The sequence below is a fragment of the Zea mays genome, chromosome 3 (assembly GCF_902167145.1).
Source record: "Zea mays cultivar B73 chromosome 3, Zm-B73-REFERENCE-NAM-5.0, whole genome shotgun sequence".
Lineage (NCBI taxonomy): Eukaryota > Viridiplantae > Streptophyta > Magnoliopsida > Poales > Poaceae > Zea > Zea mays.
In genome coordinates, this window is record NC_050098.1 from 128,756,926 (window position 1) to 128,828,600 (window position 71,675).

Consider the following 71,675-nt stretch of genomic DNA (forward strand, 5'->3'; position numbering starts at 1 on the left):
AGCAAAACCAACCGAAGGCTGCCCTAGTCTGGCGCACCGGACTGTCCGGTGTGCCACCGGAAAGTGTCCGCTGCACCAGGCAGATCAACTCCGAACTTGCCACCTTCGGGTTTCTGGAAATGCCACTCCGCTATAATTCACCGGACTGTCCGGTGTAGCACCGGACTGTCCGGTGTGCCAGCGGAGCAACGGCTAACAGCGCCAACGGTCGTCTGCAAAAAGTGAACAATGCGTGAACAGTGCGCGGACTGTGCGCGTAGAGTCAGAGCAGGCACCAGAAGGCGCACCAGACAGTGAACAGTACCTGTCCGGTGCACCACCAGACTGTTCGGTGGCCCCACATGTCAGAGCTCCAACGGTCGAACCCTAACGGTTGGGTGACGTGGCTGGCGCAACGGACAGTGTCTGGTGGCACACCGGACTGTCCAGTGCGCCCGTCGACAGACAGTCTCCCCAACGACCACTTTGGTGGTTGGGGCTATAAATACCCCCCAACCACCACACTTCAAGGCATCCAAGTTTTTAGCCAACACATTCAATACAAGAGCTCTAGACTTCACTCCAAGACACAAAAGCAAAGATCAAATCCTCTCCAAGTCCCAAACACATTCCAAAGATTTAGTGGCTTGTGAGAGAGAGACATTTGTGTTCATTTGAGTTCTTGTCGCTTGGATCGCTTTTCTTCTTCCCCATTTCTTGTTCCCAAGACATTTGTAATCAAAGCAAGAGACACCAATTGTGTGGTGGTCCTTGTGGGGACTAAGTGTCCTAATTGATTGAGGAGAAAAGCTCACTCGGTCTAAGTGACCGTTTGAGAGAGGGAAAGGGTTGAAAGAGACCCGGTCTTTGTGACCACCTCAACGGGGAGTAGGTTTGCAAGAACCGAACCTCGGTAAAACAAATCATCGTGTCACACTCTTCATTTGCTTGTGATTTGTTTTCGCCCTCTCTTTCGAACTCGATTATATTTCTAACGCTAACCCGGGCTTGTAGTTGTGCAAGTTTATAAATTTCAGATTTGCCTATTCACCCCCCTCTAGGCGACTTTCAACTAGAATATGTGGGAAACCAACCTGCAGCTTCTGTTGCTTCGGAAAGCCATTCACAAGCTTCTTGGTCTCAGCTCCCACTGCCACCACCACTGCAGCCTACCTATTCCCGAAGCCAGCAGCCAGAAGGGCGTCAGCATTCCCAACAGCAACGTGACTTCAGGGAGGAGTCCGAAGCTTGTACAGTCAATAGTACTGTACCAGAATCAAAACACATATACTGAGCGATATCATGCTTCTAAAATACTTTTACCTTCTAGGCTATTTTACTTTTTGAATAAGGAACAAGCAATGAAAACTTAGTTTTAATTTCTTGTAATGATTTTGATTCTATCATAATGAAATATATCTTCTTCACAGATTTACGAAGCTCAAAAATTGTTCCTAAGGGAATGCAGTCAACATAAACAAAGCTACAAAAGTCGCTCCCAAGGGAGCGCAGCGTAAGTTTCATGCTCAAAAGTCGTTCCCAAGGGAATGCAGAGCCAAATTTGACGAAGCTACAAAAAGCCGTTCCTAAGGGAGCGCAGCGTAAGTTTTCTGCTCAAAAGTCGTTCCAAAGGGAATGCAGAGCCAAATACCGCCGAAATATAAGGCAAAGAAGTTCAAAAGTCGTTCCTAAGGGGATGCAGAACTTATACCGTCGAAATAGAAGGCGAAGAAGTTCAAAAGACGTTCCTAAGGGAATGCAGAACTTATATCACCGAAATAGAAGGTGAAGAAGCTCAAAAGTCGTTCCTAATGGGATGCAGAGCTTGTGTGTTCCAGTGTGGGCGTGTGTCTTTGGCATCCTCATCATTTTGCATCATATCATCACATCATTTCGCATAACATCACATCATACATCATATTGCATCAATGACACGAGAATTGAACACGGAGCTGATCTTTGGCAAATGCTTCGTCAAAATGAAAAGGTGCTAAGGCACGAAGTAAGCTTCGGGAAATACAGTTTTATCAGCCTTGTCACAAAAAGGATCTCTCTTTGTGAAGCATGGATATCTTTCTTTACGAAGCATGGATCTTTTTCTTTACGAAGCATGAAAAGAAGAGAAGGTGTTTTTTCGCCGAAGGCTCAAAAACGGTATGTATGTAAGTTTCATGCATCGCAAAGAAATAAATTACAATAATTTACATATTCGATTCAAAGTTACACACATCAAATATTACAGTCTTGTTACAATAGAAGCATAATGTCCATTCTAGTGTCTCATACATCGACCATTTCAAAATGTTACATACATCAAGTGTCACATACTTTTGTTACAATAGAAGCTTAGTCTTATTCAAATTGTTCCATACATTCTAGCTATTATTACAACACAATCTATTCCTCTTTAAGAACTTTCTCTGCAACTTCGTTCAGTAATTTGTTAACGACTTCGGCGACAATGGATTCAGCCATGTTTATGATGTCCAGCGCTTCCTTCATTTTTGGATCAGCTAGGGGATCGTACGGTTTCGGCGGTGGAGATAGTTCAGCTGAAGTAGGAAAAATTGATTAGCTCGAAGCTATAAAGCAAGTACCAAAGCTAAAAAACTAAAAGATAATACCTTTACGCCTATCGCGTTCTGCAGCTTCTTCAGCCCGTTTTGCTTCTGCTCTGGCGTCGTGAGTGTCTTTTCACTCTTTTTTATAATCTCATGGGCCATCTCTTGGCCACCATTCACCCAGACATCATTGTAAAAATTTCCATCCATTAAGGTTGCCTCGGCTGAAGGATCCTTTGTATCATCTACGGAGAAGGCAGTTTCGGCCTAGGCTATGGGTTTAATATGATCACATCCAGCCTTCTCCAACATGGCTCAAATTCCCCGTGCACCGAAAAACGCGCAAACATCCCCGCAATCACTCAAAATTTCTTCAAAGGTTTCGGCTTCTCCACTTATCCATTCAACAACGCCTTCGGGGTCGCCTCATATGAAGTTTTTTTCAGAAGAGTAGGCACCCAATTTGGCGAAGCTAGCTTTTATTTTCTTCACGCAATCCAAGGATTTCTCAAAGCACCTTTCCTTGGATGTGCGAAGTTCTTCAACATTTTTCTCTAGATGATTTTTCCAATATTCGCTAATTTCTTGGTTAGCCTGTGCGAGTGCGCAGTTTTCCTTAGCTTCGGCCAGTTGTCTCCGAAGGTCTTCAATTTCAGTTTTCTGGGCTTCGGCCTGAGCTTTGAAACTAGCTTCGTCTTCCTTCACTTTGTTTACCAATGAAATTAAGATTTTTTCTTTTTCAAGACCTTCGTTTCTCAATTCAACCACCTCTGAACAAAGGTTATTCAGAGCCATTGTATAGCCTTCGTCTTCAATATTCTTCTGTGCCCTCAGGGCATTACTAAGAATCAAGCCCTGTAAAAAAAAGAAAGAATTGAGTATGACAATGAAAAACGTTAGTTTCCAACTTAAAAGTTAACTTTTATACCTTTATACTGTTGTATGCTAGGCTGTCGGCAAGATCATCCTTCGACAAAATTGAAAGGCCATTTTCCAGCTTCGGGATCCCATACTCTTAGCTATCTCCCGGCAAACGGATATTTCTTTATTGTCCGGCAGACAGTACAGGAAATCATCTTCATTACTTCCGTTAAATACTAAGGCTCCTTTCGGATATTTCAGTTTTTGAGCATAATGCCTTGCTTCCGCGATTTCATCTTCGGACAATTTCTTCCTAGAAGCATGTCGATAAATGTAATCAGCAGCTTCGACCTACGCTTCGGAGGCAGGAGATTTTGCCCTTTCTGCCATATATTGCCCTGCTGTCAGAATGGTATCTGAAGTTTGTTGATCAGCTTGGACTTCAGAGGTGACAGCCTTCGTCTTGCTGGGCATTAGTGGCCCAGTCTTGGCTTCGGCTTGCCCGACTTGCCCAGTTGTGGCTTCGGCTTGCCCGGTGTCGACTTCAGCCTGCCCAGTTACGGCTTCAGTTTGCGCTTTGGCAATTTTCTTTGAAGGAGCGGGGCTCAAAGCTTTCGTAGTCTCCAGCACGGCGTCCAGCACGTTGGCCACTCTTCTCCTCTTGGGAGTCGCGGCAGAAGCTTTTTGTACCTTCGACAGTTTTGCCTCCGTTGAAGGGCTCAGAATTTCTGGCATTTTCATTGTTTCTTCCGACTGTAGCTCTTCGGCCTTATCATCTTTAGATAAGGTTGGCTCGACTGTAGGCACCTTCGGCACTACAATCGACTCTTCAGCGCTCTGCATAATCGGAACAGTTTGTTTTGCTTCGGTAGCTAAAGAGGACTCTACGCCAAATTTAGATACTACATCCAGTTTAATATAACGCGGCCGGTGGGTCAGAACCTTCACCTTTTTGCTCTTCGGCTCAGCGAGGGTGACCGAAGCGGCAATCTTCCTCTGTTTCTCTTGCCCTCGCAACGGGTAGTGGTAATCAGGGCATACGAAGCCAATAGCATCAAATACCCTCTTTAATCTTTTCTTGCCCTGACCTCCAAAGGCTGCTGAAAGGGAAATAGGCTTACACCTTTTCCTAATTGATTTTGGTGGTTGAATTGCCCAACACAAATAATTGGACTAACTAGTTTGCTCTAGATTATGAGTTCTACAGGTGCTAAAGGTTCACAACAAACCAATAAAAAGACCGAGAAAGGACTCAAAAATAGAGAGCTAAAGTAAGCCGAAGTGTGCCCTGGTCTGGCGCACCGGACTGTCCGGTGTGCCACCGGACAGTGTCCGGTGCACCACCGGACAGTGTCCGGTGCACTAGGGACTCCAACTCCGAACTGCTCACCTTCGGGAATTCTGGGAGCCCCTCCGCTATAATTCACCGGACTGTCCGGTATAGCACCGGACAGTGTCTGGTGGCGCACCGGACTGTCCGGTGTGCCAGCGGAGCAACGGCTACTTCACGCCAACGGTCGTCTGCAGAAGGCATTAAATGCGCTACAGTGCGCGCCAGAGTCAGAGCAGAGCCAGATGGCGCACCGGATAGTGAACAGTGCCTGTCCGGTGCACCACCGGACTGTCCGGTGGCCCAGAAGACAGAAGCTCCAACGGCCAGAATCCAACGGCTGGGTGACGTGGCAGGCGCACCGGACAGTGTCCGGCGGCGCACCGGACTGTCCGGTGCGCCATGCGACAGCAGCCTTCACCAAACAGCTAGTTTGGTGGTTGGGGCTATAAATACCCCCAACCACCCACCATTCATTGCATCCAAGTTTTCTGACTTCCCACACCTTACAAGAGTCATAGCATTCAATACAAGACACACCAAATAGTTCAAATCCTCTTCCAAGTCCAAAGATCATTCCCAATCAAATAGTGACTAGTGAGAGAGTGACTTGTGTTCATTTGAGCTCTTGTGCTTGGATTGCTTCTTTTTCTCATTCTTTCTTGTGATCAACTCAATTGTAACCGAGGCAAGAGACACCAATTGTGTGGTGGTCCTTGCGGGGACTTTGTGTCCCGTTTGATTGAGAAGAGAAGCTCACTCGGTCTAAGTGACCGTTTGAGAGAGGGAAAGGGTTGAAAGAGACCCGGTCTTTGTGACCACCTCAACGGGGAGTAGGTTTGCAAGAACCGAACCTCGGTAAAACAAATCCTTGTGTCTCACTCTTTATTTGCTTGCGATTTGTTTTTCACCCTCTCTCTCGGACTCGTTCATATTTCTAACGCTAACCCAGCTTGTAGTTGTGCTTAAGTTTATAAATTTCAAATTCGCCCTATTCACCCCCCCTCTAGGCGACTTTCAATTGGTATTAAAGCCTGGTACTTCATTATAGCCTAACCGCTCGAAGTGATGTTGGGAGCATCCGCCAAGAGGGAGCTCGGGACCGGCGACAAGTCCGCAAGCTCAGGGAGAACGCACTCAAGGGAGTCCGCCCACAAGCACAAGGAGGAATCCTCTTCCTCCATCAAGTCCCAACTAAAGGGTGACAAGAAGAAGAAGATGAAGAAAGTGGTCTACTACGAGACCGACTCTTCGTCACCCTCCACCTCCGGCTCGGAAACGGCATCCGTCACTTCTAAGCGCCATGAGCGCAAGAAGTATAGTAAGATGCCCCTTCGCTACCCTCGTATTTCAAAACGCACTCCATTACTTTCCGTGCCATTAGGCAAACCACCTATGCTAGAAGGTGAAGATTATTCTATGTGGAGTGATAAAATGAGACATCACCTAACCTCACTCCACAAAAGCATATGGGATATTGTTGAGTATGGAGCGCAGGTACCAAAGAAGAGAGACAAAGATTACGACTCGGAGGAGGTCGAACAAATCCAACACTTCAACTCCCAAGCCACAACTATACTCCTCGCCTCTCTAAGTCGAGAGGAGTATAATAAGGTGCAAGGATTGAAGAGCGCAAAGGAAATTTGGGACGTGCTCAAGACCGCGCACGAAGGAGACGAGGTGACCAAGATCACCAAGCGGGAGACGATCGAGGGGGAGCTCGGTCGCTTCATGCTTCACCAAGGGGAGGAGCCACAAGCAATGTACAACCGACTCAAGACCTTGGTGAACCAAGTGCGCAACCTCGGGAGCACAAAATGGGATGACCATGAAATGGTCAAGGTTATTCTAAGATCACTAGTATTTCTTAATCCTACGTAAGTGCAATTAATTCGTGGTGATCCTAGATATACACTAATGTCTCCCGAGGAAGTAATAGGAAAATTTGTGAGCTTTGAGTTGATGATCAAAGGCTCCAAGAAAATCATCGAGCAAGGCACCTCCTCCACGCCCGAAGCACAACCGGTCGCATTCATGGCAACGGAGGAGAAGAAAGAAAACTCTACACCAAGTAGAGTCCCCATCGACGCTTCCAAGCTCGACAACGAGGAAATGACGCTCATAATCAAGAGCTTTCGCCAAATCCTCAAGCAAAGAAGGGGGAAGGACTACAAGTCCCGCTCCAAGAAAGTTTGCTACAAGTGTGGTAAGTCTGGTCACTTTATTGCAAAATGTCCATTATCAAGTGACAGTGACAGGGGCGACGACAAGAAGGGCAAGAGGAGAGAAAAGAAGAGATACTACAAGAAGAAGGGCGGCGATGCCCATGTGTGCCGCGAGTGGAACTCCGACGAGAGCTCCACCGACTCCTCCTCCGACGAGGACGCCACCAACATCGCCGTCACCAAAGGGCTCCTCTTCCCCAACGTCGGCCACAAGTGCCTCATGGCAAAGGACGGCAAAAGGAAGAAGGTAAAATCAAAATCATCCACTAAATATGCAACCTCTAGTAATGAGGATAATTCTAGTGATGAGGAGGATAATTTGCTCACCCTTTTTGCCAACCTAAACATGCAACAAAAAGAAAAGTTGAATGAATTAATTAGTGCTATTCATGAGAAGGATGAACTCTTGGACACCCAAGAGGACTTCCTAATTAAGGAAAACAAGAAGCATGTTAAGGTTAAAAATGCTTATGCTCTAGAAGTAGAAAAATGTGAAAAATTATCTAGTGAGCTAAGCACTAGCCATGATGTCATTGCCAACCTTAGAAATGAGAATGCTAGATTAATTGCTAAGGTTGATTCAAATGTATGTGATGATTCAATTTCCAATCTTAGAGATGATAATGCTAGTTTACTTGCTAAGATTGAAGAATTGAATGCTTCTCTTGCTAGCCTCAAGATTGAAAATGAAAAATTGATTGCTAATGATAAGGACTTAGATATTTGCAATGCTTCCATTTCCAATCTTAGAAGTAAAAATGACATTTTACATGCTAAGATTGTTGAACTAAAATCTTCCAAACCCTCTACATCTACCATTGAGCATGTTACAATTTGTACTAGATGTAGAGATGTTAACATTGATGCTATTCATGATCACATGGCCTTGATTAAACAACAAAATGATCATATAGCAAAATTAGATGCTAAAATTGCCGAGCATGAGCTAGATAATGAAAAATTTAAATTTTCTCATAGTATGCTTTATAGTGGGAGACGCCCTGGCATCAAGGATGGCATTGGCTTCCAAAAGGGAGACAATGTCAAACTTAATGCCCCTCCTAAAAGATTGTCTAACTTTGTTAAGGGCAAGGCTCCCATGGCTCAGGATAACGAGGGTTACATTTTATACCCTGCCAGTTATCCCGAGCACAAGATTAGAAGAATTCACTCTAGGAAGTCTCACTCTGGCTCTAACCATGCTTTTATGTATAAGAGTGAGGCATCTAGTTCTAGGCAATCAACCCGTGCTAAATTGCCTAAGAAGAAAACTTCTATTGCATCAAATGATCATAACATTTCATTTAAAACTTTTGATGCATCTTATATTTTGACTAACAAATCCGGCAAAGTAGTTGCCAAGTATGTTGGGGGCAAACACAAGGGGTCAAAGACTTGTGTTTGGGTACCCAAAGTTCTTGTATCTAATGTCAAAGGACCCAAAACCGTTTGGGTACCTAAAATCAAGAACTAAATTTGTTTTGTAGGTTTATGCATCCAGGGGCTCAAGTTGGATCATCGATAGCGGGTGCACAAAACATATGACAGGGGAGAAGAAGATGTTCTCCTCCTATGAGAAAAACCAAGATCCCCAAAGAGCAATCACATTCGGGGATGGAAATTAAGGTTTGGTAAAAGGATTGGGTAAAATTGCTATATCACCTGACCATTCTATTTCAAATGTTTTTCTTGTAGATTCTTTAGATTACAATTTGCTTTCTGTTTCTCAATTATGTAAAATGGGTTACAACTGTCTTTTTACGGATATAGGGGTTACTGTCTTTAGAAGAAGTGATGATTCAGTAGCATTTAAGGGAGTGTTAGAGGGTCAGCTATACTCAGTAGATTTTGATAGAGCTGAACTCGACACTTGCTTAATTTCTAAGACTAACATGGGTTGGCTCTGGCATCACCGACTAGCACATGTTGGAATGAAGAATCTTCACAAGCTTCTAAAGGGAGAACACATTTTGGGACTAACAAATGTTCATTTTGAGAAAGACAGGATTTGTAGTGCATGTCAGGCAGGGAAGCAAGTTGGTGTTCATCATCCACACAAAAACATCATGACGACTGACAGGCCGCTTGAGCTCCTACACATGGACCTATTCGGCCCGATAGCTTATATAAGCATCGGCGAGAGTAAGTACTGTCTAGTTATTGTGGATGATTATTCTCGCTTCACTTGGGTATTCTTTTTGCAGGAAAATTCTCACACCCAAGAAACTTTGAAAGGATTCTTGAGACGGGCTCAAAATGAGTTCGGCTTGAGGATCAAGAAGATAAGAAGCTATAACGGGACGGAGTTCAAGAACTCTCAAATTGAAGGTTTCCTTGAGGAGGAAGGCATCAAGCGTGAGTTCTCTTCTCCCTACACGCCACAACAAAATGGTGTAGTGGAGAGGAAGAATAGAACTTTATTGGACATGGCAAGGACCATGCTTGATGAGTACAAGACTTCAGATCAGTTTTGGGCAGAGGCGGTCAACACCGCGTGCTACGCCATCAACCGGTTATATCTACACCGAATCCTCAAGAAGACATCGTATGAACTCCTAACCGGTAAAAAGTCCAATGTTTCATATTTTAGAGTCTTTGGTAGCAAATGCTTTATTCTTGTTAAAAGAGGTAGAAAATCCAAATTTGCTCCTAAGGTTGTAGAAGGCTTTTTACTAGGATATGATTCAAACACAAGGGCATATAGAGTCTTTAACAAGTCCTCTGGACTAGTTGAAGTTTCTTGTGACATTGTGTTTGATGAGACTAACGGCTCTCAAGAAGAGCAAGTTGATCTTGATAAGCTAGATGATTAAGAGGCTCCGTGCATCACGCTAAGGAACATGTCCATTGGGGATGTGTGTCCTAAGGAATCCGCAGAGACTCCACAAGCACAAGATCAACCATCTTCCTCCATGCAAGCATCTCCACCAACTCAAAATGAGGATGAGGCTCAAGATGATGAAGGAGAAGATCAAGAAGATGAGCCTCCTCAAGAGGAGGACAATGATCAAGGGGGAGATGCCCATGATCAAGATGAGGAAGATGAACAAGTTCCAAGACCGCCACACCCAAGAGTCCACCAAGCAATTCAACGAGATCACCCCGTGAACACCATCCTCGGCGATATTCAAAAGGGGGAACCAAGTGGGTCTTCCGCAATGTAACGCCCTGAATTTGGGGGTAGAATTTTTTTCTTCTTTTCTCTCACCAAATTCGGGCGTTACTCTCTTTTCTCTTTCCCCGTTTGCTCCTTCTTCCCAATTTCAAACCAGTATAACGGCATGTGTCCGTGTCATGTATAAACCAAAACCTAAGTGTCATGGGTGTTGCATCATGCCGAAGCACATTTCTTTGAACAGGGCGTGTTTCCACTGTGGAGAGCAAGGCCACTGGGTGATGCAATGTCCGAAGAAGGCAGCCCAGCAGCAGTCAGGCCCCAATGCCCCAGCAAAGCAGAATGTGCCTCAGCCTGGAGCAGGCAATCGCTCTCAGCCGCGCTATAATCATGGGAGACTGAATCACTTGGAGGCTGAAGCAGTTCAGGAGACCCCTGGCATGATAGTAGGTATGTTCCCAGTCGACTCCCATATTGCAGAAGTGTTATTTGATACTGGAGCAACGCATTCTTTCATTACTGCATCATGGGTAGAAGCACATAATCTTCCAATTACTACCATGTCAACCCCCATTCAAATCGACTCAGCCGGTGGTAGCGTTCGAGCCGATAGCATTTGTTTGAATATAAGTGTGGAAATAAGGGGGATAGCGTTTCCCGCCAACCTTATAGTAATGGGTACTCAGGGAATAGATGTCATCCTAGGGATGAATTGGCTAGATAAGTATCAGGCAGTTATCAGTTGTGATAGAAGGACCATCAAGTTGGTGTCTCCACTAGGAGAGGAAGTGGTGACCGAGTTAGTCCCGCCTGAGCCAAAGAAAGGAAGTTGTTATCAGATAGCTATTGATAGCAGTAAAGCAGACCCAATTGAGAGTATCAAGGTAGTGTCTGAGTTCCCGGATGTGTTTCCAAAGGACTTACCGGGTATGCCACCAGAGCGGAAGGTTGAGTTTGCCATAGAGCTTCTTCCCGGAACCGCCCCTATCTTTAAGAGAGCTTACAGAATATCTGGACCAGAGTTGGTTGAGCTTAAGAAGCAGATTGATGAGCTGTCAGAGAAAGGTTACATTCGGCCAAGCACCTCGCCTTGGGCCGCCCCTGTCCTATTTGTGGAGAAGAAAGATGGCACCAAGAGGATGTGCATCGATTACCGAGCTTTGAATGAAGTCACGATCAAGAACAAGTATCCCTTGCCCAGAATAGAAGATCTGTTCGACCAGTTGAGAGGAGCCAGTGTGTTCTCCAAGATTGATCTGAGGTCAGGTTATCATCAGCTCAGGATCCGACCTTCGGACATTCCGAAGACGGCATTCATTTCCAAGTATGGTTTGTATGAGTTCACGGTGATGTCATTTGGTTTGACCAATGCGCCAGCGTTCTTTATGAACTTGATGAACAGTGTATTCATGGATTACCTTGATAAGTTTGTGGTGGTATTCATTGATGACATTCTGATTTATTCTCAAAGCGAAGAAGAGCACGCAGATCATTTGAGGATGGTATTGCAGAGATTGCGAGAGCACCAGTTGTATGCAAAGTTGAGCAAGTGTGAGTTCTGGATCAGTGAAGTCCTGTTCTTGGGTCATATAATCAACAAAGAAGGATTGGCTGTGGATCCGAAGAAAGTGGCAGACATTCTGAACTGGAAAGCGCCAACAGATGCTCGAGGAATCAAGAGTTTCATTGGAATGGCCGGATATTATCGGCGATTCATTGAAGGGTTTTCGAAGATTGCGAAACCTATGACAGCGTTGCTAGGCAACAAAGTTGAGTTCAAGTGGACCCAGAAATGCCAAGAGGCCTTTGAAGCGCTGAAAGAGAAGTTGACTACAGCGCCTGTCCTAGTCTTGCCTGATGTGCACAAGCCCTTCTCGGTGTATTGTGATGCTTGCTACACAGGTTTGGGATGTGTGTTGATGCAAGAGGGAAGAGTTGTGGCTTACTCGTCCCGACAGTTGAAGGTTCATGAGAAGAATTACCCAATCCATGATCTAGAGTTGGCAGCAGTGGTTCATGCACTGAAGACATGGAGGCACTATCTGTATGGACAGAAATGCGATGTCTACACAGATCACAAGAGTCTGAAGTACATATTCACTCAGTCAGAGTTGAACATGAGGCAACGAAGATGGTTAGAGTTGATCAAAGACTATGAGTTGGAGATTCATTACCATCCAGGCAAAGCAAACGTAGTGGCAGATGCTTTGAGCAGAAAGAGTCAAGTCAATCTGATGGTCGCTCGTCCGATGCCTTATGAGTTGGCCAAGGAGTTTGACAGGTTGAGTCTCGGATTTCTGAACAATTCGCGAGGAGTCACAGTCGAGTTGGAACCTACCTTGGAGCGCGAAATCAAAGAAGCGCAGAAGAGTGATGAGAAGATCAGTGAGATTCGGCGACTGATTCTAGATGGCAAAGGCAAAGATTTTCGAGAAGATGCAGAAAGCGTGATATGGTTCAAAGACCGCTTGTGTGTTCCCAATGTCCAGTCTATTCGGGAGTTGATCCTTAAGGAAGCTCATGAGACAGTTTATTCGATTCACCCTGGCAGTGAGAAGATGTATCAGGATCTGAAGAAGAAATTCTGGTGGTACGGAATGAAAAGGGAGATCGCAGAGCATGTGGCTATGTGTGATAGTTGTCGGAGAATTAAGGCAGAGCACCAGAGACCTGCTGGATTGTTGCAACCGTTGCAGATCCCTCAGTGGAAATGGGATGAAATTGGTATGGATTTCATAGTCGGATTGCCTCGCACTCGAGCCGGCTACGATTCCATTTGGGTAGTAGTGGACCGCTTGACCAAGTCAGCCCACTTCATACCTGTCAAGACCAACTATAGCAGTGCAGTATTGGCAGAATTGTATATGTCTCGGATCGTTTGTCTTCATGGTGTGCCAAAGAAGATAGTGTCAGACAGAGGAACGCAGTTCACCTCTCATTTCTGGTAGTAGTTGCATGAAGCTTTGGGCACGCATCTGAATTTCAGTTCAGCTTATCATCCGCAGACAGATGGCCAGACCGAAAGAACCAATCAAATTCTCGAAGACATGTTGAGAGCCTGTGCGTTGCAAGATCAGTCCGGATGGGACAAGAGATTGCCTTATGCGGAGTTTTCCTATAACAACAGTTACCAGGCCAGTTTGAAGATGTCACCATTTCAGGCGCTCTATGGAAGGAGTTGTAGAACTCCGTTGCAATGGGATCAGCCTGGAGAGAAGCAAGTGTTTGGGCCAGACATTTTGCTTGAAGCCGAAGAGAACATCAAGATGGTTCGAGAGAATCTGAAGATAGCGCAATCGAGGCAGCGAAGCTATGCAGACACAAGAAGAAGAGAGCTGAGTTTCGAAGTCGGAGACTTTGTCTATCTGAAAGTGTCACCGATCAGAGGAGTCAGAAGATTCGGAGTGAAAGGCAAGCTAGCACCCCGCTACATTGGTCCGTATCAGATTCTTGCAAGACGTGGAGAAGTGGCCTATCAGCTCAGTTTGCCCGAGAATTTGTCTGCTGTGCATGATGTCTTTCATGTGTCTCGGTTGAAGAAGTGCTTGCGTGTGCCAGAAGAGCAGTTGCCAGTGGAAGGTCTTGAAGTCCAGGAGGACTTGACCTACGTTGAGAAGCCAGTGCAAATCCTTGAGGTTGCAGACAGAGTCACCCGAAGGAAGACCATCAGAATGTGCAAAGTCAAATGGGCATGTGTCCGTGTCATGTATAAACCAAAACCTAAGTGTCATGGGTGTTGCATCATGTCGAAGCACATTTCTTTGTCTGATGTTGAGTGTTCGTCTCGTTCCGTTCCGGATTTTGATTCGCTTTTTAAGTTCGTTTAGTGGTCCGCGCTCGTCGTGGGTTTTCGATCCGCGAAGTGGCTCGGCCCAGCCCAACTTAGCCCAGACCAGCTCAGCCGGCCCGGCCCGCCCTGGCCTGCGCGCCCCCGGCGCCCAAAACCCCCCCCCCCATGCACCCCCATCCTCTCTCCCTCTCTCATTTGGATCTCCCGCGCAGCAACCTCTCCTCTCCCTCTTCCACCTCTCTCTCCCCGTGGTGCCCTAGGATTTGGAGACGGCGATCACCGGATTTTGGACCCCGAGGTGAGCTCCCCTCCCCCCTCCCTCCCCGCGGCGGCGCTCGGCGCCCGCCCTCGGCCCCTCCCCCCTCCCTCGCCCGCGGCGGCGTGGCCCCCGCTCGGCCCCCGCTCGGCCCCTCGGCGTGGCGGCTCGGCCCCCTGCCCGCTCGCCCGCGGCGGCGCTCGGCGCCCGCCCTCGGCCCCGTCCCCGGCCTCCCTCCCCGCGGCGGCGCTCGGCGCCCGCCCTCGGCCCCTTCCCCCTCCCTCCCCGGCGGCCTCGCCCGCCCGGCCTCCCTCGGCGCGGTGGTGGCTCGGCCCCCTGCCCGCTCGCCCGCGGCGGCGCTCGGCCCGCCCGCTCGGCCCCTCCCCGCGGCGGCGCTCGGCGCCCGCCCTCGGCCCCTTCCCCCTCCCTCCCCGGCGGCCTCGCCCGCCCGGCCTCCCTCGGCGCGGTGGCGCTCGGCCTCCGCTCGGCCCTCCCCGCGGCGGCGCTCGGCGCCCGCCCTCGGCTCCCCGCCCCCGGCTCGCCCGTCCGGCCCCGGCGGCGCTCGGCCTCGCCCCCTACCCGTCCCCGGCCCCTGCGCGCGGCCCCGCCCCTCGGCTCGGCCGGCCGTGGTGGCCCGGCGCCCTCCCGCGGCGCGGCGAGCCCCGCTCGCCCGCGCGCCCCCGTCCCTGGCCGGTTCAACCGCCCCCCTGGCCGGTTCAACCGCCCTGGCCCCAGCTCGGCCGCCCGTTCCCCCGTCCCGGCCTCGCCCGACCGTATCTTCGCTCGCCCGCGCTCGCGGTGATTATTCGTTAATTAGCGTGTTGCGTCGCGCGCTTCGCCGCGCGACGGATTTGTCTAAATTCAGATTCTATCTTGTGTGCGTCGTGCGCTTCGTCGCGCGACGATCCATTTTTTGTTTCAGGTTGTTTAAGGTGTAACGCCGCGTGTGTATTCACGCGACGTTCCACTTTGGACTCAGTTTAGTCGACGTATGCCGTCGTGCGCTTCGTCGCGCGACGTTTAACGTCTCCTCGTATCTAAGGCGAAGTTTCTCGCTGCGTGCTCGGTCGCGTGACGAGTCGTTAACTTTTTAATTTGTTTTAGAGAGCTTTGTCGCGCGTCTCGCCACGCGACCATTCTTTTTATTTATCTCCACCTGCTTATAATAATTAGACATGAAACATGACTTTACTTTACGCTAAACATAGTGCCTACATTAAATTTCCTTCCATTAAGCGAGTAGTTAATTTATAATCATGTAACGTGATCGTTTCTCGACTGTCTTTTCCTCTTTCTCTCTTAACCGTACTCGCGAACCCGCGTAGAACGTCTGTTTACTTATTGCATTCTATTGTATGGTGTACTGTTCTTTTGTATTAAATGTGTGGATGTATGTATGTTTGCGCTCGCATAGAGAACGATCCGGTTGAAGAGCCCGAGGAACTCGCAGGAGAAGCCCCTGAGCAGCAGTCGGTTGGTGGAGGCAAGTGTCCCTCGACCTATCTCTGTCCTATTCATTCTTTAATTCACCTCCCGCTTTACATATTTATGCCTAAGGTTTGACTAGCTTTTGTTATCCCTATCCTTGCTTACCTATTTGGGTTGGATTATTACTGTTTAGCTTTATGCTATTGCTCAACTCTAATCAATGAACATGATGAGATTATCTATGATACGCTGTTTTCCCCTCTTCCACCTCTCTCTCCCCGTGGTGCCCTAGGATTTGGAGACGGCGATCACCAGATTTTGGACCCCGAGGTGAGCTCCCCTCCCCCCTCCCTCCCCGCGGCGGCGCTCGGCGCCCGCCCTCGGCCCCTCCCCCCTCCCTCGCCCGCGGCGGCGCGGCCCCCGCTCGGCCCCCGCTCGGCCCCTCGGCGTGGCGGCTCGGCCCCCTGCCCGCTCGCCCGCGGCGGCGCTCGGCGCCCGCCCTCGGCCCCGTCCTCGGCCTCCCTCCCCGCGGCGGCGCTCGGCGCCCGCCCTCGGCCCCTTCCCCCTCCCTCCCCGGCGGCCTCGCCCGCCCGGCCTCCCTCGGCGCGGTGGCGGCTCGGCCCCCTGCCCGCTCGCCCGCGGCGGCGCTCGGCCCGCCCGCTCGGCCCCTCCCCGCGGCGGCGCTCGGCGCCCGCCCTCGGTCCCTTCCCCCTCCCTCCCCGGCGGCCTCGCCCGCCCGGCCTCCCTCGGCGCGGTGGCGCTCGGCCTCCGCTCGGCCCTCCCCGCGGCGGCGCTCGGCGCCCGCCCTCGGCTCCCCGCCCCCGGCTCGCCCGTCCGGCCCCGGCGGCGCTCGGCCTCACCCCCTGCCCGTCCCCGGCCCCTGCGCGCGGCCCCGCCCCTCGGCTCGGCCGGCCGTGGTGGCCCGGCGCCCTCCAGCGGCGCGGCGAGCCCCGCTCGCCCGCGCGCCCCCGTCCCTGGCCGGTTCAACCCCCCCCCCCCCCCTGGCCGGTTCAACCGCCCTGGCCCCAGCTCGGCCGCCCATTCCCCCGTCCCGGCCTCGCCCGACCGTATCTTCGCTCGCCCGCGCTCGCGGTGATTATTCGTTAATTAGCGTGTTGCGTCGCGCGCTTCGCCGCGCGACGGATTTGTCTAAATTCAGATTCTATCTTGTGTGCGTCGTGCGCTTCGTCGCGCGACGATCCATTTTTTGTTTCAGGTTGTTTAAGGTGTAACGCCGCGTGTGTATTCACGCGACGTTCCACTTTGGACTCAGTTTAGTCGACGTATGCCGTCGTGCGCTTCGTCGCGCGACGTTTAACGTCTCCTCGTATCTAAGGCGAAGTTTCTCGCTGCGTGCTCGGTCGCGCGACGAGTCGTTAACTTTTTAATTTGTTTTAGAGAGCTTTGTCGCGCGTCTCGCCACGCGACCATTCTTTTTATTTATCTCCACCTGCTTATAATAATTAGACATGAAACATGACTTTACTTTACGCTAAACATAGTGCCTACATTAAATTTCCTTCCATTAAGCGAGTAGTTAATTTATAATCATGTAACGTGATCGTTTCTCGACTGTCTTTTCCTCTTTCTCTCTTAACCGTACTCGCGAACCCGCGTAGAACGTCTGTTTACTTATTGCATTCTATTGTATGGTGTACTGTTCTTTTGTATTAAATGTGTGGATGTATGTATGTTTGCGCTCGCATAGAGAACGATCCGGTTGAAGAGCCCGAGGAACTCGCAGGAGAAGCCCCTGAGCAGCAGTCGGTTGGTGGAGGCAAGTGTCCCTTGACCTATCTCTGTCCTATTCATTCTTTAATTCACCTCCCGCTTTACATATTTATGCCTAAGGTTTGACTAGCTTTTGTTATCCCTATCCTTGCTTACCTATTTGGGTTGGATTATTACTGTTTAGCTTTATGCTATTGCTCAACTCTAATCAATGAACATGATGAGATTATCTATGATACGCTGTTTTCCCTTCTCTTATGATGATGTTGTACTTGTGACCTTCAAGGGGGCTCGAGCGGTTTCTCGAGTGCCTCTCCGTAAGGACCTGTTCTATGGATGACCGCCCGGGAAAACAGTGCAACCATGAGGGTGGAATGGGATGCCCTTAGCTGAATAATTAGAGGATCCGGGGTGTAGTTCACTTAGCCGTCGTGCCGTCAATGGGGCTCGGTGTATGCGGCTCGCTCTGCCAAGGTTGACTTGTCCCTTGGGGAGGAGTGTGGTACATTTAGGAAACCTAACGGGTGGCTACAGCCTCGGGGAATCTTTGTAAAGGCTACGTAGTGATGCCCTGCTAGGCCACCTAGGTAGTGGTCAATGGGGAGTAGCTCTCTCCGGGCAGAATGGGAATCACGGCTTGTGGGTAAAGTGCACAACCTCTGCAGAGTGTTTGAAAACTGATATATCAGCCGTGCTCGCGGTTATGAGCGGCCAAGGGAGCTCCAGTGATTAGTGAGACTTGATCAGAGATACTTTGGTATAGGTGGCTATGAGATCGATGGTTTTGGTTATGGCTATGGTGCTGGTAAGTGGTATTCTTTCCGTTTGGAAAGGGTACATCGGGTTAATAACTTGGGTTAATGCTAAAACTTGGCTTTCTACTAGTAAATAATAATCTGACCAACTAAAAGCAACTGCTTGACTTATCCCCACATAAAGCTAGTCCACTACAGCCAAACAGGATACTTGCTGAGTATGTTGATGTGTACTCACCCTTGCTCTACACACCAAACCCCCCCCCAGGTTGTCAGCATTGCAACCACTGCTCAGGCGAAGATGAAGCTGTGGAAGGAGACTTCCAGGAGTTCCAAGACTACGACGAGTTCTAGGAGTGGGTTAGCGGCAACCCCCAGTCGGCTGCCTGTGAAGGCCGCGTTTATCTACGTTTCTTTTCCGCACTTTGATTTATTGTAAGAACTATATGGACGTCTCAGACGTATGATGTAATCAACTATTATTCCCTTTTAATACTATTTTGAGCACTATGTGATGATGTCCATATTATGTAACTGCTGTGTACGTGAATAACTGATCCTGGCACGTACATGGTTCGCATTCGGTTTGCCTTTTAAAACCGGGTGTGACATAAGTGGTATCAAAGCCGTGCTGACTGTAGGACCGCTAACCTAGAGTAGAATGGTCGTTCTAAGGACTATAGACCTCTGTCCCTTCCTTGACTTTGATATCCCTTCAAAAGTTGGTCATACCGACCAAACCTATGTTCTACTATATATTATACCTTGCTGAAAATCATGTTTTATTCTAATCCTTCATTCACTTATGATTCATTATTTGCTGGTCATATTGATTCTGTTCTTACCCCTTTGCTTGCGATGTCTTTTGTAGATGGCTCGACTTAGACACACTGCACGTAAGTCAGTCATCCCCTTCTTACCCTTCCGCCTTGCTGAGCGTCTGCTTCGCCGTCCCGTGGCCGGACAGTCCAGCCACTTGGAGAGACTGCACCACCGCCTGCTTGAGGAGCAGGAACGTCGACGACAGGAGCAGGAGCAGCAGGGCTCTTCTTTCTCGCTCCACCAGGAGATAGAGTCTGTGAGGAGCTGCTCCCCTGTGCTTCCTCTGGAGCCGCCCCCTGCACCACCACTGGGCGCCCCAGCTTCTGGAGTAGCTGCTGGAGGAGACCCAGACGACGGAGATGGCGACGACAGCTCGAGCCACGACACCGACTTCTCTGCTAACCTTGAGCCGGAAGGATGGGTTGCTCGACCCATCACTCGCGACGCTGCTCGCGGGTGTCACTTCCACGATGCGCTCGACACCCTGCTACGTCGGGCATTTGACCGGCATACTTGGTCCGTCGAGTATCGCTGTGTGGTCTACCAGCATAGTCGCGGGGTCTACCCGGACCGCTGGGAGGCAACCTGCTTGGTGCGCTGTCCGGAGAACAGTCTCCAGGGTGCTGAGGTCTGCTCAGAGCACTATTCTATCTCTGAGCGGGACTCAGCTGAGGCAGCCATGCAAGATGCTGCACGACGTGCGCTTTCGCACTACTGCTCGGTTTTCGGTGGGGCAGCTGATGGTCTTGACCTGAAGTATTACCCCCGCCGTTCATCTGGCAGCACAGGAGGCGTGATTGTCTCACCTGTCGGTGAGGGCAATCCTAGGTTGAGCAGCACAGTCAACCTAGCCGCCGTGCTAAACACGGAGCTGGACCATGCATTAGACGAGCTGAGTAGGGCTCGTGCTGAGATCGCCCTGTTGCGGGCTGAGCGCGCGGAACGTCGTCACTTGGATGGTGGTTCCCCCGCTCCCGTTGGGACTCAGCACTCGTACCGCTCACCTCAGCGTGGACACCAGTCTTATGGCAATCCCGACTGCAAGACCAAGATAACTCTAGAACCATAGATCGTTAGAGTTGGATCTTGTAATTAATACGAAATATATATACATAGAGGCTTCAGCCTTAGCGTTAGTCTCAGTTTTAGTTAGTCTTAGTTAGACAGGGTAGTTTGCTATATCCTGTGCACTTATGTTTGCATACCGATCAGTGCGATGACAGGGAGAAAGTTCTGTATGGTCCCCGTCTGTTGAGAGGAGCAGCCCAGTCATGGTGGGAGTCTTACCTCGCCACCCATGCCCACCCTGACGCCATCACCTGGGAAGAGTTCAGAGGTAGTTTTTGTCAGTACCATGTTCCTGCAGGTCTGATGACAGTGAAGAAAGAGGAGTTCCTGGCTCTCAAGCAAGGGCCATTGTCGGTCAGTGAATACCGAGACAGATTTCTGCAATTGTCTCGTTATGCTCCTGAAGATGTCAACACTGATGCCAAGCGACAGTACCGTTTCCTGAGAGGCTTGGTTGACCCTCTGCAGTACCAACTGATGAATCATAGTGATGCCCTGCTAGGCCACCTAGGTAGTGGTCAATGGGGAGTAGCTCTCTCCGGGCAGAATGGGAATCACGGCTTGTGGGTAAAGTGCACAACCTCTGCAGAGTGTTTGAAAACTGATATATCAGCCGTGCTCGCGGTTATGAGCGGCCAAGGGAGCTCCAGTGATTAGTGAGACTTGATCAGAGATACTTTGGTACAGGTGGCTATGAGATCGATGGTTTTGGTTATGGCTATGGTGCTGGTAAGTGGTATTCTTTCCGTTTGGAAAGGGTACATCGGGTTAATAACTTGGGTTAATGCTAAAACTTGGCTTTCTACTAGTAAATAATAATCTGACCAACTAAAAGCAACTGCTTGACTTATCCCCACATAAAGCTAGTCCACTACAGCCAAACAGGATACTTGCTGAGTATGTTGATGTGTACTCACCCTTGCTCTACACACCAAACCCCCCCCCAGGTTGTCAGCATTGCAACCACTGCTCAGGCGAAGATGAAGCTGTGGAAGGAGACTTCCAGGAGTTCCAAGACTACGACGAGTTCTAGGAGTGGGTTAGCGGCAACCCCCAGTCGGCTGCCTGTGAAGGCCGCGTTTATCTACGTTTCTTTTCCGCACTTTGATTTATTGTAAGAACTATATGGACGTCTCAGACGTATGATGTAATCAACTATTATTCCCTTTTAATACTATTTTGAGCACTGTGTGATGATGTCCATATTATGTAACTGCTGTGTACGTGAATAACTGATCCTGGCACGTACATGGTTCGCATTCGGTTTGCCTTTTAAAACCGGGTGTGACACGCAACAAGCAAGATGAGCATAGTGTGGTGACAAGGAACAAAGCCCGACTTGTGGCCAAAGGATATTCACAAGTCGAAGGTTTGGATTTCGGTGAAACCTATGCACCCATAGCTAGGCTTGAGTCAATTCGCATTTTACTTGCATATGCTACTTACCATGGCTTTAAGCTTTACCAAATGGACGTGAAAAGTGCCTTCCTCAATGGACCAATCAAGGAAGAGGTCTACGTTGAGCAACCTCCCGGCTTTGAAGATAGTGAGTACCCTAACTATGTTTACAAACCCTCTAAGGCGCTTTATGGGCTTAAGCAAGCCCCAAGAGCATGGTATGAATGCCTAAGAGATTTTCTTATCACTAATGGCTTCAACGTCGGAAAAGCCGATCCTACTTTATTTACTAAAACACTTGCAAATGATTTGTTTGTATGCCAAATTTATGTTGATGATATTATATTTGGGTCTACTAACGAATCTACATGTAAGGAATTTAGTAGGATCATGACACAAAAATTCGAAATGTCTATGATGGGGGAGTTGAAGTACTTCTTAGGATTCCATGTGAAGCAACTCCAAGAGGGCACCTTCATTAGCCAAACGAAGTACATTCAAGATATACTCAACAAGTTTGGGATGAAGGATGCCAAGCCCATCAAGACACCCATGGGAACCAATGGGCATCTCGACCTCGACACGGGAGGTAAATCCGTAGATCAAAAGGTATACCGGTCGATGATAGGTTCTTTACTCTATTTATGTGCATCTCGACCGGACATTATGCTTTCCGTATGCATGTGTGCAAGATTCCAAGCCGATCCTAAGGAAGCTCACCTTAGGGCCGTAAAACGAATCTTGAGATATTTAGTTTATACTCCTAAGTTTGGCCTTTGGTACCCTAGGGGATCCACATTTGATTTAATTGGTTATTCGGATGCCGATTGGGCGGGGTGTAAAATTAATAGAACGAGCACATCAGGGACTTGCCAGTTCTTGGGAAGGTCTTTGGTGTCTTGGGCTTCAAAGAAACAAAATTCTGTAGCTCTTTCTACCGCCGAAGCCGAGTATATTACCACAGGCCATTGTTGCGCGCAATTGCTTTGGATTAGGCAAACCCTTAGGGACTATGGTTACAAATTAACCAAAGTCCCTCTTCTATGTGATAATGAGAGTGCAATCCGCATGGCGGATAATCCCGTTGAGCATAGACGCACTAAACACATGGCCATTCGGTATCATTTTCTAAGGGATCACCAACAAAAGGGGGATATCGAGATTGCATATATTAACACCAAAGAACAATTAGCCGATATCTTTACCAAGCCACTAGATGAACAAACATTTACCAAACTTAGGCATGAGCTAAATATTCTTGATTCTAGGAATTTCTATTGATGTTTTGCACACATAGCTCATAGATATACCTTTGATCATATCTCTTTCATGTGCTATGACTAATATGTTTTCAAGTGCATTTCAAACCAAGTCATAGGTTGAAAGGGAAAAGGAGTCTTCGGCGAAGACAAAGGCTTCCACTCCATCGAATTACTCATCCTTCGTCGTCGCTCTGCAAACCTCTCCACCTTTGGTATAATCTTCACTCATATGTTATTTACCATAGGGAGAGAAAGGAAGGGCTTATATTTCACTCAAGTATCCGTTTTTGGCGATTCATGCCAAAGGGGGAGAAAGTATTAGCCCAAAGCAAAAGGACCGCACCACCACCAATTTCAAAAATTTTGAGTTAAGAAAAGAGTTTTCAATTTGGTATCTTATTTTTGATAGAATTTCAAATTGGCACAACCCTTTCAAAACTAATATCTAAAACCCTCTTGAACACTAAGAGGAGGATTTTATTGAGGGGGAGTTTTGTCTAGTCAAAGGAAAAGCATTTGAAACAGGGGGAGAAAATTTCAAATCTCGAAAATGCTTCTCAAAATCTTACTCATTTACCTTTGACTATTTGCAAAAGGACTTTGAAAAGAATTTACAAAAGGATTTGCAAAAACAAAACATGTGGTGCAAGTGTGGTCCAAAATGTTAAAAATAAAGAAATCAATCCATGCATATCTTATGAGAATTTATTGGTTCAATTCTAAGTAACTCTTGCACTCACATTCTGCAAACTAGTTCAATTATGCACTTCTATATTTGCTTTGGTTTGTGTTGGCATCAATCACCAAAAAGGGGGAGATTGAAAGGGAAATAGGCTTACACCTTTTCCTAATTGATTTTGGTGGTTGAATTGCCCAACACAAATAATTAGACTAACTAGTTTGCTCTAGATTATGAGTTCTACAGGTGCTAAAGGTTCACAACAAACCAATAAAAAGACCGAGAAAGGACTCAAAAATAGAGAGCTAAAGTCAGCCGAAGTGTGCCCTGGTCTGGCGCACCGGACTGTCCGGTGTGCCACCGGAGAGTGTCCGGTGCACCAGGGACTCCAACTCCGAACTGCTCACCTTCGGGAATTCTAGGAGCCCCTCCGCTATAATTCACCGGACTGTCCGGTATAGCACCAGACAGTGTCCGGTGGCGCACCGGACTGTCCGGTGGCGCACCGGACTGTCCGGTGGCGCACCGGACTGTCCGGTGTGCCAGCGAAGCAACGGCTACTTCGCGCCAACGGTCATCTGCAGAAGGCATTAAATGCGCTACAGTGTGCGCCAGAGTCAGATCAGAGCCAGATGGTGCACCGGACAGTGAACAGTGCCTGTCCGGTGCACCACCGGACTGTCCGGTGGCCCAGAAGACAGAAGCTCCAATGGTCAGAATCCAATGGCAATGTGACGTGGCAGGCACACCGAACAGTGTCCGGCGGCGCACCGGACTGTCCGGTGCGCCATGCGACAGCAGCCTTCACCAAACGGCTAGTTTGGTGGTTGGGGCTATAAATACCCCAACCACCCACCATTCATTGCATCCAAGTTTTCTGACTTCCCACACCTTACAAGAGCCATAGCATTCAATACAAGACACACCAAAGATATCAAATCCTCTCCCAAGTCCAAAGATCATTCCCAATCAAATAGTGACTAGTGAGAGAGTGACTTGTGTTCATTTGAGCTCTTGCGCTTGGATTGCTTCTTTTTCTCATTCTTTCTTGTGATCAACTCAATTGTAACCGAGGCAAGAGACACCAATTGTGTGGTGGTCCTTGCGGGGACTTTGTGTCCCGTTTGATTGAGAAGAGAAGCTCACTCGGTCTAAGTGACCGTTTGAGAGAGAGAAAGGGTTGAAAGAGACCCGGTCTTTGTGACCACCTCAACGGGGAGTAGGTTTGCAAGAACCGAACCTCGGTAAAACAAATCCTTGTGTCTCACTCTTTATTTGCTTGCGATTTGTTTTTCACCCTCTCTCTCGGACTCGTTCATATTTCTAACGCTAACCCGGCTTGTAGTTGTGCTTAAGTTTATAAATTTCAGATTCGCCCTATTCACCCCCCCCCTCTAGGCGACTTTCAACTGCGGACAGAGCATTATCTTCGGCCTTGGAGTATGCTCCAAGTAGCTCATCACTGGTAGCTTCGATGCACTTCAGCCAGTCGTCGTTTGGCTCATCAAACTTCTCCCTGAATCTGAAGGTATACTTCAGTCGGACCAGACCACCCTCACTAGAATCGGCGGTGGTCTCCTTCGGCATATCCCAGCTTTCCACAAGTAGCCATACCCTGAAGGATATATGCTCTTGAATCAGATCCCTTGTGCCAATGAAGGCACACAGTGCTAAAAGCCCTCTAACATGCTTCGACATTGCTATCAATTTCCACCTTCGGCCTTCGGAGGCCAAAGCAAGACCAGATGGGTCGCTGAATAATTTCTTTGATGTCTTACCTTGCATTTAAATCATTTTAACGTAAAACCACTCTCCCATCCAAGACCCAGGCCATCTCTTCCGAAATGTTGACACCGGGTGGCTTGCGTTAGGGCGAGCAATAAATCCATAACAACCGAAGTTGTTGTGGTACTGTTCTTTGCCAGTAGCCTTCGTCTCATATAAAAGCTTGTGCATACTATAGAAGCACTTCACGCTTGGCTCTATCCCCTGGCTCCTTACAGCCTAGACAAAAATCCCCATCCTCATTATAGCTTTGGGGGTGATCTGATGAAGGAAGATCTGGTATATCTTCAGCACTTCAACCACAAACTTGCTTAAAGGGAACCAAAGACCAGCCTTAAAAAAGCTTCGGTAGATGACAACTTCATTTTCCTTAGGAGCAGGGACGTTGTTGTCTCCGCCAACTCTCACGATAGACATGTCCCGAAAGTACCTTCCTCTCATGTTGTCAAGATGACTCTATTTAATAGTCGACTTTCCGAAGACAGTATGGCTTGGTCGCTAGGGCCGATCTTTAGAATCTTCGTCTCCACTTTCCACATCATGACTATCACTGTCATCAGTATCTTCAGACAAACCTTCTAGTATCTCTTTAGTAATCTTCTCTGTGTTTGTTTTTGACATAGACTCAACAAACCCGGCGATGAAAGGATCTGCAGTCTTCTTTTCTTCAAACGACTTCGTTTCCTCAGTTAGCTTCGTTTCTACAGTCATCTTCTTTTCCTCAGTCATCTTTTCTCCAGACATGGTGAAAACACGTCCTTAAATCGAAGCTCAAAAAACTTGAAACTCAGGCAAGAGCTAGTGAGCAAGAGCTAAAAAGTTTCAGAAAATAACACAAATGGTGGAAATGGCGTATCAAATGTTGCCGGTGTGGGTTCATATTTATACGCCCAATGCCTTGCAACTTGGTGGACCCCATCTATCATTGACTATTGCTATTCTAGCAAAGGGAAGGTGTTTTTTCGGACCTTCGGCTTAAGGCCTTTGTTCATATCGCAGTCTGAATTCGTTGCTATAACAAATTAATACTGTGAGGGGCTACTGTTGGGGGGCCTTTGTCTTCCGAAGGTCCTCAAAAACATGATTTAACAATGTTTTCCAAGTGTAATATATGTACAGGTACCTTCGGACTTGGAATGAAACTGTACGCAATATGAAAAGCATGGTTGAGACGAAGAATGATGCAGCTCCAAAGCTACGCGCAATGGAGCTTCGGCTAAGTGGCAGAAAAAGGAACCGACTTAAAGGGGAAAAGATATCTAGTCCTCGTTGGATTGTCCTTAAGTCAATAGTAAACATAATGGGCATGAATGTAATTTTACACAGGTTGTGCCCTGTGCCTATAAATAGATGAACAGTATCCCGTACTATTCATGCTGACTTGTATTCGTTCGTGCGTCACGCTTGAACTTTTACCTTCTGTCAAGCCGAAGGTACAAATGTAATTCAATATTGTTCTTGTTTATCCATGATGAAATAATAAAGCTATATTGATGATGTTATATGATCATTTATCTTATATTCCATATTTCATATGCTTCTCCTTTCATTAACATATACTGTGAAGATGAAGGTACTTCCTTCATGACCTTCGTCTGAAGATCATTATATCCTAAGGGAGATAATGCTTCGAAGGACGAAGGGTATTAACCTTTAACATTTTGTGTTGCCTTGTTCTTAACTCAGCATTTGAGAACAAGTCCCCAACACGGCGTATGGGCTATTCTCCGCCTGGTGTGTTCACGGTAAGTTCCCATGTCTAGTTTGTAAGGAAGCTCTTAGGTTCATTTAGTTGAAGAAGGGTGGAAAATATTCGTCGTTCGATAAACATCGATAATTTCTCTCTCATGGCCATCCATTCTCCCTAGACATCAAGAACTTTACCAAAGGTGTCGTAGTGACACACCGCCCACCTGCAATGATGACTAATGCCGAAATTTGTCAACAGATAGATGGGCTCGTGGGTAATCTAGAAGGTGGATTTGTGGGATATGGTGAGCAGCATATGTGGACACATAAGTCGGGTCTAACTCGGCTCCCCTATTATGACGACCTACTCCTCCCACGCAACATTGACGTGATGCACACTGAAAAGAGCTGTGGGTAAGTCTTACTATAATGTAAAATATGTCGCATTCGTTGCACATTCTTGAAATAATGTATGAATACATCGTCTTTGTATACAGGATTTCTTCAGATGCGAGGCTGGATATGAGGCTAGGGCGAATGTAGTGGCCACCACGAGCTGTAAGAAGCTCGTCGTGGACATGCACTATGAGACACGAATCTAGGCCATCGTCAGCTACCACGACTCCGTCCTTGGGGAGAAGGTGACCAAGCAAGAAGCCCGAACCATGTTGTTGACCAGGTACCAGTACTCGTAGGTAAATACAACACTTTAATATCCGTGACAAAAAATTTCCTTAATTTTATCTTTTGATATGCAGTGTACTTGTTTTACTTTGTAGATGAATCCTTATTGGTGCGCCGCACATCCTTAGTGCTGGGAGCAGATGGTGGATAGGTGGTGCTCGCCTGAGTGGGACGAGGCACACAACGCTAGCTGAGAACGGTGTCTGATAATGTAAGGTCCCTCCCACCACCAAGGCAGACGCAGCCTAGGCAAATATGCAGAAGCATGGGTACGCCCTCTTTTTATTTAGGTATATAACACTGGATTAGATATTATTTCTAACTATCTCATTGATTTTCTTGCATTCGGCGTCACATGGTGGCCAGCCTTGCTCCATCTTTTCAGCTTATGTTATGGCCCACAAGGGCAAGGCGACGTCCGACGTTACCTACAACTCGGATGACAGGCCCGAGGCGCATAGCAACCCCACCGTCTACAGTCGCCTTCATTAGTACACCGCCATGGCATAGGAGGTCCATGGGCCAAATTACGATCCGAGGACCGAGGACATCGATGGAGATGTCCTCATGAGGGTCGGAGGAGGCAAGAGACATGGGCGGTACTTGATTACCGATGGGGCAATCGACTCGTCGTCCACTCCCACTTTGTCTCAGGTGCGAGCAAGGAGCACGAGCTCAAGCCCAACCATACAACCTCGGCAGGACAGCTCACATAATCAGATACAACAAATCTATGTTAGTGCTTCTGTAACTCGTCATTACTTGAATTATATACCTTCTCTTTGAGTTACTATAACATTGGGTTGGAATATTACAGGCCCAGCTAGAAGGAGAGAGGAGAGAACGACAGGTGATAGAGGCGAGGATGGTGGAGATGTTCCAGTACATGCAGAGTCTTGGCGCCACACAGGGTTTTGCTCCACCACCTCCGTTGTTCCCTACAGTTGACCCTCCTCAGTTCCAAAATCCTGTGAGTATCAAAATTCTAGTCTTGCATGATATATATTTATCTGGTATAACACATGTAATCTCTTATCTGTGCATGGACAATCTAAGGCGGCATCCAACAACCCTCATGGATCGTCCAGCCCATCACCGCACCAGTCCAACCCCACCTCGTTGATCATCTTCTCTTAGCCTGTGTGATAAACTTGTGAATTTATGTTTGTGAAAAACTTATGTTTTAGAGTTGTGTGATACTTATGTTGGTGAATCTTGGTATGAACAGACATGTCTGTGAAAAACTTGTGAGATTTGTGTTTTTTGTGAAATATGTCGTCTCTATTATGTATGTGATGATTATGTGATATCTGTGATGTATATGTGATGATTATGTGATATATCTTTTGTTTGTTTGGATGGAATAGGAAAAACAAATAAAAAAGGGGTATACTGGTCACTTTGAAGAGTGTTACACTCGGCAAAGAAGGCACACCTGGGCACCGATAAAGCCTCTTATTTGCCATGGCCCTGGCACTCTTTGCCGAGTGTCTCTTAGTGCACTCAGCAAAGAAACTGATAAAGGGGCCTGCTGGCGACCTCGTTGCCGAGTGCTAGTCCGGCGAACACATGGCAAAGAAAAAAACTCTTTGCCGAGTGTCACCTAATACGCTCGGCAAAGGGATACTCTTTGCCGAGTGTCACCTAGTACACTCGGTAAAGACTCTGTCGCCATTACCAGCCGCCATGACGGCGACTTTTCGTTGTCGAGTACCTGGTGATACTCGACAAAGTGTCCGATAAAAAGTATTCGACAAAAAAGTCGTTGTCGATGTACAGTTCGCTGAGTTTTTTTGACGAGTGTCACACTCGGCAAAGCATTTGTCGAGTGTTTTACAGGCTTTGCCGAGTGTTTTAGACACTCAGCAAAGCAGCTGATTCCGGTAGTGTGTAGAGCTTAATGGTCATTATTTAATATCATAACTTTTATTATCATATCATATAAATTTAAATTAAATTTGCTTTATCTTTAGTTGGAATGAGACCGTCGGTGGACAACTCGCTGTCCTTCCATGCCGACCACATGTTCCAACCAGTGGCCACGCGCGGACCGTGCAATGCAAATGCAAAGAAAAATGCTAAAGGGGCCGGCGCTGTGATGCACGCAAGCGTCCACTAAACTAACCCTACCACGCGTCCATATGGCACGGCACGGCAGCGACGCCATGCAAATGGTTTGAAGTGGCCGCGTGGTCGATCGTGCATTCGTACTATAGTAGTACGTGCGTACGTATAATGCATATGATGCCCATCGTGTTTAATTTGTCTTGTCTTTTAGTTAAAGGATACATGCATATGTTACCATGTACGTAGTCGATCGGTATTAGTTCCAGTTCTACCAACATCGAGTGAGCGAAGCGTACCATTTTTTTTTAACCATGCATGACGTACTACTTCCATGATGCCATATCGTACTGTTGTCCAAGCATATATACTACCAAGGAATTTTCGTTTATTTTTTTATTGTCTATGTCTTTCTCTAACTAATTTTGTACTTGTAGAAAGAAGTTGCCTTTATTATTCAACTATCTACGACACATGCACTGATTTTAAGGTAACTTGTACAATTACGAACCCCAATCCAAATTAATCCCCCGGTCCTAAATAAGCCAGATAATTAAGAATCCTGGCCCAAATAGGAAAAGGTACATGTAGATATTAGGGGGGAGGGATAGAGAGATATAGAGAGAATTATCTTATACATATATATTGTTTTCTACTCTTAAAAGTATGTAAACATACTTAAACTAGTAAATGAATACACACAATAGCGTTTAGTGAAGACGAGACTAATTACAACAAACTAGGCCATATATGTGGAGTAAAAAGTCTGTGTAGTAGAGCTCCTATGGAAGGAGAGAAGTGATTCTTATGGTTGAAAATGCTTGCAATGCATGTGAATATCTAGGATGCAAACCCTAAGCATATTGCGCCAAAATGCCCTGTGCGTGGAGCTAAGGGTGAATAGCTCCACAGTTCATGTTTTCGTAAAATCGACCTTATGATTGCTCTCGTCTCAAGAATACCTAACCTGGTACTACTTACAATGCATGCATATGGGTACGATCGATACGAACCGCCTGTGCTAACTGGACCGGTGGTGGCTGTCTCGACACCGCCTCCACTTGCATCCTCTGAGTCTCTGACTGATCCACTTGGATGGATGGACGGATGGAGGTCGTTGCCGTACGTGACTGTGAACATACATGCATACACACACAAGCAGCTAGCGCGTGCGATACGACGACGAGCCATTGAGCAGCAGAGAGTAGATGTTGGGGGACTAGACATTACACAAGGAATAAAATAAAAAAAGGCAAGCGATGGCTCGCTTTAGTGTCATCATCCGGATATATAACAACCTTTCGGAGAACATCGATCGATCACGTATGTTACGTACGTCGCGCTTAGCTTGCTTTACTAGCTAGCGTCAACAACAACAACAACAAAAAAACAAATCTAAAAAGAAGGCAGTTTTGGTCAAAAGACGCACGCACGCACACACAGCGCGGCCGGGACGTACGAGAAACATGCGTGCGTACTGCGTAGGCGTTTAGTGCGGCACGACTGTACCAGACTAATGGCACACACGCATGCATGTGGTAAGGTCAGCGACAGTGTTTAATCTATATACGGCAGGTGCACCACATACATACATTGCTCTGGAAGTCTGGACGGCCGGGACGACAGACGGAGTAGTCATGCTCGTGGATTGAACACAACACACGCAACAATCTTTTTTTTTATTTGAAAAGAAATAAAGAAAGAAAAAATGCAGTCAAGTGGCTAGCAAGGTCTGCGAGGTGTCTGGCGGGCGCACTGATGGCCGCACTGACCTCTCTGTGGCCTCGAGCAGTCGCTCGCAGCTCACTCAAAGGTCTCAGGCAAAGAAAATCATGGCGAACTAAACCGAAGCAAAGCAAAGCAAGCGACCTCTCAGCAGGGGGGGTGGCACAGTCGGTGTCAGATAATAAAGAGAGCTAGCAAGAAAGAAGATAAACAGTTGACTAACTCCGACGCTGTGCCTGTTCCCAGCCAGGGCACGCACGAACGCAGAGCCGGCGGGGGCGATCTCTCCCTTCCTTAACCTTTATACAGTGCGCATGGCCAAGACGCGGTAAAAAACGTGTCTGGCTGGCTGGCTGGCTGCACCGAGTTCCAAATGAAACAGCACGGCGGCGTATGGTCCCCGTCCACCGCGTGCCGCCGCTCCACTGGCGACGTTCGGTGCGCTCTTGCACATAAGGGGTTCCTGTGCGGCGCATGCAGTGCGGCAGGGCGCACAGCCAGCAGGTGCATGCTCAGGTCAAGCAAGCGGCGCTTGTTGCAGCTGCAGTTAAGTTTGCACGACGAGGCAGCAACGGCTGGACTTCAAGTTTCAACGGGGCACTCGAGATCGACGAGGGACGGTCGAACTTCGCCGCCGCCGCCGTCGTCGTGCCGATGATGAGGATGAAGCCTGCCGGCCGGGCCGACCGGTCCTGACACCTGACGCCGGCCGCTGCCGATGGCAGAGGAAGAGAAGGAGCAGGAGCAGGGCGCGCCCGGCCCACGCAGACAGGCGCAAAAGTCCCCCCAGCCCGCACAGGTGGGAGACCACCGCGGGAAACACCGAGCAGAAACGATGCCGAAGCTTCCAAAAGTAAGACGCCAAGCCGAGATAGAAAGAAAAAAAAAGCGGACTGCACCACCGCACAGGCTCGCAGCAACTTGAGCTCGGTGGCCTCCACATCGGTGCTCGTCTTCGCCTCGTCTTTGAAAATTGACAAGGGCTCAAGGCTGAGGTGAGCCTCACACGCGCGCCAGGAAAATATATTTATCATATCAGTTGCACTGTTGGGGAAAAAGGCCCTTTTTCAGAAGAAGGAATAGGAAGACAGACAGGTGCACACAGTATAATGGAGAAGTTAGGTCCCAGACCCCCCATCCCCTCCCCGACTGTGCTGGAGATGTGGCTGTTCCAGAAAAGACCCCCTGTGCGCAGCGGAGCGGACACATGCGTGCATCCAAAACCCGCCGTTGGATGATGCGATCGCCATGCATGATGGAAGCGAAAAGGAGGACTCACCAGTCCACTACTCGCTGTGATATGAAAAAATACGAAATGAGAAGGAGGCGAGAGACGATCCCAGGGATTGTCAGCTTATCAAACCAAGCTACGACCAGACCTGGGCGGAAACCCCCCCCCCCCCCCCCCCCCCCCCCCCCCCCCCCCCCCCCCCCCCCCCCCAAAAAAAGTCGCACAGAACAATCATTCTGCCTCTCGAGCCAGCAGCCTAGCACGCGTGCCAACATCTCGAGAGAGAGTCAAATCGTTTCTTAATCGAGAAACCATAATCTAGAGACGGTTTACCAGTTTGGAGGGGTACGTGATGGAGGACATCTTGTGCTTCAGCCTGACCTGACACCACCGAACGTTCAAAGAGGACGATCCATGAAATGATGCTTTAGACGCTGCCCGCTCGTCGTTTCACCTGTGACCAGCTGTACGAGCAGAGCAACGACGATGAGCGAGCCATTGTACCCAAAAAAATAAAAAAACTAATGTCAGCCGAGGACCAGGACCCCTGCAGGTTCACAGGAAAAAGAAAAACTCTGCTCTCAGGCAGAGGCAGAGGCAGCCGCTGGCTCGAGCAGCTCTAGAGGGACGAGGGCCGCCCCTTTCCTCTCTGTGCGGCTGTGTGCGCGCAGTAAACTAGTAAGATCCTTTTTCCTGTGCCCCCGATAATGGCTGGCACAAAAGGGGGGATGGAGTCCTCTGTGCCAATGATAAAGGGTGGCAGAAAGGCTAGTGCTTTTCGCGTCAGGATAGCAGGAAGGAGGAAAATTTGTGGAAGAAACCAGATGGCGACTTTGCCAAGATGCCCCCGTTTTCTCAATAGTATAATCAGCCACTTGAATTTCAAGGATACACCAGCAGTATTAGGACCGAAAGGTGAAATTTCATTGTAAATATGACAAAACCGATCGTATTCGAACAACACAAAGCCGGTCATATTCAAACAACACAGGTTTATGTTATGCATTAGGCCGTTCGTTGTCCCAAATCCATGAGGGTTGAGGGGGAATAAGTCCACTGCTAGTCAAAACCCATCTCAATCCACTTCAATACCCCTTAATCCACATGGTTTAGATATAAAACGAACAAGACCTTACTGAACAAGACCTTACTGACTTCCAGTGTTCAGCCCAGTGAAGGTAAAATATGTCAGTTACATGTGTGCCTTACAGTTTAGACACCATTCTAAACTTTAGGGACTAAATTTTAGTCACTAGAAACCCTATTTGAAAGACCTATTTTAGTCACCATGTTTGGTATTAGAGACTAAAAGTGATTAAACTTTAGTCACTAAAGTTTCGGAGGTGGGAACCAAAACCCTCCTTAGTAACCCAATTTTTTCACACGGTATGTTTTATTGAGTTGCAACCAACACATCTCAGGCGATTATATATGAGCAAGTATCTTCCAAATTGGACAGCATGAGAACTCGGTTACATGATGACTGCCAAGTTGCAACTTCATGCCGGCAAAAACACTGAGTGAGGGCTAGTTTGGCAACCACATTTTCCCATGGGATTTTCAATTTCCTAAAGGAAAATGAACTAATTTCTCAAAGGAAAATGAACTAATTTCTCTTGGGGAAACGAAAAACCCTTGGGAAAATATGGTTCCCAAGAGAAAATGAATGTATAGCATCTGAAGCGCTTTATGTATCTATCTGCTTTCATAGTAGATGTACCATGTGTCTGATTGATAAATAGAAATAAGATGGTATTCCTAGTTAACCCACGCGTAGTGTTTCATCAACCAAAGCACCAAAAAGTTGATAAGCACAGTCACTTTTCTTTTGTCGAGAAGCAAAAATAAAAACACACATCCAATCGGAAAAAAAGAAAATAAAAGAAGGAACAAGCATATACCTTCAGAAAGCATCATATTATTGAAACGCTAGTATATCAAAAGTAGAAAATTCTGCCGTATTTGCTTCAACCAGTGATACAGACTTTAAGAACTACTCAGGCAGAAAAAAAATGTCTTCGTCTGATGAAACCAAAAAAAAAAAGTTTACCCTCAACTACACGGCGAGTGCCCTTTAACTGTATACTGGTCCAATACAGTGTTAGTAGTAACTGGATTAACTAGCCAGTAAAAGTATGTACTAGTACACTGTACTCCGTACAAAATATTGTCCATCAAAACTTCTCTAACTTTAACCATATTTATGGAAAGATACATCAACATCTACAGTATCAAATTAGTTCATTAAATTCTTCATAAAATATGTTTTGACAGTGCATCTACTTCAACTTGTAGATTTTTGTAAAAATTTGGCCAAAGTCAGAGAAAGTTTACTTCAGGGCAAAAATAAAGTGAAGTATAATCAAAGTTAATTTGGAACGGAGGTAGTAGCCTTTTAATACGCATAAAAGCTTCTACCAGAGTGACCTCACCATAGCAAAGATTTATGAAGAAATTCAAAGCTAAGTTTCAGGTAGATTTATGAATAAGACATATGGGGACAATAATCTCAAAATACATGAACGGTAAACAAATAAATTAACTTTTATTGTATACTGTAGTTTATTAACAAAAAGCAAGAATATACCTCTGCAAATTCCAGACGTCAATAAAGCTGATGTCCTAACATGCACACCTATGATTTTGCAATACAATATGCGCAACATGAGCCAATTAAAAAAGCTACTTTATCAGTTAGAATCTGAGGGCAACCCAAATGGTGGAATATAGGATCTTTAGGGAGCTCCAAATCACACCCACCATATCACCTGGCCACCAAGACCTCCCCCTCTTACCTATAAATGAGAGGCAAAAGCCAGTAAGCCACCAAACCAGTAGGCAACTAAGACAAAGTGGCATACTCTTCTCTGTACTAGCTTTCTTCTTCCTCTCCTCTTCCTCACAAACAGACTGGATTTCAACAAGATAATCCTGAAACTGGAGCCAACAAGCACACAGAGAAAGAAGAGCAAGAAGACCGGCTCCCAGCCGATACAAGGTAGGAGTGAGCAGCGTTAGTTTCATCATATCGCATAGGCGATATGGTGACAGTGAGAGAGGAGACTCGCAAGGGGCCATGGACAGAGCAGGAGGACCTGCAACTGGTATGCACTGTCCGTCTGTTCGGTGAACGTCGTTGGGATTTCATTGCCAAAGTATCAGGTTTGAGGGGTGGGGATCCACAAATTAGGTAGCTAAATTGAAGTCATCGCGCTAAGTCGCAAAAGCAAGTATCAACCTCTCTAACCGACTCTATTCTTGCTTCCCCTCTCCCTTTCTGTATCTTCATTCATGCAGGACTCAACCGGACAGGCAAGAGCTGCCGGCTGCGGTGGGTCAACTACCTCCACCCTGGCCTCAAGCGTGGGCGCATGTCTCCCCATGAAGAGCGCCTCATCCTTGAGCTGCACGCTCGGTGGGGAAACAGGTCTGATCACCAAAAGACAATCAAAAGAACAAAATGACTGTTTTCTCTAAAATTTGATTGACATGTCCAATAACTTCTCCTAAACAGGTGGTCCAGGATAGCACGGCGCTTGCCAGGGCGCACTGACAATGAGATCAAGAACTACTGGAGGACACACATGAGGAAGAAAGCACAGGAGAGGAAGAGGAACATGTCTCCATCATCATCCTCATCTTCACTGAGTTACCAGTCAGGCTACCCAGATACTCCATCAATCATTGGAGTTAAGGGACAGGAGCTTCATGGTGGCAGTGGCTGCATCACAAGCATCCTGAAGGGCACCCATCCGGACATGGATGGCTATCCCATGGACCAGATATGGATGGAAATTGAGGCGCCAGAGGTGCCCTCGGAGGTGGGCTTTGTTGGAGGGAACGAAAATGTGTGCAGCAGCCTTGCCACCCCTCTGCCACCACCTACCGTCTGGGAATACTACCCAGAGGTCTGCTGGAAGCTTGACGATGAGATCAAGATGGCACCACAATTTGGTTATATAGTGAAGGAGCTGACCCCTGCTTCTGATACCATATATATTGGGTCTGATTACTAAGTTATACACCATCCTAGCAGAAGTGAAGTGCTTTTGTTGACACAAGCTTTAGCATGGATCTGGATATTTATCTCCCGCTTAGAATTGGAGGCCTATGGCTCTATGCATGATTTCTATGTATCTATCTAGTGTGCAAGACAAGATCATCTCAATTTGTCCTTGATGCTATGTAACACAAGGGCAAAGGTGCTATGTCTGTTTACTCAGAATAATTAGCTATTCCGTGGGACTCCTGTTGGGCATGAAGCCAAGAATAAATTTTATATTGATATAGATGGTCTTAACTTGGAACGATTTTAGAGTTTCAATCCAGAGAAACCATTGTTAAGGTGAACATTAAGCTGACCCAGCTAAAAATATAGTTCGCTTTTAACCCATCCGTAAAAACCAGTGAATGTTGTTTTGTACAAGTGGATCGGCTGGTTGATGGCCTCAAGTAACAACTACTAACCCCAAAAGAAACCAAACGAGTACCAAATTAGTGCACTGATAGAGTTGCCTGCCTTTATAAAAAAAATGTATTATTCCATTGTACCAACTTGGCAACTTGCAGGTCATGGTATTAGGAAAGAGAAGAGAGCTCTCAGGAGCCACCAAGTCTCAATGTGAAAAGGTGCCATAGTCTGATCCAGCAAAAAAAGCTGTTGGCAAAGGACTAGCTCCAATTTTTTTCTCAGCCCAAGTTCAGATGGGTTTCTGTAAAATTCCAATCATCTATCTTTATAATCATCTTTTCATTTTGTTCCCCCAAATGAAATTGATTTCAGAGTACATAGCAACAGAGAAAGTAGAAATGTCACATTATGAATGGAAGTCAAAATAACAACAAAAAAAACTCAAGTAAAGGAGAGGATTCAAGTAGACGGGAATCATGGTACAATTTGGTAAAAAACGAATCCACACTAGAATTCAATAAGAAAGCTAGTTTTGCACATTAGTAGTTAGCCTCGCAGGTCAAGCACGCAAGGAAAAAGTAATGTTAGTGCGATAAGGGAAATAAAAGGTGATGATAAGTGGCATGCATTGGGAATTTTGTAATCATCTACTTTAGTGAAACTGATATGCAACAAATTAACCATACACATCTTTTAATTGAATAAACGGCTAGTGCTTAACCACCTGGACAACCATACTTTCATAGGGTGCCTCCAATAAAATAATGAATAACTGAGGATGGGAATATGGTTTTTTCCTTTTCCCTTTCTGCTCCACTTTCTATTACTCCCACCCCCTAACGTGCTCCATCCATAAACTCTAGTAATGTCCATTGAGATGTTACTAGAAAAATCAAGTTCACACTACCAAGAAAAAATAAACCCGAAAACTACAATGAGATGACACATCACTTATGTTAGTGGTGTACAGGAGACAGATAAAATGCATGGCACATGTTTCTGGCAGATCCACTTATCAGAAGGAAAGGTGTTCCCAGTTGCAAGGGGCAGAACAGGTTCGAATTCGTATCCTTGTTTTCAAATAAAAGATATATGAGATGTGAGAAACATAACCTTTTATTTTTCTGAAGGATACATTATCAAACTTGTACAGTGTCATATTTTTCCATTTTTCTTTGAAAAAAAGGAAATACTTCATGGTTCTTGCAAAAATGCTTCTTTGGCATTTTGCATATGCAGGGTACTGAGCACTTGCTCTTAACCACTCAAGTTGAATATTACAAAATCAAACTACAGGTATTAACTAGCAAATATCAGCTAGATTGTGACATGTATCAAGAATAGACATATTAAACAGTTATACTCCTCTTAAAATTTACAAATATCAACTATTACTCTGCTTTTAAATATATAATGTTTAGGACAAGCTAAATAGTTCAAAAATGAATTGATTATCTTGTTGTATAAATGACATATATTTAAAAAGGAGTACAAATGTATAAAAAAAATAAGGCAGATGATTATGGGTGACCCTGATCACTATATCATATCAACATGATATTCCATTATCAACTTGCTTACCAATCAAGGAGTTCCAGTAACATGTCAGCAAAAATCTAAATCAGTTTGAAGTCACCGGGCTTCAAATAGGAGGGGGCTTAGCTATAGGAGTGCAGGGTAGAGAATCCAAAATAACTTCAGGAGTCAGGACAAACACACCAGGACCGAAACTCCTGATGACTTCGTATGTTAAAACGCTGGGAACAAAAACAGATATGTAAAGCCTTCAAGTTGAAATCTAAGTAGTTTCCTGGAGCTGGTAAGAGCAAAATACGGAGATTATATAAGCACAGAATTTGACACTCTTAATTGTTGCAGGTGAAAATTAATAGTGAGCCATAGCCAACAACCCATGTTGTCTGTTGTCACTTGTCAGAAGCACTTTAGATGATTGCGATTTTCAGGAAATAGGCAGCATTCATACCAGAAAATAAGTAGTAAGCCCAGTGCATCAAGACAAATCTATAGAAAACAATACTAAAACTGCATTGGCGTTCACTTACAAAGAAAAGAAACAGAAAATGGTGGGAAAGACATGTTACCCATGTAGTGTTCAAACCTGACAAACTAAAGGAGTACAAAAGGTGAACACTAGAATGCTTCAAAAGGAAGCCTCTACTGCTACCCAAATCAAGCAATCATAATTAAGAATATCTGAACAAGTGTACTGGTACCAGAACACTCTGTTTCATGGATACTATAACCAATCTCACAAGCTCTGAGTGGCAGCCAACCCTTCTATCTTGGTCCCCAGTACCTAATAGTGTTTGGTAAACATATAAGTAAGCAGTAAAATACTAAAGTGTCTCATGGTTTAACAAAGGATTGGATAATTGGGTGAGCAAAATCTTAGTATAATGCTACATATTAAGTCACATAACAGCATTTCATAATTCACATGTAATAACTTGTAGATGACCTTACAACTCAGTTGTCCAACTATCATATAGTACAACTGCAATACTATGGTAACCCTTCCATAAGGAACATAAAAAAAATAGTTGATAATAATTTATGAACACAGAAGTATGAAATCATCATGCTAACTAAGTTACTTACCGCATCACTAACTGTGAAGCCTATGTTAACCATTGTAAACAAGCAGATAGAGAAAACATTCATCGCAACTGAATATTAGTACTATTTATTTGCACAATAGACACATTTATGTACATTCCATCAATAGCTTCAACTGGCCTTATTGCCTGTAATCTCACATTTGTGTCTTAAATTAATGTCAGCAGAAACATCTGCCAACATAAAGCTCAGCTCCAAAACCCTGACTGCTGAGATTTGGAAACATAGAATTGGCTGTATTTTTAGGGGTTTTCTCCTAATATTGCTGACGCCTTGCGGTACATTAAAGATGAGGCAACATTGTGGTGTATGGCGGGACGCGTCAAGAGCCAAAGGACTCTAAAGCATATGAACATAATCGTTTTGCTCATGGTCATGGTTGTGGTTAGGTTTTGTTGGTGAATTGTAAGGGAAATGGACCTCGGACCATTTCTATATTTGTTTTGGCGTTGGATGACAATCCAACTAATTAGGACTAGAATCTTTGCTAAGTGATTGATTATAGAATATAGAGTTCAAAGGTTACATAATACACTTGGACAAATATGCAAAGCAATTTAGAAGATCAATTTGGATAAAATTGTCAAGCAAAGGCCTTAAAGGACTTATTGAAGATTTGTCTAAGTCATACAAAAGTCCAAGACATGAGACAATACAAGCCCAAGCAAAGGAAGTCAAAGAAACACATTGAAACAGTCCGCGGAATATCGGACGTATCTGGTGATGCACCAGACGGCACACCAAATACGGTCCTCAAAGAGGCTGAATTTGGACTTCGAAAAGCAAAGGGCACCGAACGTATCCGGTGGCACGCCGAACACCCCACCGGATACAACACTAAGAGAAGTGTTAAAATGGACAAAGTAAGATATAGTGCACCTGACGTGACCGGTGTTGCACTGGATGGCACACCGGACACGGCACTCAGAGAGATTGTATTTGGATCAAGTTGGATAGAAGGCATCAGACCTGTCCGGTGGCACACCAGATGTACAATGCTCAACGATCAGCTACGAGAAGGCTTCAACGGCTATTTGATGTGGCATGTCTGGTGGCACACCATACATGTCAGGTGAGCTCTGGCAGACTGACGGTCTGATGGCTTTACCCGACGGTTATCTCTAAGACGACATCAGACCTGTCTGATGCACCACCGGACATGTCCGATGAGTACGCAGAAATGTGAGTGGGGTTCAAACGGCTATATTTGAGTGGGGAACATATATATACCACCCCAACCTGGCACAACTCCATTCATGAGCTAAGAAACATCAAATACAAGTGAAGGCAAATCAATTACACATTTCTCCTAGCCATCCAAGTGCTCCAAATTGAGTTGTGTGCTTAGTATAGATATCTTTTGAGAGCTAGAATAGCAAGAGAGTTGCTAGAGCACTTGAGTTGATTTGTGATTTTGAGAAAGGATAGAATTCTTGTGATCAAAGTGTGTAGAGTTGATGCTCCCAAGTTTGTAAAAACGATCAAGAGCCTCTGACTTTGTGTGGAGCGCCTTGTGAGAGATTACTCTCACCATTTGAGAAAAAAGGACTCAAGCTCGATCTTGGTGATCGTTTGAGTAAGGAAAGGGTTGAAAGTAAGGATGTATCCGGATACTTATTCCAATGTTAATTTTTTTGGTCTTCTTTCTTCGAAGTGAACAAATAACATATAGAATTTGCTATGTAAATTTATATTCTTGTTTATTTTTTGTCTTCTTTCTTCCCTAGTTAAAAATTAGCACCAAATTCTATGCATATCTATGCTAAAATATTAGATTTGTCATATAATTCAGATGTTTTAGGAACATCCCTAGTTGAAAGAGACCTGGTTCTTTGTGGACCTCTAGTTTCTTTGTGGAACCGAACTCCGATGGTGGGGATGAGGGACCTAGGCGCAGGCGTTGAGAGGCTGGGCGCGACTAGAGGCAGGGGCAGGACACCGGGCGTCGATGCAGTAGAAGAGGGCGGCCAGACGGGCGGGGGTGCCAGCGTTCGGGCTCTCTCAAGCATAGGGCAAATGGCCGCGAGCACTAGGGCAGAGCAGATGGCCGTGGGCATGGGGTCTGAGTAGAGGAGGGCGGGCGGTGGAGACGTGCCGGCTGCCATAGAGGAGAGGGGTGCCAGCCATGAGAGGGAGCTAGGGGCGAATCTAGGGGGTTTGTTGGGGTCAGTTGACCCCGATAAAATTTGTAAATCATTTAGTAAAACACTATTAAAGTTGTAAAAATAGGGTATCATATAATGAAACCGATTCTAATGGCCCCAATAATATTCTTGGCTAGATTCGCCACTGGAGGGAGCCCGGCGGCGCTTAGGCGAGTGAGGGAAGAAGGGAAGAGGAAGACATGATTGGTGGCTTGATACCATGTTGGGAGAGGAAAATCCTAACCCTGATTCAGGTAGGCTCAGCATATATATAGTAACAGTACATGGGTTGGGCCAAAGCCATTACATTAGAAAGACACACAGTAACCTAACATGATTAACTAGCTCTTGTGCTCTTTTTCTGTCTTGGCTGCTTGTTTCATGTCATCAATTCTACTTTTCATCTATACAGGTTTTGTCTTCCTTTATGTAACTCCTTTTATTTTCATTCTTTTTAATAAAATGCACAGTAGGGGCTACTGTATTTCCCCTTAAAATGCAATTACGAAAGAGTACAGGTGAGTTTCTTAGATTACTATAAATTAGTATATTAGCAACACACTTTGATACCAGCACAACTAGATTCCAATACCAACATGTTAGATTTCAACATGTCTGCTATTCTACCTACTTTAGCACTAGATTTCAGCGTTTCTTTTTAGATAGAAACATGTCTGCTTATAATGACCAAGCAGTATTCATTCATATCAGTGTCTAATGTTGACTAAAATTGTTGAGATGCAAGTAGGAATCTTAGACCTCATAAAACTAACCTAGTGAACAACAGATCCATAAAAGACGACCTCTGCAGGACCAGTCATGTAAACATGATTGTCATCCTCCCTCCACTCAATTTCCAATGGCCCGCCAGGCAAATCAACTACACATTTCTGTTTCATGATAAAAAGTTAAAGAATAAGGTATAACAAAAACTATAAACTATAGTGAATATGAATCATGAGTGAAATGCCAAAATAGCAAACACACAGAAAGGAAAGAATGACAAACCCGCTCAGCTCGACCCTCAAGAACAGCTGCAACAACCACTGCACAAGCACCAGTACCACAGGCAAGAGTTGCTCCTACAGTCAAACCTTAACATTCATTTTGCATATTCACTCCAAATGACGAATGCACAAATATAACAGAGGTGTCACTTAAAGTCAAACATATATTTTAGCCGTTTGCATTATGGAGTTGCAAACTACAATGTGGTACCGATGACATTGATACATACACCAAAAATATGAGCGAAGTTCAAAATACAGATGCAGGAGGCAGCAAAAGATAAGACATTCTATTATTCTAACATTCAAGCAATGACATATGCTACAGTTAAAGAAGGTTAAGATAAGATTAATCATACCAGCACCACGTTCCCAGACCCGCATTTTGAGGTGTGAGCGAGACAAAACCTGTACGAATTCTGCAAAAAAGAAGTCGCTTAAATAAAATACAAACACCAGGATGTACCTATAGAAGCAAAATAAATTAAGAGTTACCTTTTTGGCAAGGATATTAAAGAGTTACCTGTGTTTGTGCGAGCAGGAAACATTTCATGATGCTCAAATTTAGGCCCAATTTCGCTAAGTTTTAAATCGTCGACCTGCAATACCTGCAGGAGTATAGTCAAGACTAGAATTTATGGTTACAATATATGGACACCCTTGGTTAGACTGATAAAGGTATAATTCATCATGCACATAGTTCAACTAGCATAGAACTCTATTGTCTATTCACTAGTGTCTTAATTAACAACTGACGCCTTGCCACAACAGCGTCCACAACAACAGGCAGGGGTTTATGGTTGCTACTTGCCCTGTTATTATCTGCACAAATGGATCTCAACAAATAGACAATGGAAAAAACATACTGATTACTGAAGCATCTTTACAAAAACTCTGTTTATCTCCTAAAGTATTGCAATATGTAATCCTGCCATGTATTTTTCACAAGAAAAAACAACAGGTTGTCGTGATCATGAACAAAATGGTTCACAGAGGTCACTGATTTGAACAATTAGCATTTAGCAAGTTTCAAATCCGAAAAATTGATGTACAAAATGTAACAAAGAATGTTGAACCAACAACTCAAGATTTAATTGTTCCTACAAAGAATTTATATCCCCATAGATGGATCCATAAAATGTGAAGCTTTGAAAAGTAGCAAGTTGACATGAATAGAATACAAATTTGCAAGCTGATTACCTTTAACTCATTTGCACCAAATGTGACACAGTGAGGGTTTCCCATGCTAACACATGTGACATGCCATGTTAAGCCCTCAACTGCCAATTCAGCTTGAACAACAGCTTTGTTCTTGGTAGCTAGCAGTTTTGTGGGGATGTCTAGTCCAGAAAGGATAGGCTCGCCCATATCAACCTTTACCTGAAACAAGATATGTGTATAAAATTCTATATGAGATATAACTTTAAGGATAGGAGAGTGTTGGCCGGCTTTGTCACATAATCCCTCGGTATCAAAATGCAAGTCGTTTAGGACAGCGACACGGTCTCCAAAATATAGCTTTGACCAATGTTTTTTCTTAAAATAAAAAGAACTCTTAAAATATTTATACTGTTGCAAAAGTACTTTTTAAGATAAATCTATATATAAGACTGTTAGATTTCTGTCCTGCAGTGCAAAAAATTTCCCATGTACGTATCTTGGGCTGCCTCTTTCCATCCATAAACCCCCTAAGGAGGCTCTACAACTGTTGGTGGATAAAGTTTCAGACTACTTGCCGGGATGGAAAGCTTCTCTAATGAACCGGGCTGGTCGATTAATTATGGTACGAGCAGTCTTGACAGCCACCCCAATATACTCTATGCAAGCAATTGATCTGCCAAAATGGGTCATTAAGGCTGTGGACAAAATAAGGAGAGGGTTTCTCTGGAAAGGGCGAAAAAGGGCCAATGGAGGGAATTGCCTAGTGTCATGGGAAAAGGTTCAACGCCCCTTAAGCTATGGAGGATTAGGGATTCTAAATCTGTAAAAATTAGGTTGGGCACTGAAAATAAGATGGCTATGGGCTCAAAAAGTGAATCGACCACGTCCTTGGGATGGTTTTCAAGTGGAGGTCCCACGAAATGTCAAAGCTCTCTTCAACATGGCTATGATTCCCATCATTGGTAATGGTGAAAAAAAATTATTTTGGAAGGACAGGTGGTTAGAAGGGAAATGCATTGCTGAACTAGCACCCCATCTGATCACAACTATTGGCAAAAGAAACAAGAGAACAGTTGCTGAGGCACTGAACAACAGGAGATGGATATCAGATATAAAAGGGGCCTTAACTGTCCAAGTCTTACAAGAGTATCTTATGATATGGGACCAGGTGGAAGGAGTTATTTTACAGCCTGAAAACCCTGACACTTTCAGGTGGAAACTAACACAATCAGGGGATTATAGCAGCAAGTCAGCCTATTTGGCCTTCTTCATGGTATCAATTCGTTATGCCCCATGGAAAAAGATTTGGAAAAGTTGGGCGCCCCTTCGCTGCAGATTCTTCATTTGGTTGGTGTTTAAAAAACGATGTTGGACTGCAGACAATCTGGCTAAAAGAAGGCTGCCCCATCCCAATGCCTGTCCCCTTTGTGACCAAGAGGATGAGAATATTCAGCACCTGTTAGTGGGCTGTGTTTTCTCCAGGCAACTTTGGTTTTATATTTTCCAGGCTATAAAGATGCCAGAGCTGGCACCCAACATTGCTGAAACTTCCTTTCCTAAGTGGTGGAGGAAGGTGGTCAAGTTAGTACCAAAAGAAAGGAGGCAAGGGCTGAATTCCCTTATCATTTTAACAGCCTGGGAGATATGGAAGCACAGGAATTCTTGTGTCTTTGAGAATTCAGAGCCTAACACACTCACTTTGATCACAAGGATTGCTGAGGAATGTCGGCTTTGGAGGTGGGCTGGGGCCTCCAAACTGCAAGACTTCCTAGTCTAGGCACGACCTACGAATGTGTAGGTCTTGATGGCCTACCCCTCTGTGGTTTTTGTATTCAAATGGTCTAGGTGTAACCGTTGTAACAGCCAAAGCTTTTAGTTGCTCAGTCCCTAGCTGTAGGGGTACAGGTCTTGTGGTTTTGGTTGTTTTCGGTCATTTGATGTATGTGGCACTTTCTCTCTTTCTTCTTAATGAAATGACACGCAGATCTCCTACGTTGTTCGAGAGAAAAAAGACTGTTAGATTTCAAAACTAAATAACAAAACTGTTATTAGTAGTCAAAGTTTTATATGGTTGACTCAAAGCTTGTCCAAAACAACTTGTTTTTTAGGACTGGAGGGAGTAGATGTGTTGTGTATCACCACACCCCTCACTCACACACACACACACTGGAAGTTGAAGAGATCAGAACACACACACACATCTGAACACATGTTGGAGGGACCCTGTACTCTATATAGTCTGTATTGGGCCTCAATACTATCATCCAATTCAGTCCCCCTTATTTGTAACATAGTTCTTCAGCTATAGTGGTATATAACATCATGTTGATACCAAACAGCAGAAGAATGCAAGATGAAAATCAGTTGCACATGAGGTAACAACCCTTACCAGACAACTAGCCATAAAAAAGGACATTAGAGCATCTCCAGGAGTCTTTCTTAAACTCACTCTCAATCCTCATCAGGAGAGCCATTTGAACAAAAATCGCTCGCTATACCTTTTCACCCTCAAACAGTTTCTCTATATCTTGTGTGCATTCTAGAGAGCCCTCCTTTTTTTGGCTACCGAGAAATCAGGAATAGATGATGGCAATCTTTGGAGATCTAATAAGAACCTATTGGAAGGCATTTTTTCACCAAAATCTCTATTACTAGCAATACGAACAAATATAAAGAATCTCTTGGAGTTGCTCTTTACCTTTGCTCATGACCAAGCAACATAAACATAACTAGCAAGGCATGAATATAGTCTTCTAGAATTAAAGAGGGACTATCATAATTAAATTTTAAAATGCCTGCAAGGAAAACATTTACCTGCCCATCACTTTGTATTTCAGGAACGATCTTTCCAGCACCAGTATGAATAGTGAATCTGAAATGTTTAAAGAACTAATTTCAGGGTCCATAATAGAATGATGCATGCACATATTATCATAGTTCTAGCATTATTGTGTTTCAATAATTAACTATATTAATATTAGACATGCCTGAGTTGTTCAACATAGTTGGCCCAACTCCCAAACCTGGGTAAAGGAGAAACTATGTGATAGGCTTGGCAAGCCCACCTAAAAACTCAACCACTCTTATGAAGATGAAAACCGAAAGAAGCCCAAAAAGAAATATTAGACTCAGATTCCCCTCAAAACCATATCAGGCAAAGAATAACATGAGATCTCAAGTGCAATTTTTGTGTATTTCATTTAATTGTTTTACTGTGATGTTGCAATGCATTACCTATTTGTCCCCTGCAGATTTTCAATCTCGGCTATAAACCGAGCGAAGCAACGGACTCCATTACCACACATCTGAAAAACAAAAAAAATAATGGATGGACCTTTACTCTATGGGAACAATTCAGATTAACAGACTGTATTAAAATTTCTGATTGTCCATAACCTGGAGATAAAAAAAGGAAGCAACATAATGAGATATTTATATCTACTTTTCTTTAGCAGTGCGAAAAAAAGAAACATATATATCTCGTCCATTTGTTTAGGATTGAAAACATGATAGCACTTCAATTGTTTAACAGCCAGAACATAGCTGGTCATATAAATATAGTAAAAAAATTGTTGGATTGGAAACACGATGACACTTCAATTGATTAACAGCCATTCAATACACAAAACTTACAGATCAGAATTTTAAAAATATATAGCCCCAGTCCATGTTAGAGAGTGAGACATGTATGGTATACAGACTATAAATCTGGTATGCCTGTGAAATAGTGGATATAATAAAGATACACCAAGTGACCTAAAATACTCTGATGATGCTTAGATTGGTAGATGTCCCCATCTATACTAACTGGTAGCTAGGCAAATTATAAGAGCTCAAGCTACCAAATTGATTTGAAGGCTGAAGTTTGCATCTACAAGTATTTGAAGAACCTCACAGGTCACAATTACACAACTACATTTTCCCTCCTTTTGCATTAACAAGCTCACATGGTAAACCTGCACCGACTTGGCAACAGAGACTGGAAAGCGGTAACCCTCAAGTGCCATCGCACTATGCATAGCTTAGCACAATTTGGTGGCGGAGAAGAATGACTACCAATAAGAATTATGACAGCCTCAAAGATAACATTTACAACCGTGCTATAGAATTCAGTATAGTGATGAAATGGTGGAGACACACGCACCTCTGGTTCGCTGCCATCAGAGTTGAAGATTCTCATGGTGTAGTCGGCACCATTGACCCCCGGCATGACGAAGATAACACCGTCGGCGCCAATGCCGAAGTTTCGGTCGCACAGCTTCGCAGCCTCCTCGGGCGTCACCTTCGGCACCGACGAATCCCTGTTGTCCACCTACGAATCGAAACATGAACAAGCAAACAAAACTTAAGTGTCTTCAGTAGCAGAGCTTTCAAAAATCAGAACATCACGGATTGCACAAATTCTCGACGTGGGGTCACCACCCAAATGAACACTGCACGGCGCGGAATAGTTGAAGAGAGTTGGGAAACGGAAACAGTCGCACCATTATGAAGTCGTTGCCGAGGCCCTGGTATTTGACAAAGTGGAGAGCGCGCTCCGACTCGCGGCGCTCGAGAAACGAGGTGGCGGCGCCGGACCTGGGGGCGGACACTGCCATAGAGGCGACGGCGCGGCGTGGAGCAGCGGGGACCCCGCCTAGCGGAAGGCGCACGCGACCGCGGGATGGAGCGGTAGGGTTGGGGACGGCGATGGAGATTGCGACGAAGGTTGTGGTGGCGGCGGCGGGCGACATGGCCGCTAGAGGCTAGAGGGGGTGCGGGAAATCGAGCGCGTGCGGTTCGGGACTGGGAGGAGGAAGCCGATCGGAGGAGGAGGTCCGGGGGGTAATTTTTTTTTCAGGGGAAAGGCTGTAGGGAACCTACAGCGCGATTTGTTTTTTACTGAGGAGATGCTCGATAAAAAAAACGAGAGAACCTCTAATAGAAAAATATTGGAAAGGAAGAATACTTCTAACATGAATATCTGTTCCCATGCAATAATCAGAAATTCTTGACCGTGTCTAGCTGGAACAACCTGTTCTTCCTGAATACCCTGACAGAATTTCCTGCTGCTATTATATAATATATTCAACTCTATTTGGTGTTGTCTCTTTTTTTTCTTTTGCTTTCTTCGAACGTGATCAATTCTCGCATGAATAGTTAACGATCCGCTATGTCTAACATTGATTTCTTCGAACGTGTCAATTGGACAAATACGACTCGAATGAATATCTCGACTAGAGATGGCCAAACGGGCCGCCCGGTCCGGTCCGGTCCGGTCCGGGCCCAGTAAAATCCGGTCCGTTTTGGGTTTGGCTCGCCAGGCACGATTAGAAAATCGGGCTGGACCGTCTAAACCCGCGGGCTCGATTTCTGTCCGAGTCCGGCCCGTTTAGCACGAAAAAGCAGGCTAAGCGGGCCTGTAAGCACGTGTTAGTGCAAAAAGGCGAGCTTAACGGGCTTAGAGGTAAACGTGTCGTGCCGGGCTAGCCCACCGTGCCTAGTTTCCTGTCCGAACTCGGCCCGCTTATTCGTGTCGGGTCAGCCCGGACCCGCATAGAACCGGGTCGTGTCGGGCTCGGACCAGGCCCAAACAGCGGGCTTCGTGTCGGGCTCGCGGGCCTCGTGCTTATTGGCCATCTATAATCTCGGCTCTAAAAACTTGTAGTGCTCCCCGTCAATCCTCTATGACCCAAACAACTCACTTTTTGCTCATGAACCGTTTATGTTAATAGATTGGTTTGATCAAAAACTTGAGCTAAGGGGTACGTGCCAACCTCATTTCTATTATTTTCATAACCCGAACAGACCAGGCCGAACAAAAGGTTCATAAGGAACAATCTTCTTCCTAGCCATTTTGTCAATGACTCCCAAGCTTACAAAGATTAACAGAAAGAGAGTACCTCCCTGATTCAGAGACTACCCCCAACCGGCATGCACCCAAGTTTGCAAGAAACCACTTCAACCACGGAGGCAGCCAAAAAGTCCAGGACAACAGAAATTTGGAATTTTGTCATCATTAAAACTGAGTTTCGCTATATTGTCATCGTTTTGAATGGCTTATTCCTAATGTCATTATGAAACATGTCGCACCCGCTGGAATGCCATCTAGGTGTTTAATAAAACAAAAAAGAAATACATATATCTGTAGGTCAATTTTGCCCCTGCCATAAAACATGCGCTGCTCATCAGCCCACGCGCCATCGTCCCGCACCCGTTCCACGTCGCCGACCCGCCCCCAGGGAGATCACGTACTGTCATCCTACGTATACATTTGATTAGCATTTCTTTCTTTTCTTGTATGATTTTGCTTTTCTCGCATGCTAACCAGTTACCATTATGCTATTAGTTAGTTAAACGCACATGCATCGTCACCATGCATGTAACAAAGTAAACGTCATGGATTGCGACTTTCTTCCCACAACATGGACATTTTACTCGCGGTGAGGTCCGATGAGATAAACCTGTTGCGCTTCATCAATGTCACGCTCAACACAGAGCTCTTTGTCGTATGCCAAGTCGATGCACATGGTCTCGCCTGGCCAGACCACCGACGTGCTCGTCACCTTCGACCAGGCTCCACGTCACTACTACCTCGTCGTGCGTGCCTACGCTAGGGTGCTCATGGTCTCGCCTGGCCAGACCACCGATGTGCTCGTCACCTTCGACCAGGCTCCACGTCGCTACTACCTCATCGTGCGTGCCTAGAGGTGGGCGTTCGGGTTTACCCGATATTTCGGGTCGGGTTTTTGGATTTTTTATATTTCGGGTATCTAACATCTATACCCGAACCCGTACCCGTAATTTCGGGTACCCGTAATTTCGGGTACCCATAATTTCGGGTACGGGTAGTATCAAACTACCCGAAATAGTGAAACAGTGAGTAACGTCAGAGCTTTCAGGTCCTTGATGTTCTTCACGCCAGCATCATTAATCAACCCACCGCAGACCTCCAGGGACCGAATATTCTTGAAAACTGAAAAAACATAGTGATATTCCTTATTTACAATTTACAAACACTGATATAAACAAGTGCAATGTTCCTGCAAGATTATAAAAAAGAGTTGAGAGTTGAGACGCATAATAAAAAATAAATTACCTTCCGTAATGCTCCTGCAAGATAATCTACAAATAAATCTACCAAATACTAACTTCTAATACATAATAAAAATAATCTAACAAAGTAACTTCTAATGCATAATAAAAAATGATCTACAAATAAACTACCTTCCGTGATGTGTTTGCTTTGCCTTGCGGGCTGCGGCCTTGCCGCTGGCGCTTGGCGGCAAGCCGGCCGTGCCTTGCTGGATGCTGGTGCTGGACTGCTGGCTGGCTCTTGCCTGGCTTGCTCGTTGCTCCATGCCTTGCTGGTGCGGTGGTGCCTGGACTTACGTGATGTGTTTACTTTGCTGTCTTGCTAGCTGCCTCCTGTTTGGCTAGAGCGAGGGAGAGAGTTGCACGCACGCACCGCTGGACAAGGACAACCGGACGCCTGGACAGGGAGACTGGAACTGTGGTCTGGGAGAGAGCCGCAGGCCGCAACCACCGCTAGAGCTGGACAGGGAGTCAGGGACAGGTGCTATGGGTAATTCGGGTAGTTTGGGTACTTCGGGTACCGCGGGTTAATACCCGATTAAGCCCAAACTTAATTTGGGTATTCAATTTCGTTACCCGCCGAATAACGGGCTTTGGGCTAAATGGGTACGGATTCGGGTATTTCGGGTAACGGGCTTTGGGCTCGGGTTTTATGCCCAGGTCTATGCGTGCCTACGCCAGCGTCTAGGGCATCCCTTCGACAACACCATCGTCGCGTCTAGGGCATCCCTTCGATAACACCATCGTCATGGCATCTTCTACTACGGCACCGATGCCACCAACAACAACAGCATGTGTACATGCTCAAGTACGGCGTCGCCATGCAACTGGTGCTCCAAGACACCAACATGTTCGCGGTTGGATGAAAATAAGATAGGGACACAATTGTCCTATAAGTGTATCTTTTTTTTGTTTTATTAAACAAGCAGTTGTGGCATGTTTTATAATGGCATTACAATGAAGCCACTCAAAATAATGGCAAAATAGCAAAACCCAGTTTTGATAATGACAAAATTTCAAATTTCTCGTCGTTGTCCGGGTAATTTTTTTCAGGGGAAAAGGCTGTAGGGAAACCCTACATCGCGATTTTTTTTAACTGAGGAGACCTTATTTCTATTATTTTCATAATAGACAGCTTGTTCGCTGCGGCTTGCTGCGGCTGCAATCCGGCTGCGGCTGCGGCTTCTACAGTATTTTTCTCTCTATGGATTGCAGCTGCAGCAGTCCAAACAGCTGCAACAGTGTCGGCTTGTAGCCAGCCGAACACGCCCAGAAATACACCCGAACAGACTAGACAGAACAGAAGGTTCACAAGGAACAATCTGCTACCTAGACATTTCGTCCATGACTCGCAAGCTTACAAAGATTAACAGAAAGAGAGTACATCCAGAGATTACCCTCAACCAGCATGCACCCAAGTTTGCGAGAAACCACCTCAACAAGGAGGCAACCAGAAGGTCCAGGACAACAGAAAACATCCACACAGAGGCCAACGTTCACAAGACATGAAAAAGAAAAATTAATCCCAGAAGACATGGAACAAGAACGCTTCCAGAATTCAATGACTTCGCCCGGACTGCATCGATCTTCAACATCCTCTTCGGAGTTTTCATCTTTCTGATTTTCCACATGATCAACTAACTTGATGCTAGCGGCCCTAACAAGCAAATTAGCGCCCTCCTGAATTAAGTCCTGGAGCTCCTTTTTTCTTAAACCTGCCCAAAAATTCATCAATGCACAAGCATGACAGATGATGTCTTAAGAGATTTAATTAACATTTTTTCAAAGCACACTTTGTTTCTAGACTTCCAAAGACCCAGCAGATTGCTGAAACGGCCACAATATGAATGCTTTTCAAATCAGCAGCATATTTCTCCAACCACTTCCAGCATTGACTCAAATTATTAGGAACCAAACATGTATTGAAACAACTTGCTACAATCCCCCAAATCACTAAGACCACAGAGCAACTAAAAAAGAGCTAGTCAATCGATTTAGATTGATAACAAAAGCAACAAGATAAATCACCAATCCATCTCCTCCTAGCCATGTTATCTTTAGTCAACAACACTCTATTTTCTAGGAACCACATGAACATTTTAATTTTGGGTGGAATTTTGTCTTTCCACACATGTTTCATGTGCGTGCCAGATTTATGATTATGATTTGCAATGTGAGTGTAGAGGGTTTTGACAGTGTAGCTCTTCTTTTTTCCCATTTTCATTCAATTTTATCAGGTTCGTTCTGGAACTTGAATTCCACAGCCTTCTTGTGAATATTTTCCCACTTAAGCCTGAGGCCCACCATGTATAACCATCTTCTAAAATTCATTTGATAGTTTTTAACATGGGCCTGGTTCATAAAGATCTCCTTATTATCACAAATCTCATAAAGATCTAGATCATTTACACACACATGCTTCTCCATAATCCAGCTATCTTCCCAGAAACGAGTTTTATCTCCTGATATTGTCTTCACTTTTCTACCCGTCAAGTTATGAACAAATTGAGATATAAGCTTAATTAATAAATTATGAGAAAGGCTAATTAATTAATTATCTTTAGTTTCAAATTAGGAACAAATGATCTAGTTCATCACTAAAGAAATTATGTTTCAACAATATATAAATGTCACACCCGGATTTTAGGGGCACCAAGACCCGGGCGTGAGATAATCACCAAGTGTAAGTGTGCTAGGATCAAGTCTCACACATATGATGACTCATGGTACATAAACGAATGTCACATCATTAATATAACTGAGTTCTGTACAAAATAATTAAATAATTACATCGTATGAAGACAATAATCTAGTAACCCGAAGTTGACTGGGAGACGACGGCCTAGACCTCTCACGAACACATCGCAGCATCCTCCATGCGCCTCATCATGTGGTACATGTTCTTGACCTGGGGGAATGTGAGTACAGCAAGGGTGAGCTCACATTCGTTCATCGTTCAACAAGTTGTGGGGAATAATGTGCATGAACTCACCAAAAGTGGGAGCTCATGTGAAGTGTAAGACTTGCCAAAAAGGATGGTTAAAGCTGAGCATTGCTTTTAAAGTTTGTCAAAATTTTATTAGCAGTTACTAGGTATAAGTAGATACCAACCCAATTAAATAAGAGATCAAGATTAATAACATCACCCACAATGCAATGTGAATGACAAATTCAGTTTAATTCCATAAGTTAATCATGTGAGGGTCTGAGCCGCTCATGACCGTGAGCATGGTTGATATACGAGTCTTACACTCTGCAGAGGTTGCACATCTTTACCCACAAGTCGTGTTACTCATTTGCCATGGAGTTGATCAGACTCCATACACCTCTACCAAGGAAGCGAGGCAGGGTACCACTACGAGGCCTTTACAAAGTTCCACTAGCTTCAAAAAACCCGCTACAGTTTCTAGGAAGCGCAACATAGGAATCCCTCATCTAAAAAGTCATCGCAGCAAAATCAGACCAAGAACCTCCCTATATCGACCACTCCCCTATTGTCCTTGCCCCTTTCGGGTAAGGTAGTCCTCCACTAGCTTTTCTAATTAGTCAGCCAAGGGCGTCCCATACCACCCTTGCGGTAGCACTGTTTTCCCGGGTGGTCACTCCATGTTTCAATTAACAATATGATCTTATCATGAACAATAATTAAACAACAACATAATTGGAACATGATCATAATAAAACATTAGTTTCCCAAAACCAGGTAGAGCAATAGCAAATCTACCCAATAATTCATCTGTTTGCAAGGTGGGGGATAAACAATGGTAGGGAAACCTATTAGGTCCCATCAAATTAACCTGAGCATGTCACAGTGATTAATAGAAACATTATTAGGTAAAGAAAAAATGATCAAGGGCACAACTTGTCGACATTTAGAGTCCGACCGCACACCCAGGGTTACCCTTGCAGTGCTTTTGGGTAGGACGGTGTTGTTGATTGTAACTCAATGGTTCGTGTTGGACGCACGAGAGAGAGAGAGAGAGAGACATACAATTTTCTGTAGGTTCGGGTCGCTTGGAGAGGTGTAATACCCTACTTCCTGGGGTGGATCTGTATGCGGTGGGTTACAAGTGGTATCTCCTGAATGGAGATTAGCTAATGAGATAAGTAGATCGGGGATGAAAATGATGGGTTTCCCCTGGGCCTTATATACACGACCGTGGGGCACTCCATACGTACATGATGATCACATGTCTCCTGAATAATAGTGAACCGACTGAACTGATCTCCCGAAAACCCCGCCGACTTATCCTTAATCCACCCCGACATTTGAGGGCGCCATGCGCGGGAAAGTCGGACGATTTCTTTGGAAAGTGCACGATTTGACGGACTGCTTAGGCTCGAGTCTGTCGCCTTCTCAGGTCGGCCCATTCCGCTAGTAGCTTTTGCCCGACCCACGAAGGGATGGCCTTGTGGGGTAACTGGCCCGATACCCTGCGCGAGGTCCTTTCGCCTTCTAGTGGACCCAGGGGATATCTGTCCCCCACAAGCCCCCAATCTTTGAGTTGATTTTGAAATAATTGGCCTAAAGATTCTTGGTCCAGCTTATGGGTTTGTTATATGGACTGATTTCTATTCTGCCATTGGGTGTAGCCCCCGAGCTTTGAGTGGATTTTTGGAAATAATCTATTCAAAGGTCTTCATCTTATGCTTTAGAAATCATCATTTTGTCTTCAAGGAACTATAGATCTATTGGGTGCACCGAAAGTGCACCCAATGGTGTAGCCCGCGAGCTTTGAGTGGATTTTAGAAATAATACATTCAAAGTTCTTCATCTTATGCTTTAGAAGTCAACATTTTGTCTTCAAGGAACTATAGATCTATTGGGTGCACCCAAGGTGCACCTAATGAGTGTAGCCCCCGAGCTTTGAGTGGATTTTAGAAATAATCCATTCAAAAGTCTTCATCTTATGCTTTAGAAGTCATCATTTTGTCTTCACTTTATGAATAGATATTCTGTAACACCCTGAATTTGGGGATATAAAATTTCTTTTCTAATATCCACCAAATTCAGGTGTTACTCTCTCAGTTCTTCGCTTTCCTTTCTCTTTTCACTAAAAATGGAGAATCATTTTGTTTTATATTAGCGTAAACCTAGTGGAATGAGCCCTAGAGGCACTTTGGTTGTTGCATTCATGCTGTTGCATAGTGTTTCTAAGTGCAAAATGTGTTTGAAATATGTTAACATATCTTATAGAAGCGCTCGGTAAATTTTCATATTTTTCGGAATATTTTTCTATTTTCCGGAAACCAAAATCTATTTATTTGTGGAACCTAAAAATGTTTTTAGAAATTCTAATTATGTTTTTTGAGTTCATTAGGTGCCAAAACATTTATAGGAATTTTTCTGGAATTTTTGAAAGTATCTATAATATTTTGAACACAAAATATAGATTTCTAGGCTTTTTCGAATTTTAAAAATAGTAAAACCCCAATTTTAACCGAATTTTTATCTCGTCCAAACCCTAGGTATATATACATGTCCGGCTTCATCTCGTCGAGCCCGTTCCAGAACACAAAACGTTTCCCCCAAATCTAATCCCTAGCTCCCGGTATTGCTCGCCGAAGTTCGGGGCGGTTCCAACTCCGGCGACAACTCCGGCGAGCAATTACTCCCAATCCGTGCATCGTCTGTGGAATCCGAGGGTACCGCTGCGTTCGTCTCGTCGAAGGCTTCATCGCAGCGCGTTCGGTTCATCGATTGGATCCCCGAATCTCCGGCAATCGACGGATTTCTCCTCGGCTCCGGCGAGGGTCTTCTTCCCCGGTGAGAAACCTCCATTGTTGCACCTAGGGTTTCTTCGTTTCTTCGTTTTCCCGTCCGTGCAGAGCCTCTCCCACTCTCCCCTCACCTTCCCCGGTGGCGGCGCCCTTCCCCCTCCGTTTCCCCTCCCCGGCGGCGCCCCTTTCCCCTCCCCGGCGGCGGCGGCGGCGGCGGTGGCGCCCACGTTCCCGTGCTCCCGCCCCGCGCGCCCCTCCCGGCGGCTGTGGCCGTGCCCCGCGCGCCCGGTGTGGCCGCGCCCGCCCCCGGTCGGCCCAGTCCCGACCTCCCCTGCGCAGCCCTCTCCTCTTCCCCTCCTCTCTCTCCCATGGATGGGAGGAAGAAGATGAGGAGAGGAAGAAGAAGATGGCAGCTCTGTAATTTAGTCCGCGCGAATTACAGTATGGTTTAAAACATTCATAACTTTTGCGTTTTAAACCCGATTCGATCCATTCAAGTTGCGTTAGATTCGTATTAAAATTATCTTAATTTAGAAATATTTATCTCAATTTTTGCACATTTTATTTAATTTAGTTAAACGTTTGTTTAATCAGTGGCTACTAAAACGACATTTCAATTTAAAAATCTAATTTAGGAATTCGATTCGCGCATTTATAATTAGTCACCAATATGATTAACCTTAACTGAAATGTTATTTATTAATAACTATTTAGTTTAATCATGTTGTTTAATTATTAGTTTCGCATGTCGGTCCGCGCGTGCCGCGGTGCTGTTTCGCGCACGTCGTCGCGTGTCGTTCGCGAGTGTTGCGCGTGTTGTTCGCACGCGTTGTCGTGTGCCGTTCGCGTGTGTCGCGCGCCTTGCCGCGTGTCGTTCGCGCGTATCGCGCGTTGTCCGCGTGCTAAGTCGTTTGTGTCCACGCGTTGCGCACATCGTGTTTACACGTCGTGCATCGTTAATTCGTCTCGCTTAGAATCGCTCATATTCATTAAGTTACTTGCTTAACTGTCAACTATTAAAATAGTAAGTTAGTCAAAACTAAGTAGTAGTATTAATTTACATTTGATTAGTGTAAACATGCTAACCCCTCGACCATAGCTTTGACTATCGCGGTTCTTTTCCTCGCATAACTGTAGAAGCGCTCTCTATTTTATATTGCTCGCTTTTATAATATTTTATCTCGTATGGTGTAATGTTCTTATGCAAGTATATGTTTGTTTGTGCCTGTTTGTATTCGGTGTGCGTCGCGAATAGACTGCGATCCATTTCCGAGCTTCGAGGAATCGACGGACAAGCTTCGGCGACCAAATGACCCAGCTCTTCGAGTTCTACGAAGCTGAAGACCCTGAGCATCTGTTTGGTGAAGGCAAGTGTCCTCTGACCTATTATGTCCAATTTACTTTATAATTCATCAACCCGCATACCATGATCAACCTAAGGATTGACTAGCTTTGTATTTACCTTGTCCTTGATTACCTTTGGGTTATTATTGTTTAGCTTTATGCTATTGCTCAACTCTAATTAATGAACATGATGAGAATTATCAATGATACGTTGTTTCCCTCCTTTATTATGATGTTGTATCTGTGGTATTCAAGGGGGCTCGAGCGGTTTCTCGAGTGCCTCTCCGTAAGGACCTGTTCGTTGGATGACCGCCCGGGAAAACAGTGCAACCATGAGGGTGGAATGGGATGCCCTTAGCTGAATAATTAGAGGAACCGGGGTGTAGTTCGCTTAGCCGTCGTGCCGTTAATGGGGCTCGGTGTATGCGGCTCGCTCTGCCAAGTTTGGTTCGCCCCTTGGGGAGGAGTGCGGTGCATTTAGGAAACCTAACGGGCGGCTACAGCCTCGGGGAATCTTTGTAAAGGCTACGTAGTGAAACCCTGCCTATTCACCTTGGTAGTGTTTAAGGGTTTGATCGGCCCGAGGCAAGAGGGAATCACGACTTGTGGGTAAAGTGCGCAACCTCTGCAGAGTGTTATGAAACTGATATATCAGCCGTGCTCGCGGTTATGAGCGGCCAAGGGAGCTCCATTGATTAGAGATACTTGATCAGAGATGTATGGTTTACAGGTGGTGATGAGGAGGATGGTTATGATTATGCTTATGGTAATGGTAATGGTAAGTGGTATTCTTTCCGTTTGGAAAGAGTACTTTGGGTTAATAACTTGGGTTAATGCTAAAACCTGGCTTTCTACTAGTAATAATAACCTGACCAACTAAAAGCAACTGCTCGACTTAACCCCACATAAAGCTAGTCCACTACAGCCAAACGGGACATTTGCTGAGTACGTTGATGTGTACTCACCCTTGCTTTCACAAAACACCAGGTTGCCTTTGGTGCAATCTATGCTCAGGTAAAGAAGAAGGCGTCAAGGCGGATCTCCAGGAGTTCTAGGACTTCGACAAGTTCGAGGATTAGGCTAGCGACCTCCCCCAGTCAGCTGCCTGTGGTGGGTTGTTTACGTTGGCTACGTTTCGATTCTGTGTACTTTGATTTATATTATGTAAATGGCTCTAGTCTGTAATATTATTACTTACTCTTTATTGTAATTCGAAGCATTGTGCTATGATGAGTCATTTATGTAATCGCTGTGTACGTGAATAACTGATCCTGGCACGTACATGGTTCGCATTCGGTTTACCTTCTAAAAACCGGGTGTGACATAAGTGGTATCAAAGCCGTGCTGACTGTAGGACCGCTGACCTAGAGTAGCATTGGCCGTTTTAAGGACTTCTTGACTTTTACTTCACCTCATCCTTGATTCTGCTTCAAAATATTAGTCACCTCGACTAATTCTATGTTGTGCTCCTATATGCCCCCTTGCCAAAAAGTATTTTATTCTAGTATGGTCTATACTTCTCTCAATCTATTAGATCTGATCTTATCTTGTGCTTGCGACATCTTTGTAGATGCCCCCTAACCATAGCCTTTAGTCTTTTGGGACTCTTTCCTCATCCATTATTAAATTGCTACTATTTGACCATCTCTATTCCATTTTGTTATTCACATGCTCGTATCCTTGCATTTTTAATACCCTTATCCCTTAATCTAAAGCACTTACCCTTGTACCTCTACTACCTATTTAAACATTTCAGTTTATATGTCCATGATCTTACTGTCTTTTGAGACCCTTTCCTATTCTATTGATAAGTCGCTATCTTTTTGGCAATTTGTACTTTCTTGGTCTTGGTATGCTCGTACCATTGGAATCTTGCATACTCTTATTTTTTTTATATGTGCTTACCTTTATATCCCAATATATGTTTAAGACATTTCAGTTAACGTGCCCTTGACCACCCTTGTTTCTTAATGATCCATGAGCGGTCATTCTACTTTGCATATCCTTGGTGATCCCGTTGTCTCCTTGTAACTCCACTTGGTAATGAATCTTTACTTCAACCCTTCTGTTGGAACCTTACCGATCTTACCCTTGATTGTTTTCTCCACTTTGTCGTTTCGCGAGTCTTGTCTTAACTATATCCTTTGTTATGCTTTTTAATTATTATCATATGCACCCTTGACACCTCTATATCCTACATTGATGTTTGTCTCATACATGCCCTTTAAAATCGCCCCTCTTTCGTCTCATACCTTCTTTCTCTTGGCCGTATCCTCTTCTTTGGCTCGCGAGTTTGTAACCTCATCCTTTGTGGTGCTTTTGTTTCTTATTGCCTTTACCCTTCTCATCTCCCAATCTTACCTTGGTGATTACGCTATGTTCGTTATCTAAAACCTCCAATCTCCCACCCTAGTTCAAGCGTGGTCTCTTACTTATCTCACCCGTGGTTATATCCTATACTTTACCTCTTGCAAGACTTATCTTATTCCTATTCTTGATTGTACCTAGATTCCTGGTTTTTTATGCACATTTACCTCTTCCTTTATATCCTTGCCTGTTATCACCTTTAACCCTTGACCTCTCTCCATATTTACCATGATGTTTACCTATTTCTTAGCCTCACTTATTCCATTTCAATCCGAGAGTGTTATTTTCCCTATCCTGCTCTTGTTCGTTTCCTTTCCCTTTGTCGCTTTGCAAGTCTTGTCTTATCTTAATTTCATCCTTTGTTGAGCTTTTGTTTGATATCGTCCTTACCTTTGTAATCTGTAGATCTTGCCTTGATACTTATCTTAGGTCTGCTTGTTGAAATCCTCTCTTTTCTATCTCAATTCGAGAGCTATGTTTTACTTATCTCACCCTTGGCTATATCCTCTTCTTTACCGCGTGTAGGCCTAGACTTAACTCCATTCCTTATTGTATTTGTACCACTTGCTCTTCTATGCCTTTATCTTTTCTCTTACACCCTTGTCCGTTATCGCCTTTGGCCCTTGCGATATTTATGTCTTCTACCTAAATGCTTACCTTAAACTTATCCTTTAAATCCTCCCCTTTCTTTCAACCCAGTTTGAGAGTTGCGAGTTACCTACCTCTCCCTTGATTTCTTTTCACTTCTTGTCGCCTTACAAGTTTTGTTTCAATTCCATCCTTTGCTATGTGTTTTATTTGCTATCACCACCTCCTTGTCATCCATCGATCTTGCCTTGATACTCATCTTTATTTTGGCTCTTTAAAATCTCCTCTCTTCCACCTCAATTGGAGAGTGGTTGTTTACCTATCTGGCCATTGGACGTACCTCTTTATTTTTCATCTGCAGGTCTTGTCTTAACTCCATCCTTTGTGGTACTTATATACTTGGTTATTATGCGCATTTACCTCCTCTCCTACATCCTTGTCCGTTATCACCTTTAAACCCTCGTGATATCTATGCCCTTGCCCTCATGCTTACTTTGAACCTACCCTTCAAAGCCACCTCTTTTTCATTGCTGTTTGAGGATAATGCCTCACCTACTTCACCATTGATTGCTTCCCATTCTTTGATACCTCGCACGTTTTGTCTAAAATACCTCCTTGGTTGTGTTTGTCTGTTGTCACCTTAACCCTTGTCATCCATTGAACTTTACCATGATGCCTATCTTGCACCTGCATTTTAAAGCTTCCTCTCCCATTCCAGTTCAAGAGTGTTGTCTTACGCCTCCCCGCTCTTGTTCATCCCTTTTTTTTCCTCTGTCGCGTGGCAAGTCTTGTCTTAGCTCGATCTTTTGATGTGCTTTCGCCTATTACCTCATGTACCTTTGTAATCACTGGATCTTTCCATGATGCTTATCTTATGCCTACCTTTTGAATTATCATCTTTCCCATCTCGATTTGAGAAGGGTGTTTTACCTATCCTGACCTTGGTTGCATTCTCTCCCTTGTCGGTTACAATCATTGCTTTAGCTCCATCCTTTATTATGCTCATACCCCTACGCTCCATGTCTTATTATTCCCCTTGCCTTTTGTTGGCCTTAGAGGAAAGACCACCATTTAATTAAAAGGAACGTATAGAAACGAGATGTTTGTTGATGTGTGCTCGTGATGTTTGTCCTTCTGCTATGACTGATTTGCTTCTTTGGAATGAGTGTTGATGTGTTGTGGCCCTTGGACCGCAATGGAATCTGTTTACTAGGTGAGTGCCATAGAGTTAAGTAGTTGGGTTCTCCCCCTGCTCTCTCTAATCCGTCTATACTTACCTTTTCTCGCTATTCTTTCCTCTTGCACCTGTCCTTTTGGCAACCTCCAACTCCTCCAAATCAGTCAAGATCAAGGTCGGCAACATCTTCATCAAGTGTGTATCAATGCTCTTGTTAAGGGGGTTAGCCGCTAACCCCAATGAAGACAATGCGATTAACATCAACCAACAAGATCAGAGTGGCGTAGCGAAAGCGTGTGTGGGTCCTTACCCACAGGTCCAGGAGGTCCTCAAGAATTGCATCAATCGATCTCAAGCATCTGATGGTCAAAGCAACCAATTCACAAGTCAAGCCGGCGGAGGCAAAGTTGAGTTAGAAAAAGCTATGAAAGACTAATGAACCAATCTCATTTTCTTGCTAGCCTCTTCTTGAATCTCGAGGACGAGATTCTGTTAAGGGGGTTAGATTTGTAACACCCTGAATTTGGGGATATAAAATTTCTTTTCTAATATCCACCAAATTCAGGTGTTACTCTCTCAGTTCTTCGCTTTCCTTTCTCTTTTCACTAAAAATGGAGAATCATTTTGTTTTATATTAGCGTAAACCTAGTGGAATGAGCCCTAGAGGCACTTTGGTTGTTGCATTCATGCTGTTGCATAGTGTTTCTAAGTGCAAAATGTGTTTGAAATATGTTAACATATCTTATAGAAGCGCTCGGTAAATTTTCATATTTTTCGGAATATTTTTCTATTTTCCGGAAACCAAAATCTATTTATTTGTGGAACCTAAAAATGTTTTTAGAAATTCTAATTATGTTTTTTGAGTTCATTAGGTGCCAAAACATTTATAGGAATTTTTCTGGAATTTTTGAAAGTATCTATAATATTTTGAACACAAAATATAGATTTCTAGGCTTTTTCGAATTTTAAAAATAGTAAAACCCCAATTTTAACCGAATTTTTATCTCGTCCAAACCCTAGGTATATATACATGTCCGGCTTCATCTCGTCGAGCCCGTTCCAGAACACAAAACGTTTCCCCCAAATCTAATCCCTAGCTCCCGGTATTGCTCGCCGAAGTTCGGGGCGGTTCCAACTCCGGCGACAACTCCGGCGAGCAATTACTCTCAATCCGTGCATTGTCTGTGGAATCCGAGGGTACCGCTGCGTTCGTCTCGTCGAAGGCTTCATCGCAGCGCGTTCGGTTCATCGATTGGATCCCCGAATCTCCGGCAATCGACGGATTTCTCCTCGGCTCCGGCGAGGGTCTTCTTCCCCGGTGAGAAACCTCCATTGTTGCACCTAGGGTTTCTTCGTTTCTTCGTTTTCCCGTCCGTGCAGAGCCTCTCCCACTCTCCCCTCACCTTCCCCGGTGGCGGCGCCCTTCCCCCTCCGTTTCCCCTCCCCGGCGGCGCCCCTTTCCCCTCCCCGGCGGCGGCGGCGGCGGCGGTGGCGCCCACGTTCCCGTGCTCCCGCCCCGCGCGCCCCTCCCGGCGGCTGTGGCCGTGCCCCGCGCGCCCGGTGTGGCAGCGCCCGCCCCCGGCCGGCCCAGTCCCGACCTCCCCTGCGCAGCCCTCTCCTCTTCCCCTCCTCTCTCTCCCATGGATGGGAGGAAGAAGATGAGGAGAGGAAGAAGAAGATGGCAGCTCTGTAATTTAGTCCGCGCGAATTACAGTATGGTTTAAAACATTCATAACTTTTGCGTTTTAAACCCGATTCGATCCATTCAAGTTGCGTTAGATTCGTATTAAAATTATCTTAATTTAGAAATATTTATCTCAATTTTTGCACATTTTATTTAATTTAGTTAAACGTTTGTTTAATCAGTGGCTACTAAAACGACATTTCAATTTAAAAATCTAATTTAGGAATTCGATTCGCGCATTTATAATTAGTCACCAATATGATTAACCTTAACTGAAATGTTATTTATTAATAACTATTTAGTTTAATCATGTTGTTTAATTATTAGTTTCGCATGTCGGTCCGCGCGTGCCGCGGTGCTGTTTCGCGCACGTCGTCGCGTGTCGTTCGCGAGTGTTGCGCGTGTTGTTCGCACGCGTTGTCGTGTGCCGTTCGCGTGTGTCGCGCGCCTTGCCGCGTGTCGTTCGCGCGTATCGCGCGTTGTCCGCGTGCTAAGTCGTTTGTGTCCGCGCGTTGCGCACATCGTGTTTACACGTCGTGCATCGTTAATTCGTCTCGCTTAGAATCGCTCATATTCATTAAGTTACTTGCTTAACTGTCAACTATTAAAATAGTAAGTTAGTCAAAACTAAGTAGTAGTATTAATTTACATTTGATTAGTGTAAACATGCTAACCCCTCGACCATAGCTTTGACTATCGCGGTTCTTTTCCTCGCATAACTGTAGAAGCGCTCTCTATTTTATATTGCTCGCTTTTATAATATTTTATCTCGTATGGTGTAATGTTCTTATGCAAGTATATGTTTGTTTGTGCCTGTTTGTATTCGGTGTGCGTCACGAATAGACTGCGATCCATTTCCGAGCTTCGAGGAATCGACGGACAAGCTTCGGCGACCAAATGACCCAGCTCTTCGAGTTCTACGAAGCTGAAGACCCTGAGCATCTGTTTGGTGAAGGCAAGTGTCCTCTGACCTATTATGTCTAATTTACTTTATAATTCATCAACCCGCATACCATGATCAACCTAAGGATTGACTAGCTTTGTATTTACCTTGTCCTTGATTACCTTTGGGTTATTATTGTTTAGCTTTATGCTATTGCTCAACTCTAATTAATGAACATGATGAGAATTATCAATGATACGTTGTTTCCCTCCTTTATTATGATGTTGTATCTGTGGTATTCAAGGGGGCTCGAGCGGTTTCTCGAGTGCCTCTCCGTAAGGACCTGTTCGTTGGATGACCGCCCGGGAAAACAGTGCAACCATGAGGGTGGAATGGGATGCCCTTAGCTGAATAATTAGAGGAACCGGGGTGTAGTTCGCTTAGCCGTCGTGCCGTTAATGGGGCTCGGTGTATGCGGCTCGCTCTGCCAAGTTTGGTTCGCCCCTTGGGGAGGAGTGCGGTGCATTTAGGAAACCTAACGGGCGGCTACAGCCTCGGGGAATCTTTGTAAAGGCTACGTAGTGAAACCCTGCCTATTCACCTTGGTAGTGTTTAAGGGTTTGATCGGCCCGAGGCAAGAGGGAATCACGACTTGTGGGTAAAGTGCGCAACCTCTGCAGAGTGTTATGAAACTGATATATCAGCCGTGCTCGCGGTTATGAGCGGCCAAGGGAGCTCCATTGATTAGAGATACTTGATCAGAGATGTATGGTTTACAGGTGGTGATGAGGAGGATGGTTATGATTATGCTTATGGTAATGGTAATGGTAAGTGGTATTCTTTCCGTTTGGAAAGAGTACTTTGGGTTAATAACTTGGGTTAATGCTAAAACCTGGCTTTCTACTAGTAATAATAACCTGACCAACTAAAAGCAACTGCTCGACTTAACCCCACATAAAGCTAGTCCACTACAGCCAAATGGGACATTTGCTGAGTACGTTGATGTGTACTCACCCTTGCTTTCACAAAACACCAGGTTGCCTTTGGTGCAATCTATGCTCAGGTAAAGAAGAAGGCGTCAAGGCGGATCTCCAGGAGTTCTAGGACTTCGACAAGTTCGAGGATTAGGCTAGCGACCTCCCCCAGTCAGCTGCCTGTGGTGGGTTGTTTACGTTGGCTACGTTTCGATTCTGTGTACTTTGATTTATATTATGTAAATGGCTCTAGTCTGTAATATTATTACTTACTCTTTATTGTAATTCGAAGCATTGTGCTATGATGAGTCATTTATGTAATCGCTGTGTACGTGAATAACTGATCCTGGCACGTACATGGTTCGCATTCGGTTTACCTTCTAAAAACCGGGTGTGACATATTCAAACGATGCCATCTGTACATGCCTTGTTAGGTCTGAAATCAATTTGATCGGTGACGGATTGGACGTCCAACTAGTTGAGGTAGATGGCTCTCAGCTGGACATCACCCTGCTCTGTGCTTCATTGCTTCTATTGATTAGACTCACGCTTCAGTAGCCACATTTGGATTTCGTTCCATCTTAGACGATCTCCTTCTTTTGTCGTGGTACATTCATTGCGTATATTTTGTGGATATCACTTCTTCAGAAAATCTTTGAAAATCCTGGGCGACACACCCAATGGGCGTGCCCAAGGGGTGTCTTGGTGTGCAGAGTGTTTATCATGGTGTTCTGGAGTAGTAACTTGATGTGACGGAGAGGTGTAATCATTTTCCTGAGCAGTTGACTTAGGTCCAACCGGTGCCGTGTTATGCGAAGCGGCGCCTGTTGCCTCACTCATTTTCAGGCGGCTTGAATTGCTTATTGAATACTTGTGACTGTTCGGCGAGTGGGGTAGGAAGTGGACGGTCACCCCCGGCCTCTATAAATAGTCTGCTTGCCCCGACTGTTCTCTTCACTTGTTCTTTGATCGCCTGCTTTCTTCTTCTTCTTCATTCCCTCCCTTTCCAACTGACCATGGGCAGGGGTAAGAGGGGCAGGCGTTGGACTCGCCACGCCGACGACAAACGCAAGAGCGCTCCAAGTCCTCCCTTGGAGGACTTTGGCGACTTAGAATACTCGGAGGAGGCCTCCTCCGAGTATGATCGATCGCCCCTTCCTACCTCTCCAGTGGCATCGTCCGAGGATTCGGACGACTCCATGGGACTATCCACCGTGGCCCGAGCGTACAGGCGCTCCACATAGTGCGCCGGGCTCGGTGGGTCGAATGAGTCGGAGGAGGTCTCCTCGGAAGAGGTGGACTCCTCCGACTCCTCCGAGGAGTGGAGCGGCGACGAGGGTGACGGCGAGGGTGACGGCAGCAGCAACGATGGTGAGGGCGACGGCAGCAAGGGCGACGGTGACGACGGCATGGGAAACGGCGACAGGGGCGATGTTGATGGCAGCAAGGGCGACGGTGGCAGGGGCGACGGTGACGGCGGCAAGGACGACGGTGGCAACAGAAAGGCCAGTGGAATAATGCCGCTGGTTTAAATATTAGTATAGATAGCAGTAGTAGTAGTAAGTAGTGGTAGAATAAGGTAGTGTTAGTTAGTAGTGTAGTGTAAGCAGTATGGTAATGTAATGTAGTGACCAGGGGTAGAAGAGGCCAACTCATAATGAGTCGGCTTTGAGGTTGTGTTGATTCCCCCATTACGAATGAAGGATGAAGTTATTCCACTTGATCACCGTTGCTTGCTTTTTGTCGTGTGCTTGAAAGCTTGTCAGCATTTTAGAGGTAATGCCCGAGTGACGATTGCAATCCTTACTTTTCCGAGTTATGATCTGGCACTTTAGAGGTAATGCCCGACTGAAGGAGCCAACTTATACTCATGCCAACGTGCCTTCTTGAGTTTCGAACCCTAAATCTCACTTTTTCCTCTGCCGCTTCTTCGTTTTCTGAATTTTCGAGCCCACTCGTTCTGCACGAGAGATTGTGATGGCTCCCAAGCGGAAGAGACAAAGCGTCGTTGTTTCGATCATTTTGCCCATTGACCCCAACAACCAGCTTCCATTTGCCGGCAACCACATGTCGGTAATTTCTGAATCAGATCTTCTGCATTTTGTGTTGGGGTTTTGCCGCCGAAGGAATTGTGTTCTTGGCGACTCTGGCGTGGGGTGACTATTCCGACAGAGGACACCCACGAGGCCATCGTTTTTGTGCTGTTCCTCATCAGAGGGCTTGCCCTTCCTGTTTCTCCATTCTTCCGCGGTCTCCTTGATTTCTACGATTTAAATCTTACACATTTAAATCCCAACTCCATTCTTCAAGTTGCCATTTTCGTGCACCTGTGCGAGGCCTTTCTTGGAATCCTACCCCACTTTGGGCTCTGGAGGTATGTTTACCACTGTCGACCCGGTATGGCCGGGGGACATCAACTTGTCGGTGGTGCCAGTTTGGAGCTTCGCTGGGGGAGGAAAGTATAATAACTTGATATCCCCCTCAAGGACAACATCAAGGGATTGCGCCTCGAGTGGTTCACCATGGAGAATCACAAACAAGTCCCCCCCTCGATCAGGGAGGCAACTCAACGTTCGCACGCCCAGCTGGGTAGAGTCCCCCACTTATTTAGAGGTAGCTGAAGCCAAGGTGCTACTTGTTGAGATTTGCTTACTGAAGGACAGGGGACTGACTGCTGAGGTCGTGGTTGCTGACTTTGTCTTCAAGAATATCCAACCTCTAAAGGAAAGAGTATACCCTGCTTACTTGTACACCGGAGTAAACGATTCTACCTGAATTACTAACAGACGGATTCCCAATGAGGACCTGCTAAGCTGACTTGATATGATGCTAAGGGGAAGGGTTTCGAACGTTGGTGCCCCTTTATCTTACTCTGCATGGAACCTACCTCTGCAGAGTCCCTTCTCCAATTTTGTTTCCAATCCTCCTGTTCGAGATGGTAGCCCGGGCCATAGAGTGTGACCCTCCTCAGAGGACATTGAGGCCTTAGTTGCTCCCCTCCGAAATCTTCCCAAGGCTGAGAAACAGACTCACTTTGAGATGACGTCCAGTACTGATGATGCTGAGATGAATGTTGTTCTTAGCCTGCTGGCTGGAGAATCATCTGACTCTGCCCGCACTGAGCCGATGGCAGTTGCGATTGGGCAAGACTTCAGTGAAGACGAGGAGATTCAGAAACCAGAAGGTGCTCGTCGCAAGCGTTCACGTTGAGTGAACCATCCGGCTGCACCTGTCAAAGAGAAGAAGAAGAAAAGGCGACTCCGGTGGTGGTCATGCTTGGAACAAGATGCTGGCCCCTCCACATTATTCCTCGGTGATGGCCCGACGAACACCATCCTCAAGGACAATGTCGGAGGCTGTGACGATGTTCAGGTTACCGGCGGTGTGCTTGATGAGGAAGAGGAAGAAATTCCGCTGATCTGCAAGAATAGCCATCTCAACAGAGGGAGCGACATTCCCGTGCAAACCCTGTCAGCACTTGTCAGCCTTTAGGGGTTGTCAATATCTGATTTTGATCAGGCGTTGGAACAGATCATCCTTGAGGACCTTCTATCAGAGCCTCCTGAAGCTGACAATCCCATTATCTGTTCAGAGGTCCCAGATAATGGTCTTCTGCTGCGTGATCTTACCGGGCAAGAAATAACCCGGGTAGTCTCTCGTGCTTCGTCGACCTTGGAGGGCGGTCTAGCTTGTGAAGACGCTGATCCGAGTCATCTGGCTCCTATGGATGTGGCTGAAGGATCTTCAGCCTTAGAGGTGGCTGCCACGGAGGACCTAGCCCCCGAGGGTGACGCTGGGAGCGACCTAGCCCCCGAGGGTGTTGGGGCAGGCTCCCTTTTGCTGCTTCCATGGACGTCCACGTTGGGTCGCCACCAGTCCGATCCGAGGAGGCCACGGTGACACATCTATCTATGACTCTCGCTGGTCTGGTCACTTTAGAGGCCAATGATCCAGACGCCAGGAGTCTGCCGCCTGCTGACGAGGCTGAGGTCCGTCCGAGTCGCGCCTTTGATATCGTTGCTGCTGACATCTCCTCATCAAGCAATGTATCAACTCTTCTCGCTTTGGGTCTTCCTTTGTTCTTCTCCAATCTTCAGGTGAGTCATCTTTTGCTTTTTTACTGTTCATAGGATGTTCTTGGCGGTGTATCTGCCCAACTGAGATCCTGCGGTGCTCCTGTCCTCGACCAAGTTTCATCTTTGATGCAGTGGAACCCTCTACTGCTTCAAAAAGAAATAGATGATCTGAGGGCGTCAAACATTGGTTAGTGAGCTCATAGTTTCCCTTTTTTTGCTTTCATTGCCTGGCTCATTCTAAATCTTGCGCTTTTCTTCTGCTGCTTTATTAGATTTGGCTCGACGATGTTCTGATATTGAAGAGAAGTATTCCAAGAGCCAGGCCGACTTAAGCCAAACTTCTGCTTTCTTGGACGGTGCTTGCTCCTTGAACTCCTCTCTGAATGCACAGCTCGACTCCGAGAAGATGGCACATGAGGTAAACTCTCTTGGCTACTTCTATTTTGCTTCCCTTGCTTCAATGCTTAGTGTTGTTCTTGCTTGTAGGAGGAAAAATGAGCACCTGTTGCTTCTCGTGATAACCTGGACAGGCTGTATCGCGATGCCAGCACCTCCTTGACCATTCTGGAGAGGAGTCATCGCTTTACCATGTCTGATTTGGACCATCATCACGACGAGCTGAGGGCATCTCAGGATGAAGTCTCCCGACTCGGCAAGCTGTTGTCCACCAAAGATTCTGCCATCAAGGAGCTGCGTGCCTCCAAGAAGCTTGTCGCGTAGGAGTTGGAGGCCGCCCGCCTCACTATCAAGGCCTTGGAAGATGACCACATCGTCATGAAGGCGATGTGCGACAAGGCCATGGATAAGGTTGTTCGCGCCGGGTGGATCCTGATGAGGAGACCCGACGTCGTGGTGCCTGGAGACATTGTCACCGATGTCGTGGCCGCGCTTGATGCCGCAAGTCGTCCATCTTCCTCCGCTGCTACTGCAAACGATGCTTCCTACAAGAATACTCCAGTGCAATGATATGCCTGAAAACAATTGTTTATCGAGTTAGCAACTTTTAGAGAAAAAGTGTAATGTGAGTTCTGTATGCGTGTAACTGTTATGTTTGAACTGATTGTTCCGTCAGCAGGGTACTGAAAACACCCATGACACTGTAAGCGAGATATTTCTTTTTTCCGAAGTACTCCCGATTTGAGTTGGCTATTTTGTTACTAGGGTATAGTGATCACCCTAAATCATGTAAGTGTGAGCATGTCACACCAACTTAAGGCGTTTTCTGGCTTAAGCCGATTGCTCCGTTAGTAGGGCATAGTGATCACCCTAAGTCATGTAAGTGTGAGAATGTCGCACCAACTTAAGGTGTTTCTGACTTAAGCCGATGCTCCATTAGTAGGGCATAGTGATCACCCTAAGTTGTGTCAGCGTGAGCATGTCGCACCGACTTAAGGTGTTTCTGACTTAAGCTGATTGCTCTGTTAGTAGGGCATAGTGATCACCCTAAGTTGTGTAAGCACGAGCATGTCGCACCAACTTAAGGCGCTTCCGACTTAAGCAGATTGCTCTATTAGTAGGTCATAGTGATCACCCTAAGTTGTTTAAGCGCGAGCATGTCGCACCGACTTAAGGCATTTCTGACTTAAGCTGATTGCTCCGTTAGTAGGGCATAGTGATCACCCTAAGTTGTGTCATGCTGATTTCGAGTTGAGCCCAATCTAAGTCAGTTGTCAATCAAGAACTTGAAGGCCTTTGGAAGATGAAAGCTTTATTGATGATGAAATATTCTGATTACAGAGTACAACTTGCCCTCAAGGCTTTTGAGGTATCACTAAGGGTAGAACTTTCTGAGGTGCTCGACATTCCATGAGTTCCCCACTTCGGTGTCGCCATTTGAGTAAGCTGGTAGGATCCCGGTCGTGTGACCTCTGCTACGATGAATGACCCTTCCCATGGTGGCGATAGCTTGTGGCGTCCCTCCCCCGTTAGCACTCGGCGGAGGACCAAATCTCCCACCGCAAAGGATCGGTGTCGCACAACTTTGTCGTG

The 71,675-nt window shown here is 45.7% G+C and overlaps 2 protein-coding genes across 10 annotated transcripts; one reads left to right on the forward strand and one right to left on the reverse strand.

The window, feature by feature from the left end:
- Positions 1–29,850: 29,850 nt before the first annotated feature.
- LOC100273435 (Diaminopimelate epimerase chloroplastic) lies at positions 29,851–48,688 on the reverse strand. Of its 7 annotated transcripts, XR_004856900.1 has the most exons (11): positions 48,283–48,688; positions 47,943–48,110; positions 47,033–47,103; positions 46,613–46,670; positions 43,838–44,017; positions 43,161–43,245; positions 42,997–43,056; positions 42,639–42,712; positions 42,404–42,520; positions 35,026–35,233; positions 29,851–32,902 (listed from the first exon to the last, which is right to left on the reverse strand). XR_004856900.1 is itself a non-coding variant. In XM_008674210.3 (10 exons), exons 1-9 carry the CDS (start codon positions 48,529–48,531, stop codon positions 42,404–42,406), a joined length of 1,062 nt encoding a protein of 353 aa, XP_008672432.1. In that variant the 5' UTR covers positions 48,532–48,688; the 3' UTR covers positions 29,851–32,902. The 7 variants fall into 7 exon arrangements, 6 of the variants coding, with proteins under 6 accessions (XP_008672432.1, XP_035821628.1, XP_008672431.1 ...); XM_008674210.3 differs by lacking the exon at positions 35,026–35,233; XM_035965735.1 differs by lacking the exon at positions 29,851–32,902 and having other exon boundaries at positions 34,965–35,233; positions 43,161–43,236.
- On the forward strand, positions 35,144–36,745 carry LOC100272660 (MYB transcription factor). 3 transcript variants are annotated; one of them, XM_008674138.4, is made up of 3 exons: positions 35,144–35,542; positions 35,736–35,865; positions 35,953–36,727. In XM_008674138.4, the coding sequence occupies exons 1-3, from the start codon at positions 35,515–35,517 to the stop codon at positions 36,452–36,454; spliced, it is 660 nt and encodes a 219-aa protein (XP_008672360.1). In that variant the 5' UTR covers positions 35,144–35,514; the 3' UTR covers positions 36,455–36,727. The 3 variants fall into 3 exon arrangements, with proteins under 3 accessions (XP_008672360.1, NP_001140590.1, XP_008672361.1); NM_001147118.1 differs by having other exon boundaries at positions 35,214–35,600; positions 35,953–36,726; XM_008674139.4 differs by having other exon boundaries at positions 35,251–35,628; positions 35,953–36,745.
- Positions 48,689–71,675: the final 22,987 nt, after the last annotated feature.

Coding starts and splice junctions, on each gene's coding strand:
- LOC100273435 (XM_008674210.3), bottom strand. CDS start 48,531: ATGTCGCCCGCCGCCGCCACCACAACCTTCGTCGCAATCTCCATCGCC. Junction 47,104..47,942: donor CTGATGGCAGCGAACCAGAG/GTGCGTGTGTCT, acceptor TTTGTTTTTCAG/ATGTGTGGTAATGGAGTCCG. Junction 46,671..47,032: donor AATCTGCAGGGGACAAATAG/GTAATGCATTGC, acceptor TAAACATTTCAG/ATTCACTATTCATACTGGTG.
- LOC100272660 (NM_001147118.1), top strand. CDS start 35,480: ATGGTGACAGTGAGAGAGGAGACTCGCAAGGGGCCATGGACAGAGCAG. Junction 35,601..35,735: donor TTTCATTGCCAAAGTATCAG/GTTTGAGGGGTG, acceptor TCATTCATGCAG/GACTCAACCGGACAGGCAAG. Junction 35,866..35,952: donor CACGCTCGGTGGGGAAACAG/GTCTGATCACCA, acceptor TCTCCTAAACAG/GTGGTCCAGGATAGCACGGC.